Source organism: Balaenoptera physalus (genome assembly GCF_965194825.1).
Source record: "Balaenoptera physalus genome assembly, chromosome: X".
Lineage (NCBI taxonomy): Eukaryota > Metazoa > Chordata > Mammalia > Artiodactyla > Balaenopteridae > Balaenoptera > Balaenoptera physalus.
Window position 1 is genome coordinate 90774066 of NC_138903.1, and position 72089 is coordinate 90846154.

The following is a 72089-nucleotide window of genomic DNA, read 5'->3' on the forward strand; positions in this document are numbered from 1 at the left end:
AAATCATGCAAGAATAGCCAGGATATAAGTGAAAAAGAAAACCTATAAGTGGGGAGTAATGATACCAGACATTAAAGCACGCTATAAAGCCTCGGTAATTATAACCCTGTGGTACTGGTACATGAATAGACAAATAGTCCAGTGAAATAGAATAGGAAACCCAGAAAAACAACAATAACATATGGAAATTTCAGTATATGATGAAAGGGCATTTAAAATCACTGAGGCAAAGATGGACGTTCAATAAATGATGCTGGAACAACTGAGACATTTGGGAAAAGAATCAATGTAGATCCATATCACACACCATACACAAAAATAAACTGTAAACGGGTTAGGAATCTAAACAAATGAAACCATAACAAAATCTTTAAGAAAATATGGCAGGACTCTGCTTTAACCTCAGCGTAGGGAAAGGCTTTCTAACTGTGACTCAAATTTCCAGAGGCAATGAAAGAAAACAACGATCTATGTGACTACAAAGGATTTTTTTAACGTACGGCAAACACATCATAACTAAGTCAAAAGGCGATTGACAAACTGAGATAAAGTATTTGCAGCATGCCTCACGGACAAATGAATAATAGTCCAAGTATATACAGAACTCTGTATTCCTACAGAAAAATGGGAGAAGATATGAACAGAAAATTCACAAAAAATATATAAAACAGTCCTCAAAATATAGTCAAACTTTCTCTTAATTAGACAAATGCATACTAAGACAATACCGAGATATCATTTCTCACCTACCACATCAACAAAGGTCACAAAAGTAGGGCAACATGTTCTCTTAGTGAGTCTGTGGGGAAACAGTCACAGTAGCTAGTGGGAGTGAAAACCAGTACAACCCTTCTGGAGAGAAATTTGGAAATACCTAACAGAACTACACATGCACTTAACTTTTGGCCCAACAATACTACTGCTGGGAATAAAACTTGAAGATCCATTTCCACCAACACAAAAATACTTATGCCTAAGGTTATTCACTGCAGCACTGTTTGTAGTTGCAGAATGTTGAAAACAAGTTAAATGCCCCTACATATGTCAGCAGAGTCCAATGCAGTTGTAAAAAAACAAAAACAAAAAGAAAAACAATGAAGCCCTCTATGGCATAAAGAGATTTTTAATGGAATGCTGTTAACTGAAAAAGGAAAAGTGCAAAGGAGCATTATAAAATGCCGTCCTTCATTTAATAAACAAGGGAATATAAGAACACATATATGTATCAGTTCATTTGTGCAGAGTAAATACAGGAAAGATTAAACCAGAAACTAAAGAGATTGGTTATCTACAGGGGGAGTGTGGGAAATAAGTGGGGAACGGGAGGGGGTTAGAAGGCATGAGGAAAGAGTGACAGTTGTCTAATAGATGTTTCTGTGCAGCCCTGACTCTTTGAATCACAGTAATATTTCACATACCCCAGAATTAAATAAAAAATTAAAATCAACTAAGATGTGGGGAGGAGGCAAACTCAAACACAAACACCAACAAATTAACCTAACTATACTACAAATGAATGTCTTAACCACAACTGAAGAGGTGAGAAAGAAAATAGCTAAGCTAAGCAACTTGGGAAAATAGTACTTCTTTGATTGCATCCTCTGAGGCCTACGGCATAAAGAACTGTACACAAACACAAGTTATCAAATCTGTTTCTAACAGGTGTATTGGGTAGCATTTCTGCAACTATTTCATGAATATATCAGGAATGAACAAGTAAGTAAATATTGAAGATAAGGAGAGCCAGGTCGGACAAAGAAGTTACAAACAAGGCTACAACGGATTAAAATTAGAAGTATCAGTATGAGCTCCTGGCTTTCAATATCTATACATATAGGTAGAGAAATTGAGAAGTATCTGTAAGCACGAGTATATACATACAGTATATTTCCTTCATTTGTGGATGGAGAGGGAGGACGTAGCAGCAATGAAACCGCAATAGCAACGAACACACACTGAGATATTGGTTTCTAAATGTCATTTTCCAAGAAAAGGAAGCATGGCTCTTTGCAGAAGTGTTTTGATTTCAGGGCCGTGGTGGGGACAAGAACACAAGACGAACAGGAATACCTTACAATGCCAGCAAGGGAGTACACAGAAAAGGATCAGGTCATGCTGAAAGAACACAGACCCCACCAAAAGGAGCTTGCGGTCACCAAAGCTGGAACAATTCAAGAAACTAAATAATGATATAATTTGATTATAAGTCACAATATAACATAGTTATTCATGATTCAATACTGACATAAATAATTTGATTAGTTATTTGATTCAATAACTTGAAATCAATTTTATAACACAATTTTTATAAACAACTTGAAAATTTATAAATAAATAAATGGGGGAGAAAAGACAGCTCTTCAGAATTCCAATGAACCAATGTAGTAGGAATAAGGAAATAGAAAGTCACCATTAAGTCATAATTGTTGTAGGCAAGATCAACAGATGGATTTCAAAAGTCGTGAATAACAGTCTGAGAAGAAATAGGACATTTTCATAGCCTGAAAGTATTTCCTACACGATATTTATTACTTACAAATAGGAAAACAGTACCATTACAATGGAGCAACACAGTTGTCCCTACCTTAATCAAGTGTTGCAAATGAATATCATCATTAATACAACATATGGACACCATGGACCCCCTCACATGATGCTTGCAGAAGGGAACAGAATCGCTTTTGCAGCGCCGTGGTATAAGACCTAAAATTAAGGCACAGTGACATGTATGCCCTGACATTCGGGGGAAAACCCAGAGGGTCTCAAATGGACTAACCACAAGTTCCCAGTCCCCTTTTGTGCTCCCAGGAAGAAGGTCCCCTAGCCAAAGAACCAGCCTTATCATGGGAACTAGCCACAGTGCCTGCTTGCCCCTGACTATCGGGTTTCAGTTCCCTACCAGCTCACAGAAGTATTCAAACAAGCCAATCACATCCTCCCATGTGACCCAAGGGTCACCTCGTCCTCTTGCTACTACAGACTGCCCCCCACAGCCCCTGCTTGTTCACTCTCTTCCAGAGAAGGACTCCTGTGAGGCTCTACCTGGCCAGCAGTGTCCTCCTCCCCAGGCTGTGAGTAAACGTTACTAATAAGCTGCTGTGGGTAGTATCTGTCCAGTGTCAGGTGTCGTGTGTTCAGCCACCCCCAGAGCACTAGGGTGGAAATTCCTCCATCACCAGTGGGATGAAGGGGAGGAGAATAAAACAGGTATTGTTGCCAAAAATGTATGAGTTCAATCAAATCACAGGAACACATCAGACAAACCCAAGTCGACAGACATTCTATAAAATACCTGACCGGTATCTTCAAAAGCGTCAAGATTGGGAAAGACCCAGAAAGCTGAAGGAACTGTCAGCCTGGAGGAGACTAAGGAGAAATGACGGCCAAATGCAATGTGGTATCCAGAATGGGAGGCTGGAATAGAAAAATGAGATTACTGGGACAAATGGTGAAATTCAAATAAAGTATGTAGATTAGTTAATAGTACTGCATCAATGTTAATTTCCTAATTTTGATAAGTTTTCTATGGCTATGTAAGATGTTAACATTAGGGAAATCTGGGTGAAGGCTTTCTATACGATTCGCAAAGTATCTGTGAGCCTAAAATTATTTCAAAATAAAGCATTAAAAAAAATTCAGTGGTTAAAGGAATGGTTATTGTATAAACGACACTGTTTAATAATAGTTTAACTAATTGAAATACCGTTAGGAGGATGGATAAATGCTCGAGCCGCCTCATCCATTACAAAACTATTTCAAACTGCTTTAGAGAGCCCATTAAAATAAATGAAAGTGCAGTCATCTCCAAGATGTAGATGAGTATTTATCTGCTCTTCAGAAGATAACCATTTTAAGTATAAAAGCAATGGAATACCATACATAGAGAGAGAGAGAGACAGAGACCAGAGAGATACAGAGAGAGGTGGGGGAGGGGGGAGAGAGACATACATTTCAATACTTACAATTTAAAGTCTGAGATATCGAAACAAACCGCAAACAAAACTGAGGTGGAAAGGAGAAATACCTTTTTTTTTTTTTTTAAGAAGCGGAAGGCTGATCGAGGGATTTTAAAGAGAGAGCGCGAAATGATTAGCCACACGACTGAAGCGAATCACAGCTGAGGAAAGAGGAACGCACGAAGCGTGGACAGGACAGTGGACCGAGCAATCCGTTCGATTGCCTTTCTTATTAACCCCCAAACCTTGACCCTGGGTAATTTAATTTAGGTCAATAGAGGCGTAATTTATAGAAAGAATGCTGTTGTAACTTACCTGATTGGAACAAGAGTTGGAAAAAACTTGAGCTGTCCAAGACCCCAGCAGTAGGAGCACGTTCCTCCCTCTCTGAAGCTCGCAGCCGACAAGCCTCAGCGTTTCCGGCACTGGGCGTCTTAACGCTTCTCTCTCAAAGTTAAACTCGCCGGAAAAGGACTTGGATTGGTGCAGCTCAGGTCAGGTGACCCCCTATCCCTCAATCTACTGGGAGGCGGGGCCAGATTCCCGACCCCACCCAGAGGGACCGAGGGGAGAGAACCTTATGCGTGAGAGGGTTCTTCTCAGGCGCCAACCCCACCCTCCTACATCTCCTTGGCACAGTGTCTCTCCTCGTGGCCTGGGCAACGCCTGGCCAGGGTTTCTGCCAGGCCCCGTCTCAAACCTAGAGAGCTGACGTCCAAATTGATAGGCTACAAAACAGGGTGTGTGAACTTTAAAACGAGTGGCCACTGATGACAAAAAGCCGTCAGACTTTAGTGTCCCTGGGGCTCTGCTATAGATAGATAGATAGATAGATAGATAGATAGATAGATAGATAGATAGATAGATAAAGATATCTATCTATCTATCTATCTATATCTATATTTAACATCTTTATTGGAGGATAATTGCTTTACAGTGGTGTGTTAGTTTCCGCTATATTAAACAAGCGGTCGAGTCCCCACCAAAAGATAGGAAAAATGTATTCTTGCCTCTGTGCAGTAAAGCCAGCAGAGCATTTACATTATTTGACAAAAGCAACGGAATGGAGAAAACTGCCGCCCGCTGATACCTCTCCTATCAATTGCAAGGATAGCTAATAGTATTTGTTTCCAACCCTCTCCCTGGACTCCTGATTCCACTTCTTCCCTGTCTGCTTCCTTTTCTGGTCCCAATTGTTTACCACCTTTTGGAATACAATACACTTTATTCATATGCTGTTTTGTAAATTGGCCATCTCCCGTGGTGGAAAAATATAAATTCCAGGAGGGCAGGAATCTTTGTTGGTTTGTTCATTAACATATCCTAAGTGCCTATAGTAAGTAATGCCTGGTTCACTGGATACTTGAATATTTGTTGAATGAATTTTTCTCCAGCCACACTAGCCTCTTTTTTGTGCCTCTAACCCTAACTCACCAAACATGTTCCCCAACAATTATGTGTTTTCCTGTAACAGCCTGCCCCAGATAGCCCTATAACCACCTTCCTGACTAAACTCACATCTCTGTCACCTTATCAGACAAGCCTTACTTTCCTTCATGACACTTAGCATTTGAACATAGCTTTTCTGGGTTGTTTTTCTTTGTTCGTTTGTTTTCCTTTTTGTTTTCATTTTGCTTTAGTTTACTTTTGTTATTTTCTGTTTTCTTTCTTCAACACTTTTTCTTTTTTTTCTTTTTTCTTTTTATTTATTTTTGGCTGCGTTGGGTCTTTGTTGCTGCGTGCGGGCTCTCTCTAGTTGTGGCAAGCAGGGGCTGCTCTTCGTTGCGGTGCACAGGTTTCTCATTGCAGTGGCTTCTCTTGTTGCGGAGCATGGGCTCTAGGTGCGTGGGCTTCAGTAGCTGTGGCACACGGGCTCAGTAATTGTGGCTCATGCGCTCTAGAGCACAGGCTCAGTAGTTGTGGCCCACGGGTTTAGTTGCTCCCTGGCTGTGGGATCTTCCCGGACCAGGGCTCGAACCCGTGTCCCCTGCATTGGCAGGCAGATTCTTAACCCGTGCGCCACCAGGGAAGCCCAACATTTTTTCTTATACTCTAATTGCAGATAAAGAAGTAGACCAGCCACGGCCATTTTAATTTTTGCACTACAATGTCATCTTTCAGTAGATGGGGTAATGGCATCAAACATCTTAAGACTGGATCCCTGGTTTCATGGCTTTACCACTTAGTGGTACCACAGGCTACACGACCTTGGCCAGGCACATCAACTCTTCCAAGATTTCATTATCCATATTCAAAAGGAGAAGGGCAATTTTTTTTTGGAATTTTATTTATTTATTTATTTATTTTCAGCAGGTTCTTATTACTTATCTAGTTTATACATATTAGTGTATACATGTCGATCACAATCTCCCAATTCATCCCACCACCACCCCCAGCCCCCCTCCACTTTCTCCCCTTAGTGTCCATACATTTGGTCTCTACATCTGTGTCTCTATTTCTGCCTTGCAATCCGGTCCATCTGCACTATTTTTCTAGATTCCACATATATGTGTTAATCTACGATATTTGTTTTTCTCTTTCTGACCTACTTCACTCTGTATGACAGTCTCTAGGTCCATGCATGTCTCTACAAATGACCCAGTTTTGTTCCTTTTTATGGCTGAGTGATATTCCATTGTATATATGTACCACATCTTCTTTATCCATTCATCTGTCGATGGGCATTTACGTTGCTTCCATGTCCTGGCTATTGTAAATAGTGCTGCACTGGGGTGCGTGTGTCTTTTTGAATTATGGTTTTCTCAGGGTATATGCCCAGGTGTGGGGTTGCTGGGTCATACGGTAGTTCTATTTTTAGGTTTTTAAGGAACCTCCATACTGTTCTCCATAGTGGCTGTATCAATTTACATTCCCACCAACAGTGTAAGAGAGTTCCCTTTACAAGGAGAGAATTGTTAAGTCTGTGAGAGAAATGCCACTTGTCATATACAAGGGAACAGCATAAGGCTATCAAGAGATTTCTGAAAAGAAACCTGGCAGTCCAGGAGAGAGTGGGATGATATATTCAAAGTGCTGAAAGAAAACAAGCGACCACCAAGAATACTCTATTCAGAAAAGCCGTCCTTCAGAAATGAAAGATAGATGATGACATTCCCAGACAAACAAAAGCTGAGGGAGTTATTCACCACTCGACCTGCCTTACAAAAAATGCTAAAGGGAGTTCTTTGAGTGGAAACAAAAAATTAACAACATGAAAACCTACGAAAGCATATAACTCATACGTAAAAGTAAGCATATAGTCAAATTCAGAACACTCCAACATTGTAATGGTGGTGGGTAAAACACTTTTAACTTTAGTATGAAAACGGAAAGACAAAAGTTTTAAAAAGAAATACAGTTGCAATAACTCATTAGTACTCACAATATAAAAGATACAAACTGGGACATCAATAACCTAAAATGAGGTGGGAAGAGGTAAAAGTGTAGAGATTTTGCATATGATCAAAGTTAAGCTGTTATCATCTTAAAGCAGACTGGCATAACTAAAGATGTTATATGTAAGCATGGTGTTAACCACCATGGTTAATTAATTTTAGTTTTCTTTTTTTTTTTTTTTGGGAAGTCTTTGAAATGTGGTGCATTATCTCAATATGTAAGCAATATGAACAGATTATTAAATAATTTTGCATCCTTTGTCTTCTTTTAATTGAAATATAGTTGATTTACAATATTATATTGGTTTTAGGTGTACAGCAGAGTGATCCAACATTTTTTCAGATTATACTCCACTACAAGTTATTATCAGATAATGCCTATAATTCCCTGTGCTATACAGTATATCATTGTTGCTTTCCCATTTTATACATAGTAGTTGTATCTCTTAAACCTATGCCCCTAATTTGTCCCTCCTACCTTCCCTCTCCCTTCTGGTAACCAAAAATTTGTTTTCTATATCTGTGAGTCTGTTTCCATTGTGCATGTGCATTCATTTGTACTATTTTTTAGATTCCATATATAAGTGGTATCATACAGTATTTGTCTTTCTATATCTGACATTTCACTAAGCATAATATTGTCTAGGTCCATCCATGTTGCAGCAAATAGCAGAATTTCATTCTTTTTATGGCTGAGTAATATTGCACTGTGTGTGTTTGTGTGTGTGTGTGTGTGTGTATGCCATATTTTTCTATCAATTCGTCTGTTGATGGGCACTTGGGTTGCTTCCATATCTTTGTTATTGTAAATAGTGCTGCTATGAACCTTGGGGTGCGTGTATCTTTTCAAATCCATGCTTTTGTTATTTTTCTGTATATGTATCCAGGAGTGGATTTGCTGGATCATATGGTAGTCTTATTTTTAGTTTTTGAGGGAGCTCCATATTGTTTTCCATAGTGGCTGCACCAATTTACACTCCCACCAACAGCATACAAGGATCCCCTTTCCTCCACATCCTCTCCAATATTTGTTATTTGTAGACTTTTTGATGATAGCCATTCTGACAGGTGCGAGATGATATGTCATTGTTGCTGTGATTTGCATTTCTCTAAATATTAGCGATGCTGAGCATCTTTTCATGTGCCTGTTAACCATGTGTACAACTTCTTTGGAAAAATGTCTATTCAGGTCTTCGGCCCATTTATCATTGGGTTGTTTGTTGTTTGGATATTGAGTTCTATGAGCTGTTTATATATTTTGGATATTAACCCCTTGTCGGTCACATCATTTGCAAATATTTTATCCCAATCCTTAGGTTTTCTTTTCATTTTTGTTGATGGCTTCCTTTCCTGTGCAAAAGCTTTGACGTTTCATTAGGATCCGTTAGATTATTTTTGTTTTTATTCCTTTTGCTTTAGGAGATTTATCCAAAGGAATATTGGTATGATTTTTGTCAAAGAGTGTTCTGCTTATGTTCTCTTCTAGGAGTTTTATGTTTTGAGGTCTTGCATTTAGGTCTTTAAACCATTTTATTTTTGCATATGGTGTGAGGGAACGTTCTAATCTTTGTTTTACATGTAGATGACCAGTTTTCCCAACACCACTGATTGAAGAAACTGCCTTTTCTCCATTGTATATTCTTGCCTCCTTTTCTGTAGATTAATTGACCATACGTGCATGGGTTTATTTCTGGACTGTCTATTCTATTCCATTGATCGATGTGTCTGTTTTTGTGCCAGTACCATGCTGTTTTGATTAGCTTCGTTGCATAGTCTGAAATCTGGGCTGGTTATACCTCCAGCTTCACTCCTTTTTTTCCTCAAGATTGCTTTGGCAATTTGGGGTCTTTTGTGGTTTCATATGAATTTTTGGATTCTTGGTTCTAGTTCTGTTAAAAAAGGCATGGGTATATGGTAGGGATTGCATTAAATCTGTAGATTGCTTTGGGAAGTATGGACATTTTAACAATATTAATTCTTCCAATCCAACAGCATGGGATATCTTTCCATTTCTTTCTTCATCTTCAGTTTCCTGCATCAGTGTTTCATAGTTTTCAGATAGGGCTTTCACCTCCCTGGTTAGGTTTACTCCTAGGTGTTTTATTCTTTTCAACGTGATTTTAAACGGAGTTATAAAAAAAAAAAACTTTCTGTTTGTGATATTTCTTTATTAGTGTATAGAAATGCAACAGATTTCTGTATTTTAATCTTGGATCCTGAAAGTTTGCTGAATTCATTCATTAGTTCTAATAGTTTTTGGGTGGAGGCTTTAGAACTTTCTATACAAAGTATCACGTCATCCGCAAAGAGTAACGGTTTTACCTTTTCCCTTCCAGTGTGGGTACCTTTTCTTTTTTCGCCTGATTGCTGTGGTTAGGACTTCCAATACTATGTTAAATATAAGTGGTGAGAGTGGGCATCCTTGCCTTGCTCCTGAATTTAGTGGAAAGTCTTTCAGCTTTTCGCCATTCACTATGATGTTGGCTGTGGGTTTGTCGTAAATGCCCTTATCATGTTGAGACATGTTCCCTCTATACACACTTTGTTGAGAGTTGTTGTCATGAATGGATGTTCAATTGTGTCAAAAGCTTTTCCTGCGTCTATTGAGATAATCATGTGATTTTTATCTTTCATTTTGTTAATGTGGTGTCTCACACTGATTGATTTGCAAATGTTGAATCATCCTTGTGACCCTGGAATAGATCCTACGTGATTTATGGTGTATGGTCCCTTTGATATATTGTTGCATTTGTTTTGCTAATATTTTGTCCAGGACCTTTTCATTTGTATTCATCAAAGATATTGCCCTCTCATTTCCTTTTTCTGTAGTGTCTTTGTCTGGCTTTGGTGTCAGGGTATTGGTGGCCTTGTTGCATTCTTATTTTATGATGTCTTTGAAATGCCATGTGTTATCATTTCAACAAAGCAACAACATATACAATTCATTTAACCTCTTTGTCTTTCTAAGTCAGAAATGCAGTAACAAAATGGAGGTAAGAACAGGTTATTAACTATTTTTATTAATTATTAATTTTTACATTATTTTCTCTGTTTTTGAAACGCAGTTTATCACTTCAACATGTAAGCAATAAGAAAAAATAATTGTAAAAACTTTTTTACTGAGTCTTTAAAATGTGTGTGTTATCATTTCAACAAGGAAACACTATACACAAAATACTAATTATTTTTCCATTCTTTTCTGTTATCAGATCGTTGACATTTTCTATGTTACCATTTCAACATATAAACAGTAGGAACAACCTATTAATTAAGTTTATTTTCTCTCAGTTAGTCTTTGAAACGCAATGTTTTATCACGTTGACACGTAAAGATATAAACAGGTAATTATTACAACATTTTTCTTACTAAGTCTTTGAAATACAATGCTATCATTTTAACAAGTAAGGATATAAAGAATTTAATTTACATTCTTTTATCTGTACTGCCTTTGATATGCAGTATGTTATCATTTCAACATGTAAACAATACACGTAAATTATCAATTAGTTATTCTACACCCTTTGTTTCCTACTAACTCTTGGATACACAGTGTGCATTCAACACCTAGGGTACATCACATTTGAGAGTAGCCAAATTTCTAGAGTTCAGAAGCCACATATGGTTAGTGTGCACCATACCGAGCAGTGCAACTCTAGTGGAAGAGCAGAGGGAGCAAATACATATGCAACAATGTGTACCATGAAGGAAATATACATGGTACATTAAGAAAAAGCAGCAGCAGAATAAATCTACTTAAATGGGGAAGTAAGAGAAAACCTATCTGAGGAGGTAACATGTAAGCCATGACCTGAGGCCTGAGCAGCTATCCAACAGCATAAAAAGGCCAACATCATTGAGCAGACTATATAAGGGGAAAAAGTGAAAAAAATACTGTGTTACGTGGGAATAAATAATTTCCCAAGTCCTCTAAGAAAGAGTAGAGAAACTGATAAATCATAGGAATGTCTACACTCTGAGTGAGATCAGGGACTTTATCTTTCTTAGCACCTGGAAAAGTACCTAAATCATAACAGATACTTGGTGAATGTGTGTGGAATAAGGAATAACTGAGCCAGGGGTCTGAGACCTGGGAAATCAGGCAGCAATATGCTGATGAAGATACCAGTAGGTAGTGGGCATAGTTTGTTTGTTTCCTTTTAGTTGCATGTGGTTTCTCACAGGCCACCTGAGGTAATCAGAAACACAAGAAGTTTGCAGGTCCCTAGAGGGTAAAATTATTCAACAACTACCACCTCTAGGAAGAGTTTCAATTGATCTGACTTGTGTCAAGTGCCCATAAATGGATAAGTGAACCGATCAGTGTGGATAAGGAAATGATGTACCATGACTGGGTCAGCTTACGTCACATACCCAACACTCTGGTTAGTAACCAGAAGACGTAGAGGGCAGTGGGCAAGAGATCCAGAGGACCTTTCAAATTCCTGTATTTCCTTTTAAAAGTTCCTCTTTTATAGAGATCAGTTTACATATCCAGTGTTCCTAACCCCAGCTTCCTAGAACAGTAGAACTTTACATATGTGTCTCTACAAACTTGGGTTTCAGGCGAAAAAAAAAAAAAAAAGTGAACGCTTTAATGGCCACACATCAGTGTTGAAACACCTCCTTGTACCGTGGACATCACTTTGAATAAGCGGCCCAGGTCATGTCGTCCCGCTGTGCCCCGTGCAGCATCGCCTCCAACTGAGCCTGGACTTCAGCAAGTTTCTGTCGGTCCAAACTCTCATGAAAATCCCATTCCTCGTAGCAATGGACAGGGACAGGATAAATCACGTACTTCAGCTTCATCAAGGATGTCAAGTGCTGCAGAAGGCTCTTGAGCACAGGCATCGTAATGGGATTGAAGGCAAAGCTAAGGACACGGAGGTCGGTACAGTGGCTCAGGGCTGGGAGGACGGCAGAGAGAGTAGAATCAGTTATCATACAATTATTTATCTCCAGATGTTGCAGGGTGCTTGAGACCTTCTCCAGCAGAGTCTGGAAGGGCTCATAAACTTCTGAGAAGATCTGGTTGTTACTGAGACTCAATACCCTTAGGTGGGTGGCCTGAGAGCTCTGGGACAGGACAGTGACATCTCTGTTAGAAAGGCTACAGAAAGGTAGATACAGTGTATCCAACTGAGGTGGCACAACTCTAAAGAGAGAAAAAAGTAAGATTATTTCAGAAGAATGAGGGCAATGAGCCCCAAATTATAGGTACCTAAGGCTCTAGAATAAACTACTGTGTTCATGGTTTGCAATAGGTGGTTAACAATGTGGACTTTGGGATCAGACTTTATAGATTTGTGACCCGGAGAAAGTTACTTTACCACTCTGAGGTACAGGGTTTTAATCTTGAAAATGTGCACAGCAGTAATTATTATACAGAAGTGCGGGAAAGATTAAGTGAAGAAATTGCATGCACTTAGTATATACGACATAATCAGTGTTGGATCTGATTCACTAATTTGGCGAGGATGGGTCTGGGAAAGCAGCCAACTGAGAGTTTCCTTTGACTAGTTCCCAGATGACAAGCTCTCAGTTCAGGGTCTAAGCCTTGGGGAAAATACAGGAGCAAAATTATCTGGCAGTGTTAACTATTGGGGCCCATCCATGGGCATGTGCATTAGTCCTACAGCTTAATGTTTCTCCATCTGAATGCCTCCCCTTCCTCTCTAGAGAGCTGTAAAGTCCAATAGGAGAAGGACTGAGTCTTTTTCACCAATATATTTACAGACTTATTATAGTGTCTGCCCACGGCCACTGAATGAATGAATGAATGAATGAGCACAGCTTCCTTTTCTAACCTCATCTGCTGCTCACCATAAGGTAGCCCTCTCTCCCCCAGCTAGGTTCAAACTCCCAGCAGTGCCTATGCTGAGGCAAAAGGAGAAATGGGTTACAAGGAGCTTAGGAAGATCCAAGCATGGTCTCTTCTGTCTTAACAATGAGGTGTTCAGGGAACCCAGGTTCTTCCCCACCCCCTCACCTGAGCAGTGTGTGCAGTTGATCTGTGAGGCAGAAGAAACTCAAGCTGAGCTCCTGGAGATTGTCCAGCTGCCCAAGCCAGAGGAGAAAAGATCTGAAGGTCCTTCTCTGATAAGATTTAAAGGGGATGTTACACAGAGTCAGGCTGTTCAGGTGGATCACCCGAGCCAAAAGGGTGACGACTTCACTCAGATTAGCCTGATCCATTTCCAGGTGCTCAATGCACCCGAGATCCAGAAACTGCAGGATACTTTCGAGGGCAGACATTCTATCGATTTGCAAACCTCTGCAGCAGAGGTGCAAGGACCCAAGGTTCTGCTGAACTTTACTACAAAGAAAAGAGAGGAATTGCTCTGTTCTCACGGTACTATTGAGGGAAATATCCACTAGTAATTCCATGGGTTCCTGAGCTGAATGAGGCTCAGACCCGGAATTACCAATCCCGAGGCACCTGACACTATGCTGAGCGCCTTCTATATTAAAGATAGAGTGCTGAGAGTAAATGCATGAATGAAAACAGAAAGGGAATGCGGTCCCAATCTCAGAGCATATTGTCTCACAGACCAGGTCACGTCTTAAATCTAGGATCCTCAGTTTGGGCCCCCTGTAAGGAAAGGAAGAGACAGAACACATGAGAGATAGCTGATTTTAATATAACCCAGCAAGATCAATGATGAGAAGCAGGGACAGAACACTTTAACCCTGGTTTTCACTTCATTGCCATTCACCAAGAAGTTCTTGCCACACAAATGCAGCGTCTTTCATCCTTTCCCCACCCCCTCCTTCACCTCCAGGCTTTCCCTGTCTCAATGCCCATATTCCACTTCTGTGTAATCGCACTCAGATCCATTCATAGTGTCCTCAAACACCTCTGTTCTATAATCAACTCTCTAAGGCAATAGAGTCCCGAAGGTGACCCCAAGTGCTGACCGACAGCTCTGCAAAGACTGCAGTATTCACCATTGGCTACTGTTGGGAGACGGTTAGGTATCCCCCTGCCCCAGGCTACAGCATACCCTCCTGCTGACTCCCTGTGTCTCTACTGGTCATAGTCTTACCAAGAGGAAGAGTTCTGGGCAGGGAGGATCTGCAGACCATCAATCATGGCTTCCAAGATGTCATAGTAGGACTCTCGTGTGTTCAATGACCCAATATGGAGACAGCGAAAAGGCCAAACCTGCACCATTGCCTTTAGCATCGTCTTATGCCCACCCAAGAAGGCAGCATTGAACAATGGAACAAAGAGGTCTCTTGGGATTTCGTCCAGGGCATGGATAGCTGCAGGCTCATTATTCAGCAGACTCTTTGCAGCAAGCTCTAGGAGTGTGACTGTGGTCTTTTGGTCCATCTTCAAAAACCTGCTTCAGAGTAGAGAATATTTAGAAATCCTGAGAAGATATCTAGAGTCACTTGTTTGCTTCCAGGGTTAGCTATGGACAAAATACTTATTGAATAAGTATGTGGTGAATCATAGGGCCAACTCAAGTGACCTCTACTATAGGACTAGAATGAAAATGGACTTGTGTGTATATTTAATTATATATGTGTACACACACGTGTGCGTGCACACACACACACTTACATGAGATAAAATGCCATTAGAAATCAGAGGTCAGTTAGCAGAAGACAATGCTGACCACCTAGCTGCCTTCCTCAAATTATTTCCTCCTGAGGAGCTTCAAGATGGCAGAAGAGTAAGACGCGGAGATCACCTTCCTCCCCACAAATACATCAGAAATACATCTACATGTGGAACAACTCCCACAGAACACCTACTGAACACTGGCAGAAGACCTCAGACCTCCCAATAGGCAAGAAACTCCCCAAGGACCTGGGTAGGGTAAAAGAAAAAAGCAAAAACAGAGACAAAAGAATAGGGACGGGACCTGCACCAGTGGGAGGGAGCTGTGAAGGAGGAAAGGTTTCCACACACTAGGAAGCCCCTTTGTGGGCGGAGACTGCAGGTGGCGAAGAGGGGAGCTTCGGAGCCACGGAGGAGAGTGCAGCAACAGGGGTGCGGAGGGCAAAGCGGGGAGATTCCCACACGAAGGATCTGTGCCGACCAGCACTCACCAGCCCGAGAGGCTTGTCTGCTCACCCGCCGGGATGGATGGGGGCTGGGAGCTGAGGCTCGGGCTTCGGAGGTCGGATCCCAGGGAGAGGACTGGGGTTCGATGCGTGAACACAGCCTGAAGGGGGCTAGTGCACCACGGCTAGCCGGGAGGGAGTCCGGGAAAAAGTCTGGAGCTGCCGAAGAGACAAGAGACTTTTTCTTGCCTCTTTGTTTCCTGGTGCGCGAGGAGAGGGGATTAAGAGCGCTGCTTAAAGGTGCTCCAGAGAAGGGCGCGAGGAAATAGCTAATCAAGTCCAGGAAGCACAGAGAGTCCCATACAGGATAAATCCAAGGAGAAACACGCCAAGACACATATTAATCAAACTATCAAAGATTAAACACAAAGAACAAATATTAAAAGCCGCAAGGGAAAAACGACAAGTAACACATAAGGGAATCCCCATAAGGTAAACAGCTGATCTTCCAGCAGAAACTCTGCAAGCCAGAAGGGAGTGGAAGGACATATTTAAAGTGATGAAAGAGAAAAACCTACAACCAAGATTACTCTACCCAGCAAGGATCACATTCAGATTTGATGGAGAAATTAAAAGCTTTACAGACAAGCAAAAGCTAAGAGAATTCACCACCACCAAACCAGCTTTACAACAAACGTGAAAGGAACTTCTCTAGGCAAGAAACACAAGAGAAGGAAAAGACCTACAATAAAAAAACCCAAAACAATTAACAAAATGATAACAGGAACATACAAATCGATAATTACCTTAAATGTAAATGGATTAAATGCCCCAACCAAAAGACATAGATTGGCTGAATGGATACAAACACAAGACCTATATATATGCTGTCTACAAGAGACCCACTTCAGACCTAGGGACACATACAGACTGAAAGTGAGGGGATGGAAAAAGATATTCCATGCAAATGGAAATCGAAAGAAAGCTGGAGTAGCAATTCTCATATCAGACAAAATAGACTTTAAAACAAAGACTATTACAAGAGACAAAGAAGGACACTACATAATGATCAAGGGATCAATCCAAGAAGAAGATATAACAATTGTAAATATTTACGCACCCAACATAGGAGCACCTCACTACATAAGGCAAATACTAACAGCCATAAAAGGGGAAATCAACAGTAACACAAACATAGTAGGGGACTTTAACACCCCTTTCACCAATGGACAGATCATCCAAAATGAAAGTAAATAAGGAAACACAAGCTTTAAATGATGCATGAAATAAGATGGACTTAATTGATATTTATAGGACATTCCATCCAAAAACAACAGAATACACATTCTTCTCAAGTGCTCATGGAACATTCTCCAGGATAGATCATATCTTGTGTCACAAATCACGCCTTGGTAAATTTAAGAAAATTAAAATCGTATCAAGTATCTTTTCCCACCACAACGCTATGAGACTAGACATCAATTACAGGAAAAACTCTGTAAGAAATACAAACACATGGAGGCTAAACAATACACTACTAAATAACCAAGAGATCACTCAAGAAATCAAAGAGGAAATCAAAAAATACCTACAAACAAATGAAAATGAAAACACGACGACCCCAAACCTATGGGATGCAGCAAAAGCAGTTCTACGAGGGAAACTTACAGTAATACAATCCTACCTCAAGAAACAAGAACCATCTCAAATAAACAACCTAACCTTACACACAAAGCAATTAGAAAATGAAGAACAAAAAGACCCCACACTTAGCAGAAGGAAAGAAATCATAAAGGTCAGATCAGAAATAAGTGAAAAAGAAATGAAGGAAACAATAGCAAAGATCAATAAAACTAAAAGCTGGTTCTTTGAGAAGATAAAGAAAATTGATAAACCAGTAGCCAGACTCATCAAGAAAAAAAGGGAGAAGACTCAAGTCAATAGAATTAGAAATGAAAAAGGAGAGGTAACAACTGACACTGCAGAAATACAAAGGATCATGAGAGATTACTACAAGCAACTCTATGCCAATAAAATGGACAAGCTGGAAGAATTGGACAAATTCTTAGAAAAGCACAACCTTCCGAGACTGAACCAGGAAGAAATAGAAAATATGAACAGACCAATCACAGGCACTGAAATTGAAACTGTGATTAAAAGTCTTCCAACAAACTAAAGCCCAGGACCAGATGGCTTCACAGGCGAATTCTACCAAACATTTAGAGAAGAGCTAACACCTATCCTTCTCAAACTCTTCCAAAATATAGCAGCGGGAGGAACACTCCCACACTCATTCTACGAGGCCACCATCACTCTGATACCAAAACCAGACAAAGATGTCACAAAGGAAGAAAACTACAGGCCAATATCACTGACAAACATAGATGCAAAAATCCTCAACAAAATCCTAGCAAACAGAATCCAACAGCACATTAAAAGGATCATACATTATGACCAAGTGGCGTTTATCCCAGGAGTGCAAGGATGCTTCAGTATACGCAAATCAATCAACGTGATGCACCACATTTAAAAACTGAAGGAGAAAACCCATATGATCATCTCAATAGATGCAGAGAAAGCTTTCGACAAACTTCAACACCCATTTATGATAAAAACCCTCCAGAAAGTAGGCATAGAAGGAATCTTCCTCAACATAAGAAAGGCCATGTATGAGAAACCCACAGCCAACGTCGTCCTCAATGATGCAAAACTGAAACCATTTCCACTAAGATCGGGAAGAAGACAAGGTTGCCCACTCTCACCACTATTATTCAACATAGTTTTGGAAGTTTTAGCCACAGCAATCAGAGAAGAAAAAGAAATAAAAGGAATCCAAATTGGAAAAGAAGAAGTAAAGCTGTCACTGTTTGCAGATGACATGATACTATACATAGAGTATCCTAAACATGCTACCAGAAAACTGCTAGAGCTAATCAATGAATTTGATAAGGTAGCAGGATACAGAATGTATGCACAGAAATTTCTTGCATTCCTATACACTAATGATGAAAAGTCTGAAAGAGAAATTAAGGAGATACTCCCATTTACCATTGCCACAAAAAGAATAAAATATCTAGAAATAAACCTGCCTAAGGAGACAAAAGACCTGTATGCAGAAAATTATAAGACACTGATGAAAGAAACTAAAGATGATACAAATAGATGGAGACATATACCATGTTCTTGGAATGGAAGAACCAACATTGTGAAAATGAGTCTACTACCTAAAGCAATCTACAGATTCAATGCAGTCCCTATCAAAGTACCACTGGCATTTTTCACAGAACTAGAACAAAAAATTTCACAATTTGTATGGAAACACAAAAGACCCCGAATAGCCAAAGCAATCTTGAGAAAGAAACACAGAGCTGGAGGAATCAGGCTCCCGGACTTCAGTCTATACTACAAAGCTACAGGAATCAAGGCAGTATGGTACTGGCACAAAACCAGAAATATAGCTCAGTGGAACAGGATAGAAAGCCCAGAGATAAACTCACGCACCTATGGTCACCTAATCTATGACAAAGGCGGCAAGAATATACAGTGGAGAAAAGACAGTGTCTTCAATAAATGGTGCTGGGAACACTGGACAGCAACATGTAAAAGAATGAAATTAGAACACTCCCTAACACCATACACAAAAATAAACTCAAAATGGATTAAAGACCTAAATGTAAGGCCAGACACCATCAAACTCTTACAGGAAAACATAGGCAGAACACTCTATGACATAAATCACAGCAAGATCCTTTTTGACCCACCTCCTAGAGAAATGGAAATCAAAACAAAAATAAACAAATGGGACCTAATGAAACTTAAAAGCTTTTGCACAGCAAAGGAAAGCATAAACAAGACAAAAAGACAACTCTCAGAATGCGAGGAAATGTTTGCAAATGAAGCAACTGACAAAGGATTAATCTCCAAAGCATACAAGCAGCTCATGCAGCTCAATATCAAAAAAACAAACAACCCAATCCAAAAATGGGCAGAAGACCTAAATAGACATTTCTCCAAAGGAGATATACAGATTGCCAACAAACACTTGAAAGAATGCTCAACATCTTTAATCATTAGAGAAATGCAAATCAAAACTACAGTGAGATATCATCTCACACCGGTCAGAATGGCCATCATCAAAAACTCTACAAACAATAAAACACATATCACATTATTAAACTAGGAATCTTGTTGAAAAACCAATATCATACAGATGAACAGAAGGAAGGGAATTCCATACAAAACTTTGTAAAAAAAAAAAAAAGATAAGGAAACAAAAGTGCACACATATTAAACAACCATGAAGGAGAAAAAGACTGGAAGTCAACACTCCAAACAAAATTAATTATACTCAAGCAAGCACTGGAGGATATGAAACCCACCTTAAATAGAATATTTTAAAAAATCAAAAGACAGAGATTGACTAAAAAGAAAGGCTGAAGCAAAGATTTTATAACCAACTGGGGTGTCCTTTAAATATCACAGCCTACAGAAAAAGCTTTTCAACTTGTAGAAACTTGGGAAATTCTGCACCCCTCAGCCCTTCCTAAGGAAGCTACTAGAGCAGGGGTCTGCAAGCTGGCCCACTGAGCCAAATCCAGCCCACTGCTTGATTTTGTAAATAAAGTTTTATTGGAACAAAGCCATGATCAATCATTTATGTATTGTCTATGAACGCTTTTGCACTCCAGTAGCAGAGTAGAGTGACAGCGACACTGTGACCCAGGAACTTACAATATTTCCTATACTTCTCTTTACAGAATGTTTGCCAAGTAATCTAAAAGAGGAACTGGGATTGTGATCCCACTGCGATGAGAAGGAAAACTTCACCAAAATACCTAATGGTGAGTATTTTACACACAATAATAAAATCAAGGTGGAGGAAAGGGGAGAAGACTAATGTACAAAAGTTTTATGCTGTGAAAAAAAACACGGAAACTGTGCAACTAAAAATGAGAGAAGGGAGAGAAGTAGAAGAAAATAGAACAAACTTTTTATCATAATGCACTAGGTGAGTGTTAAATGATACTGGAGGAAAAAATGCATAGACCAGAGAGTAAAGTGTTAAGAAAACAGGTGGTTCAGGATGATTTTAAGAAAGCATTAAACGGGACCAAAAACATGTCTTAATGATAAAAGCCAAAACTCACAATGAAGATATAAGCCTTAGGAATATTTATGCACCAATAACAAACAAACACCTTTATAAAGCAAACATGCAAGAAGACGTAGATAAAATAATAATAATAACAACAACAGGAAACAGAAACAGTAGGAGATTTAATACACCAAACTCAGTCTAAGGCTGATCAAGTCATATAAAAAAAAGAGAAAGCTAATCAATAATGTTATATAGGGAATATATTCTTGTCAAAAATGCATCATAATTATCTCACAGAGTTGAGATAATTAATTTCTATAAAGTAGAAATAGTACAAACAATCCTCTCTAACCCCAATGCAATAAAAGTTGGTAACAAAAATTGAAAACAGAAAGGCCTTTCCACCTGAAAAAAATTTTTAAAGCTTCTCTTAAAAAATGTTGAATATAAGAGGAGATGCAAACTCAAGTTGCAAAGAAATTTTTTAAAAGAATGACTATGAAATACCACATATCGGCATCTATGGGGTACATTTAGAGCAGTGATCTGAGGCAAGTTCACACAGTACACACTTTTATGAGTAAAAATGGAAGAATGAAGATAAATGAATTAAAGTATGGCCTCAAAAAATGAAACAACAAAAAAAAAACTAGGAAAAAAAGAACAACTAAAGAAAGCAAAACATAAAAGCAGAAATGAATGAGATACAAAATAGAAAAACGAAATCTTGCTTCTCAAAACGGACAAACCCCTAGCTGGCTTGATGAAGGAAGAAAGGGAGAGATCACACATAGACAAAATAATAAATGACAAAGGAGAAATAATCACTGAAACAGAAAATAGAAGAGATTACTTTGCCAACCTCTATGCAAATAAACTTGAAAATCTTGTGATTTTAGGGAACTTCCTAGATAAATACAGATTACCAAAACTCTGGTTCTAGTGTTAGAAAGCTTAAATTAGGCAATTTTCATAGAAGAAATAAAGTTATTACAGCAATACCCCCAAGAAGCACCTTGCTCAGATGGTTTTACAGGTGAATTCTAGTAAACCATCAAAGAACAAATAGTACCAAAGCTCTATGAGTTATGTAAGAACATTAGAAAGGAAGGAAACTTCCCTAACTTCTTTTATGAAGCCAGTAGGATGCTAACAGGTAAAACGTAGATACCAACATACTAAATAGAATATTAGCAAACATCCAACAATACATTTAGAAACTAATATACTGTCATCAAGTGCAATTTATTCCATTAATACAAGGCTGGTTCTATATTAGGAATTCCACTGATATCATTCACCATAGTAATATAATTAAGGACAAATATCATATGATTAAAACCACAGATGCCAAACAAATCTTTGGGAAACTTCAACACCCATTCATGTTAAGAAAAGAAAAACCTCAAGGAATGGGAAAGAGGGATGCATTCCTAACATGATAAAAGATATATAATTAACTCCTCATGCAAGTATTTTATTTAGTGGGGGACTACCAGAGGTTTTCCAATAAGGTCAGGAACAAGAAAAGTATGCCCATTATATCATTCCTGTTCAATCTTCAACTACGAGCATTAGTCAGTTGACTAGAGAAATCAATTAGATTTATGAGAATGAATAACAAGAAGTAAAGCCACCTCTGTGTGCAGATGATATTACCGTACACCTGAAAAGCCCTATAGAAACAATGACAGATTAAGTAAAACAATCAGAGAAATCAGCAAGGTAGTAGGATATAAAGTTACATACAAGAGTCAGTGGTCTTTGTGTACACACACACACACACACACACAGCTGGAGGACACTTTAGTAGAGAAAATTCCATATACAGTAGCAAAAACAAAGCTTAAATGCATAGAAATAAACTTAATGAGACCATCTACGCAAGGAAAATTTTCAGACACTCCTGAACGACACAGAAGGAAACTTGAATAAGCACAAAGACATTGGTCAATGTTCTTGGATAGAATGACTCAACATTAAAAAGATGTCGGTTCTCCCTAAACTAATGTATAAATTTAATATAATCTCAAAAATACCAGCAAGTGTTTTTATGGAGTTAGATCCATGGATAATAAAATTAATATTTTTTTTAAATCATGCAAGAATAGCCAGGATATAAGTGAAAAAGAAAACCTATAAGTGGGGAGTAATGATACCAGACATTAAAGCACGCTATAAAGCCTCGGTAATTATAACACTGTGGTACTGGTACATGAATAGACAAATAGTCCAGTGAAATAGAATAGGAAACCCAGAAAAACAACAATAACATATGGAAATTTCAGTATATGATGAAAGGGCATTTAAAATCACTGAGGCAAAGATGGACGTTCAATAAATGATGCTGGAACAACTGAGACATTTGGGAAAAGAATCAATGTAGATCCATATCACACACCATACACAAAAATAAACTGTAAACGGGTTAGGAATCTAAACAAATGAAACCATAACAAAATCTTTAAGAAAATATGGCAGGACTCTGCTTTAACCTCAGCGTAGGGAAAGGCTTTCTAACTGTGACTCAAATTTCCAGAGGCAATGAAAGAAAACAACGATCTATGTGACTACAAAGGATTTTTTTAACGTACGGCAAACACATCATAACTAAGTCAAAAGGCGATTGACAAACTGAGATAAAGTATTTGCAGCATGCCTCACGGACAAATGAATAATAGTCCAAGTATATACAGAACTCTGTATTCCTACAGAAAAATGGGAGAAGATATGAACAGAAAATTCACAAAAAATATATAAAACAGTCCTCAAAATATAGTCAAACTTTCTCTTAATTAGACAAATGCATACTAAGACAATACCGAGATATCATTTCTCACCTACCACATCAACAAAGGTCACAAAAGTAGGGCAACATGTTCTCTTAGTGAGTCTGTGGGGAAACAGTCACAGTAGCTAGTGGGAGTGAAAACCAGTACAACCCTTCTGGAGAGAAATTTGGAAATACCTAACAGAACTACACATGCACTTAACTTTTGGCCCAACAATACTACTGCTGGGAATAAAACTTGAAGATCCATTTCCACCAACACAAAAATACTTATGCCTAAGGTTATTCACTGCAGCACTGTTTGTAGTTGCAGAATGTTGAAAACAAGTTAAATGCCCCTACATATGTCAGCAGAGTCCAATGCAGTTGTAAAAAAAACAAAAACAAAAAGAAAAACAATGAAGCCCTCTATGGCATAAAGAGATTTTTAATGGAATGCTGTTAACTGAAAAAGGAAAAGTGCAAAGGAGCATTATAAAATGCCGTCCTTCATTTAATAAACAAGGGAATATAAGAACACATATATGTATCAGTTCATTTGTGCAGAGTAAATACAGGAAAGATTAAACCAGAAACTAAAGAGATTGGTTATCTACAGGGGGAGTGTGGGAAATAAGTGGGGAACGGGAGGGGGTTAGAAGGCATGAGGAAAGAGTGACAGTTGTCTAATAGATGTTTCTGTGCAGCCCTGACTCTTTGAATCACAGTAATATTTCACATACCCCAGAATTAAATAAAAAATTAAAATCAACTAAGATGTGGGGAGGAGGCAAACTCAAACACAAACACCAACAAATTAACCTAACTATACTACAAATGAATGTCTTAACCACAACTGAAGAGGTGAGAAAGAAAATAGCTAAGCTAAGCAACTTGGGAAAATAGTACTTCTTTGATTGCATCCTCTGAGGCCTACGGCATAAAGAACTGTACACAAACACAAGTTATCAAATCTGTTTCTAACAGGTGTATTGGGTAGCATTTCTGCAACTATTTCATGAATATATCAGGAATGAACAAGTAAGTAAATATTGAAGATAAGGAGAGCCAGGTCGGACAAAGAAGTTACAAACAAGGCTACAACGGATTAAAATTAGAAGTATCAGTATGAGCTCCTGGCTTTCAATATCTATACATATAGGTAGAGAAATTGAGAAGTATCTGTAAGCACGAGTATATACATACAGTATATTTCCTTCATTTGTGGATGGAGAGGGAGGACGTAGCAGCAATGAAACCGCAATAGCAATGAACACACACTGAGATATTGGTTTCTAAATGTCATTTTCCAAGAAAAGGAAGCATGGCTCTTTGCAGAAGTGTTTTGATTTCAGGGCCGTGGTGGGGACAAGAACACAAGACGAACAGGAATACCTTACAATGCCAGCAAGGGAGTACACAGAAAAGGATCAGGTCATGCTGAAAGAACACAGACCCCACCAAAAGGAGCTTGCGGTCACCAAAGCTGGAACAATTCAAGAAACTAAATAATGATATAATTTGATTATAAGTCACAATATAACATAGTTATTCATGATTCAATACTGACATAAATAATTTGATTAGTTATTTGATTCAATAACTTGAAATCAATTTTATAACACAATTTTTATAAACAACTTGAAAATTTATAAATAAATAAATGGGGGAGAAAAGACAGCTCTTCAGAATTCCAATGAACCAATGTAGTAGGAATAAGGAAATAGAAAGTCACCATTAAGTCATAATTGTTGTAGGCAAGATCAACAGATGGATTTCAAAAGTCGTGAATAACAGTCTGAGAAGAAATAGGACATTTTCATAGCCTGAAAGTATTTCCTACACGATATTTATTACTTACAAATAGGAAAACAGTACCATTACAATGGAGCAACACAGTTGTCCCTACCTTAATCAAGTGTTGCAAATGAATATCATCATTAATACAACATATGGACACCATGGACCCCCTCACATGATGCTTGCAGAAGGGAACAGAATCGCTTTTGCAGCGCCGTGGTATAAGACCTAAAATTAAGGCACAGTGACATGTATGCCCTGACATTCGGGGGAAAACCCAGAGGGTCTCAAATGGACTAACCACAAGTTCCCAGTCCCCTTTTGTGCTCCCAGGAAGAAGGTCCCCTAGCCAAAGAACCAGCCTTAACATGGGAACTAGCCACAGTGCCTGCTTGCCCCTGACTATCGGGTTTCAGTTCCCTACCAGCTCACAGAAGTATTCAAACAAGCCAATCACATCCTCCCATGTGACCCAAGGGTCACCTCGTCCTCTTGCTACTACAGACTGCCCCCCACAGCCCCTGCTTGTTCACTCTCTTCCAGAGAAGGACTCCTGTGAGGCTCTACCTGGCCAGCAGTGTCCTCCTCCCCAGGCTGTGAGTAAACGTTACTAATAAGCTGCTGTGGGTAGTATCTGTCCAGTGTCAGGTGTCGTGTGTTCAGCCACCCCCAGAGCACTAGGGTGGAAATTCCTCCATCACCAGTGGGATGAAGGGGAGGAGAATAAAACAGGTATTGTTGCCAAAAATGTATGAGTTCAATCAAATCACAGGAACACATCAGACAAACCCAAGTCGACAGACATTCTATAAAATACCTGACCGGTATCTTCAAAAGCGTCAAGATTGGGAAAGACCCAGAAAGCTGAAGGAACTGTCAGCCTGGAGGAGACTAAGGAGAAATGACGGCCAAATGCAATGTGGTATCCAGAATGGGAGGCTGGAATAGAAAAATGAGATTACTGGGACAAATGGTGAAATTCAAATAAAGTATGTAGATTAGTTAATAGTACTGCATCAATGTTAATTTCCTAATTTTGATAAGTTTTCTATGGCTATGTAAGATGTTAACATTAGGGAAATCTGGGTGAAGGCTTTCTATACGATTCGCAAAGTATCTGTGAGCCTAAAATTATTTCAAAATAAAGCATTAAAAAAAATTCAGTGGTTAAAGGAATGGTTATTGTATAAACGACACTGTTTAATAATAGTTTAACTAATTGAAATACCGTTAGGAGGATGGATAAATGCTCGAGCCGCCTCATCCATTACAAAACTATTTCAAACTGCTTTAGAGAGCCCATTAAAATAAATGAAAGTGCAGTCATCTCCAAGATGTAGATGAGTATTTATCTGCTCTTCAGAAGATAACCATTTTAAGTATAAAAGCAATGGAATACCATACATAGAGAGAGAGAGAGACAGAGACCAGAGAGATACAGAGAGAGGTGGGGGAGGGGGGAGAGAGACATACATTTCAATACTTACAATTTAAAGTCTGAGATATCGAAACAAACCGCAAACAAAACTGAGGTGGAAAGGAGAAATACCTTTTTTTTTTTTTTTAAGAAGCGGAAGGCTGATCGAGGGATTTTAAAGAGAGAGCGCGAAATGATTAGCCACACGACTGAAGCGAATCACAGCTGAGGAAAGAGGAACGCACGAAGCGTGGACAGGACAGTGGACCGAGCAATCCGTTCGATTGCCTTTCTTATTAACCCCCAAACCTTGACCCTGGGTAATTTAATTTAGGTCAATAGAGGCGTAATTTATAGAAAGAATGCTGTTGTAACTTACCTGATTGGAACAAGAGTTGGAAAAAACTTGAGCTGTCCAAGACCCCAGCAGTAGGAGCACGTTCCTCCCTCTCTGAAGCTCGCAGCCGACAAGCCTCAGCGTTTCCGGCACTGGGCGTCTTAACGCTTCTCTCTCAAAGTTAAACTCGCCGGAAAAGGACTTGGATTGGTGCAGCTCAGGTCAGGTGACCCCCTATCCCTCAATCTACTGGGAGGCGGGGCCAGATTCCCGACCCCACCCAGAGGGACCGAGGGGAGAGAACCTTATGCGTGAGAGGGTTCTTCTCAGGCGCCAACCCCACCCTCCTACATCTCCTTGGCACAGTGTCTCTCCTCGTGGCCTGGGCAACGCCTGGCCAGGGTTTCTGCCAGGCCCCGTCTCAAACCTAGAGAGCTGACGTCCAAATTGATAGGCTACACAACAGGGTGTGTGAACTTTAAAACGAGTGGCCACTGATGACAAAAAGCCGTCAGACTTTAGTGTCCCTGGGGCTCTGCTATAGATAGATAGATAGATAGATAGATAGATAGATAGATAGATAGATAGATAGATAGAGATATCTATCTATCTATCTATCTATCTATATCTATATTTAACATCTTTATTGGAGGATAATTGCTTTACAGTGGTGTGTTAGTTTCCGCTATATTAAACAAGCGGTGGAGTCCCCACCAAAAGATAGGAAAAATGTATTCTTGCCTCTGTGCAGTAAAGCCAGCAGAGCATTTACATTATTTGACAAAAGCAACGGAATGGAGAAAACTGCCGCCCGCTGATACCTCTCCTATCAATTGCAAGGATAGCTAATAGTATTTGTTTCCAACCCTCTCCCTGGACTCCTGATTCCACTTCTTCCCTGTCTGCTTCCTTTTCTGGTCCCAATTGTTTACCACCTTTTGGAATACAATACACTTTATTCATATGCTGTTTTGTAAATTGGCCATCTCCCGTGGTGGAAAAATATAAATTCCAGGAGGGCAGGAATCTTTGTTGGTTTGTTCATTAACATATCCTAAGTGCCTATAGTAAGTAATGCCTGGTTCACTGGATACTTGAATATTTGTTGAATGAATTTTTCTCCAGCCACACTAGCCTCTTTTTTGTGCCTCTAACCCTAACTCACCAAACATGTTCCCCAACAATTATGTGTTTTCCTGTAACAGCCTGCCCCAGATAGCCCTATAACCACCTTCCTGACTAAACTCACATCTCTGTCACCTTATCAGACAAGCCTTACTTTCCTTCATGACACTTAGCATTTGAACATAGCTTTTCTGGGTTGTTTTTCTTTGTTCGTTTGTTTTCCTTTTTGTTTTCATTTTGCTTTAGTTTACTTTTGTTATTTTCTGTTTTCTTTCTTCAACACTTTTTCTTTTTTTTCTTTTTTCTTTTTATTTATTTTTGGCTGCATTGGGTCTTTGTTGCTGCGTGCGGGCTCTCTCTAGTTGTGGCAAGCAGGGGCTGCTCTTCGTTGCGGTGCACAGGTTTCTCATTGCAGTGGCTTCTCTTGTTGCGGAGCATGGGCTCTAGGTGCGTGGGCTTCAGTAGCTGTGGCACACGGGCTCAGTAATTGTGGCTCATGCGCTCTAGAGCACAGGCTCAGTAGTTGTGGCCCACGGGTTTAGTTGCTCCCTGGCTGTGGGATCTTCCCGGACCAGGGCTCGAACCCGTGTCCCCTGCATTGGCAGGCAGATTCTTAACCCGTGCGCCACCAGGGAAGCCCAACATTTTTTCTTATACTCTAATTGCAGATAAAGAAGTAGACCAGCCACGGCCATTTTAATTTTTGCACTACAATGTCATCTTTCAGTAGATGGGGTAATGGCATCAAACATCTTAAGACTGGATCCCTGGTTTCATGGCTTTACCACTTAGTGGTACCACAGGCTACACGACCTTGGCCAGGCACATCAACTCTTCCAAGATTTCATTATCCATATTCAAAAGGAGAAGGGCAATTTTTTTTTGGAATTTTATTTATTTATTTATTTATTTTCAGCAGGTTCTTATTACTTATCTAGTTTATACATATTAGTGTATACATGTCGATCACAATCTCCCAATTCATCCCACCACCACCCCCAGCCCCCCTCCACTTTCTCCCCTTAGTGTCCATACATTTGGTCTCTACATCTGTGTCTCTATTTCTGCCTTGCAATCCGGTCCATCTGCACTATTTTTCTAGATTCCACATATATGTGTTAATCTACGATATTTGTTTTTCTCTTTCTGACCTACTTCACTCTGTATGACAGTCTCTAGGTCCATGCATGTCTCTACAAATGACCCAGTTTTGTTCCTTTTTATGGCTGAGTGATATTCCATTGTATATATGTACCACATCTTCTTTATCCATTCATCTGTCGATGGGCATTTACGTTGCTTCCATGTCCTGGCTATTGTAAATAGTGCTGCACTGGGGTGCGTGTGTCTTTTTGAATTATGGTTTTCTCAGGGTATATGCCCAGGTGTGGGGTTGCTGGGTCATACGGTAGTTCTATTTTTAGGTTTTTAAGGAACCTCCATACTGTTCTCCATAGTGGCTGTATCAATTTACATTCCCACCAACAGTGTAAGAGAGTTCCCTTTACAAGGAGAGAATTGTTAAGTCTGTGAGAGAAATGCCACTTGTCATATACAAGGGAACAGCATAAGGCTATCAAGAGATTTCTGAAAAGAAACCTGGCAGTCCAGGAGAGAGTGGGATGATATATTCAAAGTGCTGAAAGAAAACAAGCGACCACCAAGAATACTCTATTCAGAAAAGCCGTCCTTCAGAAATGAAAGATAGATGATGACATTCCCAGACAAACAAAAGCTGAGGGAGTTATTCACCACTCGACCTGCCTTACAAAAAATGCTAAAGGGAGTTCTTTGAGTGGAAACAAAAAATTAACAACATGAAAACCTACGAAAGCATATAACTCATACGTAAAAGTAAGCATATAGTCAAATTCAGAACACTCCAACATTGTAATGGTGGTGGGTAAAACACTTTTAACTTTAGTATGAAAACGGAAAGACAAAAGTTTTAAAAAGAAATACAGTTGCAATAACTCATTAGTACTCACAATATAAAAGATACAAACTGGGACATCAATAACCTAAAATGAGGTGGGAAGAGGTAAAAGTGTAGAGATTTTGCATATGATCAAAGTTAAGCTGTTATCATCTTAAAGCAGACTGGCATAACTAAAGATGTTATATGTAAGCATGGTGTTAACCACCATGGTTAATTAATTTTAGTTTTCTTTTTTTTTTTTTTTGGGAAGTCTTTGAAATGTGGTGCATTATCTTAATATGTAAGCAATATGAACAGATTATTAAATAATTTTGCATCCTTTGTCTTCTTTTAATTGAAATATAGTTGATTTACAATATTATATTGGTTTTAGGTGTACAGCAGAGTGATCCAACATTTTTTCAGATTATACTCCACTACAAGTTATTATCAGATAATGCCTATAATTCCCTGTGCTATACAGTATATCATTGTTGCTTTCCCATTTTATACATAGTAGTTGTATCTCTTAAACCTATGCCCCTAATTTGTCCCTCCTACCTTCCCTCTCCCTTCTGGTAACCAAAAATTTGTTTTCTATATCTGTGAGTCTGTTTCCATTGTGCATGTGCATTCATTTGTACTATTTTTTAGATTCCATATATAAGTGGTATCATACAGTATTTGTCTTTCTATATCTGACATTTCACTAAGCATAATATTGTCTAGGTCCATCCATGTTGCAGCAAATAGCAGAATTTCATTCTTTTTATGGCTGAGTAATATTGCACTGTGTGTGTTTGTGTGTGTGTGTGTGTGTGTATGCCATATTTTTCTATCAATTCGTCTGTTGATGGGCACTTGGGTTGCTTCCATATCTTTGTTATTGTAAATAGTGCTGCTATGAACCTTGGGGTGCGTGTATCTTTTCAAATCCATGCTTTTGTTATTTTTCTGTATATGTATCCAGGAGTGGATTTGCTGGATCATATGGTAGTCTTATTTTTAGTTTTTGAGGGAGCTCCATATTGTTTTCCGTAGTGGCTGCACCAATTTACACTCCCACCAACAGCATACAAGGATTCCCTTTCCTCCACATCCTCTCCAATATTTGTTATTTGTAGACTTTTTGATGATAGCCATTCTGACAGGTGCGAGATGATATGTCATTGTTGCTGTGATTTGCATTTCTCTAAATATTAGCGATGCTGAGCATCTTTTCATGTGCCTGTTAACCATGTGTACATCTTCTTTGGAAAAATGTCTATTCAGGTCTTCGGCCCATTTATCATTGGGTTGTTTGTTGTTTGGATATTGAGTTCTATGAGCTGTTTATATATTTTGGATATTAACCCCTTGTCGGTCACATCATTTGCAAATATTTTATCCCAATCCTTAGGTTTTCTTTTCATTTTTGTTGATGGTTTCCTTTCCTGTGCAAAAGCTTTTACGTTTCATTAGGATTCGTTAGATTATTTTTGTTTTTATTCCTTTTGCTTTAGGAGATTTATCCAAAGGAATATTGGTATGATTTTTGTCAAAGAGCGTTCTGCTTATGTTCTCTTCTAGGAGTTTTATGTTTTGAGGTCTTGCATTTAGGTCTTTAAACCATTTTATTTTTGCATATGGTGTGAGGGAACGTTCTAATCTTTGTTTTACATGTAGATGACCAGTTTTCCCAACACCACTGATTGAAGAAACTGCCTTTTCTCCATTGTATATTCTTGCCTCCTTTTCTGTAGATTAATTGACCATACGTGCATGGGTTTATTTCTGGACTGTCTATTCTATTCCATTGATCGATGTGTCTGTTTTTGTGCCAGTACCATGCTGTTTTGATTAGCTTCGTTGCATAGTCTGAAATCTGGGCTGGTTATACCTCCAGCTTCACTCCTTTTTTTCCTCAAGATTGCTTTGGCAATTTGGGGTCTTTTGTGGTTTCATATGAATTTTTGGATTCTTGGTTCTAGTTCTGTTAAAAAAGGCATGGGTATATGGTAGGGATTGCATTAAATCTGTAGATTGCTTTGGGAAGTATGGACATTTTAACAATATTAATTCTTCCAATCCAACAGCATGGGATATCTTTCCATTTCTTTCTTCATCTTCAGTTTCCTGCATCAGTGTTTCATAGTTTTCAGATAGGGCTTTCACCTCCCTGGTTAGGTTTACTCCTAGGTGTTTTATTCTTTTCAACGTGATTTTAAACGGAGTTATAAAAAAAAAAACTTTCTGTTTGTGATATTTCTTTATTAGTGTATAGAAATGCAACAGATTTCTGTATTTTAATCTTGGATCCTGAAAGTTTGCTGAATTCATTCATTAGTTCTAATAGTTTTTGGGTGGAGGCTTTAGAACTTTCTATACAAAGTATCACGTCATCCGCAAAGAGTAACGGTTTTACCTTTTCCCTTCCAGTGTGGGTACCTTTTCTTTTTTCGCCTGATTGCTGTGGTTAGGACTTCCAATACTATGTTAAATATAAGTGGTGAGAGTGGGCATCCTTGCCTTGCTCCTGAATTTAGTGGAAAGTCTTTCAGCTTTTCGCCATTCACTATGATGTTGGCTGTGGGTTTGTCGTAAATGCCCTTATCATGTTGAGACATGTTCCCTCTATACACACTTTGTTGAGAGTTGTTGTCATGAATGGATGTTCAATTGTGTCAAAAGCTTTTCCTGCGTCTATTGAGATAATCATGTGATTTTTATCTTTCATTTTGTTAATGTGGTGTCTCACACTGATTGATTTGCAAATGTTGAATCATCCTTGTGACCCTGGAATAGATCCTACGTGATTTATGGTGTATGGTCCCTTTGATATATTGTTGCATTTGTTTTGCTAATATTTTGTCCAGGACCTTTTCATTTGTATTCATCAAAGATATTGCCCTCTCATTTCCTTTTTCTGTAGTGTCTTTGTCTGGCTTTGGTGTCAGGGTATTGGTGGCCTTGTTGCATTCTTATTTTATGATGTCTTTGAAATGCCATGTGTTATCATTTCAACAAAGCAACAACATATACAATTCATTTAACCTGTTTGTCTTTCTAAGTCAGAAATGCAGTAACAAAATGGAGGTAAGAACAGGTTATTAACTATTTTTATTAATTATTAATTTTTACATTATTTTCTCTGTTTTTGAAACGCAGTTTATCACTTCAACATGTAAGCAATAAGAAAAAATAATTGTAAAAACTTTTTTACTGAGTCTTTAAAATGTGTGTGTTATCATTTCAACAAGGAAACACTATACACAAAATACTAATTATTTTTCCATTCTTTTCTGTTATCAGATCGTTGACATTTTCTATGTTACCATTTCAACATATAAACAGTAGGAACAACCTATTAATTAAGTTTATTTTCTCTCAGTTAGTCTTTGAAACGCAATGTTTTATCACGTTGACACGTAAAGATATAAACAGGTAATTATTACAACATTTTTCTTACTAAGTCTTTGAAATACAATGCTATCATTTTAACAAGTAAGGATATAAAGAATTTAATTTACATTCTTTTATCTGTACTGCCTTTGATATGCAGTATGTTATCATTTCAACATGTAAACAATACACGTAAATTATCAATTAGTTATTCTACACCCTTTGTTTCCTACTAACTCTTGGATACACAGTGTGCATTCAACACCTAGGGTACAGCACATTTGAGAGTAGCCAAATTTCTAGAGTTCAGAAGCCACATATGGTTACTGTGCACCATACCGAGCAGTGCAACTCTAGTGGAAGAGCAGAGGGAGCAAATACATATGCAACAATGTGTACCATGAAGGAAATATACATGGTACATTAAGAAAAAGCAGCAGCAGAATAAATCTACTTAAATGGGGAAGTAAGAGAAAACCTATCTGAGGAGGTAACATGTAAGCCATGACCTGAGGCCTGAGCAGCTATCCAACAGCATAAAAAGGCCAACATCATTGAGCAGACTATATAAGGGGAAAAAGTGGAAAAAATACTGTGTTACGTGGGAATAAATAATTTCCCAAGTCCTCTAAGAAAGAGTAGAGAAACTGATAAATCATAGGAATGTCTACACTCTGAGTGAGATCAGGGACTTTATCTTTCTTAGCACCTGGAAAAGTACCTAAATCATAACAGATACTTGGTGAATGTGTGTGGAATAAGGAATAACTGAGCCAGGGGTCTGAGACCTGGGAAATCAGGCAGCAATATGCTGATGAAGATACCAGTAGGTAGTGGGCATAGTTTGTTTGTTTCCTTTTAGTTGCATGTGGTTTCTCACAGGCCACCTGAGGTAATCAGAAACACAAGAAGTTTGCAGGTCCCTAGAGGGTAAAATTATTCAACAACTACCACTTCTAGGAAGAGTTTCAATTGATCTGACTTGTGTCAAGTGCCCATAAATGGATAAGTGAACCGATCAGTGTGGATAAGGAAATGATGTACCATGACTGGGTCAGCTTACGTCACATACCCAACACTCTGGTTAGTAACCAGAAGACGTAGAGGGCAGTGGGCAAGAGATCCAGAGGACCTTTCAAATTCCTGTATTTCCTTTTAAAAGTTCCTCTTTTATAGAGATCAGTTTACATATCCAGTGTTCCTAACCCCAGCTTCCTAGAACAGTAGAACTTTACATATGTGTCTCTACAAACTTGGGTTTCAGGCGAAAAAAAAAAAAAAAAGTGAACGCTTTAATGGCCACACATCAGTGTTGAAACACCTCCTTGTACCGTGGACATCACTTTGAATAAGCGGCCCAGGTCATGTCGTCCCGCTGTGCCCCGTGCAGCATCGCCTCCAACTGAGCCTGGACTTCAGCAAGTTTCTGTCGGTCCAAACTCTCATGAAAATCCCATTCCTCGTAGCAATGGACAGGGACAGGATAAATCACGTACTTCAGCTTTATCAAGGATGTCAAGTGCTGTAGAAGGCTCTTGAGCACAGGCATCGTAATGGGATTGAAGGCAAAGCTAAGGACACGGAGGTCGGTACAGTGGCTCAGGGCTGGGAGGACGGCAGAGAGAGTAGAATCAGTTATCATACAATTATTTATCTCCAGATGTTGCAGGGTGCTTGAGACCTTCTCCAGCAGAGTCTGGAAGGGTTCATAAACTTCTGAGAAGATCTGGTTGTTACTGAGACTCAATACCCTTAGGTGGGTGGCCTGAGAGCTCTGGGACAGGACAGTGACATCTCTGTTAGAAAGGCTACAGAAAGGTAGATACAGTGTATCCAACTGAGGTGGCACAACTCTAAAGAGAGAAAAAAGTAAGATTATTTCAGAAGAATGAGGGCAATGAGCCCCAAATTATAGGTACCTAAGGCTCTAGAATAAACTACTGTGTTCATGGTTTGCAATAGGTGGTTAACAATGTGGACTTTGGGATCAGACTTTATAGATTTGTGACCCGGAGACAGTTACTTTACCACCCTGAGGTACAGGGTTTTAATCTTGAAAATGTGCACAGCAGTAATTACTATACAGAAGTGCGGGAAAGATTAAGTGAAGAAATTGCATGCACTTAGTATATTCGACATAATCAGTGTTGGATCTGATTCACTAATTTGGCGAGGACGGGTCTGGGAAAGCAGCCAACTGAGGGTTTCCTTTGACTAGTTCCCAGATGACAAGCTCTCAGTTCAGGGTCTAAGCCTTGGGGAAAATACAGGAGCAAAATTATCTGGCAGTGTTAACTATTGGGGCCCATCCATGGGCATGTGCATTAGTCCTATAGCTTAATGTTTCTCCATCTGAATGCCTCCCCTTCCTCTCTAGAGAGCTGTAAAGTCCAATAGGAGAAGGACTGAGTCTTTTTCACCAATATATTTACAGACTTATTATAGTGTCTGCCCACGGCCACTGAATGAATGAATGAATGAATGAGCACAGCTTCCTTTTCTAACCTCATCTGCTGCTCACCATAAGGTAGCCCTCTCTCCCCCGGCTAGGTTCAAACTCCCAGCAGTGCCTATGCTGAGGCAAAAGGAGAAATGGGTTACAAGGAGCTTAGGAAGATCCAAGCATGGTCTCTTCTGTCTTAACAATGAGGTGTTCAGGGAACCCAGGTTCTTCCCCACCCCCTCACCTGAGCAGTGTGTGCAGTTGATCTGTGAGGCAGAAGAAACTCAAGCTGAGCTCCTGGAGATTGTCCAGCTGCCCAAGCCAGAGGAGAAAAGATCTGAAGGTCCTTCTCTGATAAGATTTAAAGGGGATGTTACACAGAGTCAGGCTGTTCAGGTGGATCACCCGAGCCAAAAGGGTGACGACTTCACTCAGATTAGCCTGATCCATTTCCAGGTGCTCAATGCACCCGAGATCCAGAAACTGCAGGATACTTTCGAGGGCAGACATTCTATCGATTTGCAAACCTCTGCAGCAGAGGTGCAAGGACCCAAGGTTCTGCTGAACTTTACTACAAAGAAAAGAGAGGAATTGCTCTGTTCTCACGGTACTATTGAGGGAAATATCCACTAGTAATTCCATGGGTTCCTGAGCTGAATGAGGCTCAGACCCGGAATTACCAATCCCGAGGCACCTGACACTATGCTGAGCGCCTTCTATATTAAAGATAGAGTGCTGAGAGTAAATGCATGAATGAAAACAGAAAGGGAATGCGGTCCCAATCTCAGAGCATATTGTCTCACAGACCAGGTCACGTCTTAAATCTAGGATCCTCAGTTTGGGCCCCCTGTAAGGAAAGGAAGAGACAGAACACATGAGAGATAGCTGATTTTAATATAACCCAGCAAGATCAATGATGAGAAGCAGGGACAGAACACTTTAACCCTGGTTTTCACTTCATTGCCATTCACCAAGAAGTTCTTGCCACACAAATGCAGCGTCTTTCATCCTTTCCCCACCCCCTCCTTCACCTCCAGGCTTTCCCTGTCTCAATGCCCATATTCCACTTCTGTGTAATCGCACTCAGATCCATTCATAGTGTCCTCAAACACCTCTGTTCTATAATCAACTCTCTAAGGCAATAGAGTCCCGAAGGTGACCCCAAGTGCTGACCGACAGCTCTGCAAAGACTGCAGTATTCACCATTGGCTACTGTTGGGAGACGGTTAGGTATCCCCCTGCCCCAGGCTACAGCATACCCTCCTGCTGACTCCCTGTGTCTCTACTGGTCATAGTCTTACCAAGAGGAAGAGTTCTGGGCAGGGAGGATCTGCAGACCATCAATCATGGCTTCCAAGATGTCATAGTAGGACTCTCGTGTGTTCAATGACCCAATATGGAGACAGCGAAAAGGCCAAACCTGCACCATTGCCTTTAGCATCGTCTTATGCCCACCCAAGAAGGCAGCATTGAACAATGGAACAAAGAGGTCTCTTGGGATTTCGTCCAGGGCATGGATAGCTGCAGGCTCATTATTCAGCAGACTCTTTGCAGCAAGCTCTAGGAGTGTGACTGTGGTCTTTTGGTCCATCTTCAAAAACCTGCTTCAGAGTAGAGAATATTTAGAAATCCTGAGAAGATATCTAGAGTCACTTGTTTGCTTCCAGGGTTAGCTATGGACAAAATACTTATTGAATAAGTATGTGGTGAATCATAGGGCCAACTCAAGTGACCTCTACTATAGGACTAGAATGAAAATGGACTTGTGTGTATATTTAATTATATATGTGTACACACACGTGTGCGTGCACACACACACACTTACATGAGATAAAATGCCATTAGAAATCAGAGGTCAGTTAGCAGAAGACAATGCTGACCACCTAGCTGCCTTCCTCAAATTATTTCCTCCTGAGGAGCTTCAAGATGGCAGAAGAGTAAGACGCGGAGATCACCTTCCTCCCCACAAATACATCAGAAATACATCTACATGTGGAACAACTCCCACAGAACACCTACTGAACACTGGCAGAAGACCTCAGACCTCCCAATAGGCAAGAAACTCCCCAAGGACCTGGGTAGGGTAAAAGAAAAAAGCAAAAACAGAGACAAAAGAATAGGGACGGGACCTGCACCAGTGGGAGGGAGCTGTGAAGGAGGAAAGGTTTCCACACACTAGGAAGCCCCTTTGTGGGCGGAGACTGCAGGTGGCGAAGAGGGGAGCTTCGGAGCCACGGAGGAGAGTGCAGCAACAGGGGTGCGGAGGGCAAAGCGGGGAGATTCCCACACGAAGGATCTGTGCCGACCAGCACTCACCAGCCCGAGAGGCTTGTCTGCTCACCCGCCGGGATGGATGGGGGCTGGGAGCTGAGGCTCGGGCTTCGGAGGTCGGATCCCAGGGAGAGGACTGGGGTTCGATGCGTGAGCACAGCCTGAAGGGGGCTAGTGCACCACGGCTAGCCGGGAGGGAGTCCGGGAAAAAGTCTGGAGCTGCCGAAGAGACAAGAGACTTTTTCTTGCCTCTTTGTTTCCTGGTGCGCGAGGAGAGGGGATTAAGAGCGCTGCTTAAAGGTGCTCCAGAGAAGGGCGCGAGGAAATAGCTAATCAAGTCCAGGAAGCACAGAGAGTCCCATACAGGATAAATCCAAGGAGAAACACGCCAAGACACATATTAATCAAACTATCAAAGATTAAACACAAAGAACAAATATTAAAAGCCGCAAGGGAAAAACGACAAGTAACACATAAGGGAATCCCCATAAGGTAAACAGCTGATCTTCCAGCAGAAACTCTGCAAGCCAGAAGGGAGTGGAAGGACATATTTAAAGTGATGAAAGAGAAAAACCTACAACCAAGATTACTCTACCCAGCAAGGATCACATTCAGATTTGATGGAGAAATTAAAAGCTTTACAGACAAGCAAAAGCTAAGAGAATTCACCACCACCAAACCAGCTTTACAACAAACGTGAAAGGAACTTCTCTAGGCAAGAAACACAAGAGAAGGAAAAGACCTACAATAAAAAAACCCAAAACAATTAACAAAATGATAACAGGAACATACAAATCGATAATTACCTTAAATGTAAATGGATTAAATGCCCCAACCAAAAGACATAGATTGGCTGAATGGATACAAACACAAGACCTATATATATGCTGTCTACAAGAGACCCACTTCAGACCTAGGGACACATACAGACTGAAAGTGAGGGGATGGAAAAAGATATTCCATGCAAATGGAAATCGAAAGAAAGCTGGAGTAGCAATTCTCATATCAGACAAAATAGACTTTAAAACAAAGACTATTACAAGAGACAAAGAAGGACACTACATAATGATCAAGGGATCAATCCAAGAAGAAGATATAACAATTGTAAATATTTACGCACCCAACATAGGAGCACCTCACTACATAAGGCAAATACTAACAGCCATAAAAGGGGAAATCAACAGTAACACAAACATAGTAGGGGACTTTAACACCCCTTTCACCAATGGACAGATCATCCAAAATGAAAGTAAATAAGGAAACACAAGCTTTAAATGATGCATGAAATAAGATGGACTTAATTGATATTTATAGGACATTCCATCCAAAAACAACAGAATACACATTCTTCTCAAGTGCTCATGGAACATTCTCCAGGATAGATCATATCTTGTGTCACAAATCACGCCTTGGTAAATTTAAGAAAATTAAAATCGTATCAAGTATCTTTTCCCACCACAACGCTATGAGACTAGACATCAATTACAGGAAAAACTCTGTAAGAAATACAAACACATGGAGGCTAAACAATACACTACTAAATAACCAAGAGATCACTCAAGAAATCAAAGAGGAAATCAAAAAATACCTACAAACAAATGAAAATGAAAACACGACGACCCCAAACCTATGGGATGCAGCAAAAGCAGTTCTACGAGGGAAACTTACAGTAATACAATCCTACCTCAAGAAACAAGAACCATCTCAAATAAACAACCTAACCTTACACACAAAGCAATTAGAAAATGAAGAACAAAAAGACCCCACACTTAGCAGAAGGAAAGAAATCATAAAGGTCAGATCAGAAATAAGTGAAAAAGAAATGAAGGAAACAATAGCAAAGATCAATAAAACTAAAAGCTGGTTCTTTGAGAAGATAAAGAAAATTGATAAACCAGTAGCCAGACTCATCAAGAAAAAAAGGGAGAAGACTCAAGTCAATAGAATTAGAAATGAAAAAGGAGAGGTAACAACTGACACTGCAGAAATACAAAGGATCATGAGAGATTACTACAAGCAACTCTATGCCAATAAAATGGACAAGCTGGAAGAATTGGACAAATTCTTAGAAAAGCACAACCTTCCGAGACTGAACCAGGAAGAAATAGAAAATATGAACAGACCAATCACAGGCACTGAAATTGAAACTGTGATTAAAAGTCTTCCAACAAACTAAAGCCCAGGACCAGATGGCTTCACAGGCGAATTCTACCAAACATTTAGAGAAGAGCTAACACCTATCCTTCTCAAACTCTTCCAAAATATAGCAGCGGGAGGAACACTCCCACACTCATTCTACGAGGCCACCATCACTCTGATACAAAACCAGACAAAGATGTCACAAAGGAAGAAAACTACAGGCCAATATCACTGACAAACATAGATGCAAAAATCCTCAACAAAATCCTAGCAAACAGAATCCAACAGCACATTAAAAGGATCATACATTATGACCAAGTGGCGTTTATCCCAGGAGTGCAAGGATGCTTCAGTATACGCAAATCAATCAACGTGATGCACCACATTAAAAAACTGAAGGAGAAAACCCATATGATCATCTCAATAGATGCAGAGAAAGCTTTCGACAAACTTCAACACCCATTTATGATAAAAACCCTCCAGAAAGTAGGCATAGAAGGAATCTTCCTCAACATAAGAAAGGCCATGTATGAGAAACCCACAGCCAACGTCGTCCTCAATGATGCAAAACTGAAACCATTTCCACTAAGATCGGGAAGAAGACAAGGTTGCCCACTCTCACCACTATTATTCAACATAGTTTTGGAAGTTTTAGCCACAGCAATCAGAGAAGAAAAAGAAATAAAAGGAATCCAAATTGGAAAAGAAGAAGTAAAGCTGTCACTGTTTGCAGATGACATGATACTATACATAGAGTATCCTAAACATGCTACCAGAAAACTGCTAGAGCTAATCAATGAATTTGATAAGGTAGCAGGATACAGAATGTATGCACAGAAATTTCTTGCATTCCTATACACTAATGATGAAAAGTCTGAAAGAGAAATTAAGGAGATACTCCCATTTACCATTGCCACAAAAAGAATAAAATATCTAGAAATAAACCTGCCTAAGGAGACAAAAGACCTGTATGCAGAAAATTATAAGACACTGATGAAAGAAACTAAAGATGATACAAATAGATGGAGACATATACCATGTTCTTGGAATGGAAGAACCAACATTGTGAAAATGAGTCTACTACCTAAAGCAATCTACAGATTCAATGCAGTCCCTATCAAAGTACCACTGGCATTTTTCACAGAACTAGAACAAAAAATTTCACAATTTGTATGGAAACACAAAAGACCCCGAATAGCCAAAGCAATCTTGAGAAAGAAACACAGAGCTGGAGGAATCAGGCTCCCGGACTTCAGTCTATACTACAAAGCTACAGGAATCAAGGCAGTATGGTACTGGCACAAAACCAGAAATATAGCTCAGTGGAACAGGATAGAAAGCCCAGAGATAAACTCACGCACCTATGGTCACCTAATCTATGACAGAGGCGGCAAGAATATACAGTGGAGAAAAGACAGTGTCTTCAATAAATGGTGCTGGGAACACTGGACAGCAACATGTAAAAGAATGAAATTAGAACACTCCCTAACACCATACACAAAAATAAACTCAAAATGGATTAAAGACCTAAATGTAAGGCCAGACACCATCAAACTCTTACAGGAAAACATAGGCAGAACACTCTATGACATAAATCACAGCAAGATCCTTTTTGACCCACCTCCTAGAGAAATGGAAATCAAAACAAAAATAAACAAATGGGACCTAATGAAACTTAAAAGCTTTTGCACAGCAAAGGAAAGCATAAACAAGACAAAAAGACAACTCTCAGAATGCGAGGAAATGTTTGCAAATGAAGCAACTGACAAAGGATTAATCTCCAAAGCATACAAGCAGCTCATGCAGCTCAATATCAAAAAAACAAACAACCCAATCCAAAAATGGGCAGAAGACCTAAATAGACATTTCTCCAAAGGAGATATACAGATTGCCAACAAACACTTGAAAGAATGCTCAACATCTTTAATCATTAGAGAAATGCAAATCAAAACTACAGTGAGATATCATCTCACACCGGTCAGAATGGCCATCATCAAAAACTCTACAAACAATAAAACACATATCACATTATTAAACTAGGAATCTTGTTGAAAAACCAATATCATACAGATGAACAGAAGGAAGGGAATTCCATACAAAACTTTGTAAAAAAAAAAAAAAAGATAAGGAAACAAAAGTGCACACATATTAAACAACCATGAAGGAGAAAAAGACTGGAAGTCAACACTCCAAACAAAATTAATTATACTCAAGCAAGCACTGGAGGATATGAAACCCACCTTAAATAGAATATTTTAAAAAATCAAAAGACAGAGATTGACTAAAAAGAAAGGCTGAAGCAAAGATTTTATAACCAACTGGGGTGTCCTTTAAATATCACAGCCTACAGAAAAAGCTTTTCAACTTGTAGAAACTTGGGAAATTCTGCACCCCTCAGCCCTTCCTAAGGAAGCTACTAGAGCAGGGGTCTGCAAGCTGGCCCACTGAGCCAAATCCAGCCCACTGCTTGATTTTGTAAATAAAGTTTTATTGGAACAAAGCCATGATCAATCATTTATGTATTGTCTATGAACGCTTTTGCACTCCAGTAGCAGAGTAGAGTGACAGCGACACTGTGACCCAGGAACTTACAATATTTCCTATACTTCTCTTTACAGAATGTTTGCCAAGTAATCTAAAAGAGGAACTGGGATTGTGATCCCACTGCGATGAGAAGGAAAACTTCACCAAAATACCTAATGGTGAGTATTTTACACACAATAATAAAATCAAGGTGGAGGAAAGGGGAGAAGACTAATGTACAAAAGTTTTATGCTGTGAAAAAAAACACGGAAACTGTGCAACTAAAAATGAGAGAAGGGAGAGAAGTAGAAGAAAATAGAACAAACTTTTTATCATAATGCACTAGGTGAGTGTTAAATGATACTGGAGGAAAAAATGCATAGACCAGAGAGTAAAGTGTTAAGAAAACAGGTGGTTCAGGATGATTTTAAGAAAGCATTAAACGGGACCAAAAACATGTCTTAATGATAAAAGCCAAAACTCACAATGAAGATATAAGCCTTAGGAATATTTATGCACCAATAACAAACAAACACCTTTATAAAGCAAACATGCAAGAAGACGTAGATAAAATAATAATAATAACAACAACAGGAAACAGAAACAGTAGGAGATTTAATACACCAAACTCAGTCTAAGGCTGATCAAGTCATATAAAAAAAAGAGAAAGCTAATCAATAATGTTATATAGGGAATATATTCTTGTCAAAAATGCATCATAATTATCTCACAGAGTTGAGATAATTAATTTCTATAAAGTAGAAATAGTACAAACAATCCTCTCTAACCCCAATGCAATAAAAGTTGGTAACAAAAATTGAAAACAGAAAGGCCTTTCCACCTGAAAAAAATTTTTAAAGCTTCTCTTAAAAAATGTTGAATATAAGAGGAGATGCAAACTCAAGTTGCAAAGAAATTTTTTAAAAGAATGACTATGAAATACCACATATCGGCATCTATGGGGTACATTTAGAGCGGTGATCTGAGGCAAGTTCACACAGTACACACTTTTATGAGTAAAAATGGAAGAATGAAGATAAATGAATTAAAGTATGGCCTCAAAAAATGAAACAACAACAAAAAAAAAACTAGGAAAAAAAGAACAACTAAAGAAAGCAAAACATAAAAGCTCATAAATGAATGAGATACAAAATAGAAAAACGAAATCTTGCTTTTCAAAACGGACAAACCCCTAGCTGGCTTGATGAAGGAAGAAAGGGAGAGATCACACATAGACAAAATAATAAATGACAAAGGAGAAATAATCACTGAAACAGAAAATAGAAGAGATTACTTTGCCAACCTCTATGCAAATAAACTTGAAAATCTATGTGAAATAGGGAACTTCCTAGATAAATACAGATTACCAAAACTCTGGTTCTAGTGTTAGAAAGCTTAAATTAGGCAATTTTCATAGAAGAAATAAAGTTATTACAGCAATACCCCCAAGAAGCACCTTGCTCAGATGGTTTTACAGGTGAATTCTAGTAAACCATCAAAGAACAAATAGTACCAAAGCTCTATGAGTTATGTAAGAACATTAGAAAGGAAGGAAACTTCCCTAACTTCTTTTATGAAGCCAGTAGGATGCTAACAGGTAAAACGTAGATACCAACATACTAAATAGAATATTAGCAAACATCCAACAATACATTTAGAAACTAATATACTGTCATCAAGTGCAATTTATTCCATTAATACAAGGCTGGTTCTATATTAGGAATTCCACTGATATCATTCACCATAGTAATATAATTAAGGACAAATATCATATGATTAAAACCACAGATGCCAAACAAATCTTTGGGAAACTTCAACACCCATTCATGTTAAGAAAAGAAAAACCTCAAGGAATGGGAAAGAGGGATGCATTCCTAACATGATAAAAGATATATAATTAACTCCTCATGCAAGTATTTTATTTAGTGGGGGACTACCAGAGGTTTTCCAATAAGGTCAGGAACAAGAAAAGTATGCCCATTATATCATTCCTGTTCAATCTTCAACTACGAGCATTAGTCAGTTGACTAGAGAAATCAATTAGATTTATGAGAATGAATAACAAGAAGTAAAGCCACCTCTGTGTGCAGATGATATTACCGTACACCTGAAAAGCCCTATAGAAACAATGACAGATTAAGTAAAACAATCAGAGAAATCAGCAAGGTAGTAGGATATAAAGTTACATACAAAAGTCAGTGGTCTTTGTGTACACACACACACACACACACACAGCTGGAGGACACTTTAGTAGAGAAAATTCCATATACAGTAGCAAAAACAAAGCTTAAATGCATAGAAATAAACTTAATGAGACCATCTACGCAAGGAAAATTTTCAGACACTCCTGAACGACACAGAAGGAAACTTGAATAAGCACAAAGACATTGGTCAATGTTCTTGGATAGAATGACTCAACATTAAAAAGATGTCGGTTCTCCCTAAACTAATGTATAAATTTAATATAATCTCAAAAATACCAGCAAGTGTTTTTATGGAGTTAGATCCATGGATAATAAAATTAATATTTTTTTTAAATCATGCAAGAATAGCCAGGATATAAGTGAAAAAGAAAACCTATAAGTGGGGAGTAATGATACCAGACATTAAAGCACGCTATAAAGCCTCGGTAATTATAACACTGTGGTACTGGTACATGAATAGACAAATAGTCCAGTGAAATAGAATAGGAAACCCAGAAAAACAACAATAACATATGGAAATTTCAGTATATGATGAAAGGGCATTTAAAATCACTGAGGCAAAGATGGACGTTCAATAAATGATGCTGGAACAACTGAGACATTTGGGAAAAGAATCAATGTAGATCCATATCACACACCATACACAAAAATAAACTGTAAACGGGTTAGGAATCTAAACAAATGAAACCATAACAAAATCTTTAAGAAAATATGGCAGGACTCTGCTTTAACCTCAGCGTAGGGAAAGGCTTTCTAACTGTGACTCAAATTTCCAGAGGCAATGAAAGAAAACAACAATCTATGTGACTACAAAGGATTTTTTTAACGTACGGCAAACACATCATAACTAAGTCAAAAGGCGATTGACAAACTGAGATAAAGTATTTGCAGCATGCCTCACGGACAAATGAATAATAGTCCAAGTATATACAGAACTCTGTATTCCTACAGAAAAATGGGAGAAGATATGAACAGAAAATTCACAAAAAATATATAAAACAGTCCTCAAAATATAGTCAAACTTTCTCTTAATTAGACAAATGCATACTAAGACAATACCGAGATATCATTTCTCACCTACCACATCAACAAAGGTCACAAAAGTAAGGCAACATGTTCTCTTAGTGAGTCCGTGGGGAAACAGTCACAGTAGCTAGTGGGAGTGAAAACCAGTACAACCCTTCTGGAGAGAAATTTGGAAATACCTAACAGAACTACACATGCACTTAACTTTTGGCCCAACAATACTACTGCTGGGAATAAAACTTGAAGATCCATTTCCACCAACACAAAAATACTTATGCCTAAGGTTATTCACTGCAGCACTGTTTGTAGTTGCAGAATGTTGAAAACAAGTTAAATGCCCCTACATATGTCAGCAGAGTCCAATGCAGTTGTAAAAAAACAAAAACAAAAAGAAAAACAATGAAGCCCTCTATGGCATAAAGAGATTTTTAATGGAATGCTGTTAACTGAAAAAGGAAAAGTGCAAAGGAGCATTATAAAATGCCGTCCTTCATTTAATAAACAAGGGAATATAAGAACACATATATGTATCAGTTCATTTGTGCAGAGTAAATACAGGAAAGATTAAACCAGAAACTAAAGAGATTGGTTATCTACAGGGGGAGTGTGGGAAATAAGTGGGGAACGGGAGGGGGTTAGAAGGCATGAGGAAAGAGTGACAGTTGTCTAATAGATGTTTCTGTGCAGCCCTGACTCTTTGAATCACAGTAATATTTCACATACCCCAGAATTAAATAAAAAATTAAAATCAACTAAGATGTGGGGAGGAGGCAAACTCAAACACAAACACCAACAAATTAACCTAACTATACTACAAATGAATGTCTTAACCACAACTGAAGAGGTGAGAAAGAAAATAGCTAAGCTAAGCAACTTGGGAAAATAGTACTTCTTTGATTGCATCCTCTGAGGCCTACGGCATAAAGAACTGTACACAAACACAAGTTATCAAATCTGTTTCTAACAGGTGTATTGGGTAGCATTTCTGCAACTATTTCATGAATATATCAGGAATGAACAAGTAAGTAAATATTGAAGATAAGGAGAGCCAGGTCGGACAAAGAAGTTACAAACAAGGCTACAACGGATTAAAATTAGAAGTATCAGTATGAGCTCCTGGCTTTCAATATCTATACATATAGGTAGAGAAATTGAGAAGTATCTGTAAGCACGAGTATATACATACAGTATATTTCCTTCATTTGTGGATGGAGAGGGAGGACGTAGCAGCAATGAAACCGCAATAGCAACGAACACACACTGAGATATTGGTTTCTAAATGTCATTTTCCAAGAAAAGGAAGCATGGCTCTTTGCAGAAGTGTTTTGATTTCAGGGCCGTGGTGGGGACAAGAACACAAGACGAACAGGAATACCTTACAATGCCAGCAAGGGAGTACACAGAAAAGGATCAGGTCATGCTGAAAGAACACAGACCCCACCAAAAGGAGCTTGCGGTCACCAAAGCTGGAACAATTCAAGAAACTAAATAATGATATAATTTGATTATAAGTCACAATATAACATAGTTATTCATGATTCAATACTGACATAAATAATTTGATTAGTTATTTGATTCAATAACTTGAAATCAATTTTATAACACAATTTTTATAAACAACTTGAAAATTTATAAATAAATAAATGGGGGAGAAAAGACAGCTCTTCAGAATTCCAATGAACCAATGTAGTAGGAATAAGGAAATAGAAAGTCACCATTAAGTCATAATTGTTGTAGGCAAGATCAACAGATGGATTTCAAAAGTCGTGAATAACAGTCTGAGAAGAAATAGGACATTTTCATAGCCTGAAAGTATTTCCTACACGATATTTATTACTTACAAATAGGAAAACAGTACCATTACAATGGAGCAACACAGTTGTCCCTACCTTAATCAAGTGTTGCAAATGAATATCATCATTAATACAACATATGGACACCATGGACCCCCTCACATGATGCTTGCAGAAGGGAACAGAATCGCTTTTGCAGCGCCGTGGTATAAGACCTAAAATTAAGGCACAGTGACATGTATGCCCTGACATTCGGGGGAAAACCCAGAGGGTCTCAAATGGACTAACCACAAGTTCCCAGTCCCCTTTTGTGCTCCCAGGAAGAAGGTCCCCTAGCCAAAGAACCAGCCTTAACATGGGAACTAGCCACAGTGCCTGCTTGCCCCTGACTATCGGGTTTCAGTTCCCTACCAGCTCACAGAAGTATTCAAACAAGCCAATCACATCCTCCCATGTGACCCAAGGGTCACCTCGTCCTCTTGCTACTACAGACTGCCCCCCACAGCCCCTGCTTGTTCACTCTCTTCCAGAGAAGGACTCCTGTGAGGCTCTACCTGGCCAGCAGTGTCCTCCTCCCCAGGCTGTGAGTAAACGTTACTAATAAGCTGCTGTGGGTAGTATCTGTCCAGTGTCAGGTGTCGTGTGTTCAGCCACCCCCAGAGCACTAGGGTGGAAATTCCTCCATCACCAGTGGGATGAAGGGGAGGAGAATAAAACAGGTATTGTTGCCAAAAATGTATGAGTTCAATCAAATCACAGGAACACATCAGACAAACCCAAGTCGACAGACATTCTATAAAATACCTGACCGGTATCTTCAAAAGCGTCAAGATTGGGAAAGACCCAGAAAGCTGAAGGAACTGTCAGCCTGGAGGAGACTAAGGAGAAATGACGGCCAAATGCAATGTGGTATCCAGAATGGGAGGCTGGAATAGAAAAATGAGATTACTGGGACAAATGGTGAAATTCAAATAAAGTATGTAGATTAGTTAATAGTACTGCATCAATGTTAATTTCCTAATTTTGATAAGTTTTCTATGGCTATGTAAGATGTTAACATTAGGGAAATCTGGGTGAAGGCTTTCTATACGATTCGCAAAGTATCTGTGAGCCTAAAATTATTTCAAAATAAAGCATTAAAAAAAATTCAGTGGTTAAAGGAATGGTTATTGTATAAACGACACTGTTTAATAATAGTTTAACTAATTGAAATACCGTTAGGAGGATGGATAAATGCTCGAGCCGCCTCATCCATTACAAAACTATTTCAAACTGCTTTAGAGAGCCCATTAAAATAAATGAAAGTGCAGTCATCTCCAAGATGTAGATGAGTATTTATCTGCTCTTCAGAAGATAACCATTTTAAGTATAAAAGCAATGGAATACCATACATAGAGAGAGAGAGAGACAGAGACCAGAGAGATACAGAGAGAGGTGGGGGAGGGGGGAGAGAGACATACATTTCAATACTTACAATTTAAAGTCTGAGATATCGAAACAAACCGCAAACAAAACTGAGGTGGAAAGGAGAAATACCTTTTTTTTTTTTTTTAAGAAGCGGAAGGCTGATCGAGGGATTTTAAAGAGAGAGCGCGAAATGATTAGCCACACGACTGAAGCGAATCACAGCTGAGGAAAGAGGAACGCACGAAGCGTGGACAGGACAGTGGACCGAGCAATCCGTTCGATTGCCTTTCTTATTAACCCCCAAACCTTGACCCTGGGTAATTTAATTTAGGTCAATAGAGGCGTAATTTATAGAAAGAATGCTGTTGTAACTTACCTGATTGGAACAAGAGTTGGAAAAAACTTGAGCTGTCCAAGACCCCAGCAGTAGGAGCACGTTCCTCCCTCTCTGAAGCTCGCAGCCGACAAGCCTCAGCGTTTCCGGCACTGGGCGTCTTAACGCTTCTCTCTCAAAGTTAAACTCGCCGGAAAAGGACTTGGATTGGTGCAGCTCAGGTCAGGTGACCCCCTATCCCTCAATCTACTGGGAGGCGGGGCCAGATTCCCGACCCCACCCAGAGGGACCGAGGGGAGAGAACCTTATGCGTGAGAGGGTTCTTCTCAGGCGCCAACCCCACCCTCCTACATCTCCTTGGCACAGTGTCTCTCCTCGTGGCCTGGGCAACGCCTGGCCAGGGTTTCTGCCAGGCCCCGTCTCAAACCTAGAGAGCTGACGTCCAAATTGATAGGCTACACAACAGGGTGTGTGAACTTTAAAACGAGTGGCCACTGATGACAAAAAGCCGTCAGACTTTAGTGTCCCTGGGGCTCTGCTATAGATGATAGATAGATAGATAGATAGATAGATAGATAGATAGATAGATAGATAGATAGAGATATCTATCTATCTATCTATCTATCTATATCTATATTTAACATCTTTATTGGAGGATAATTGCTTTACAGTGGTGTGTTAGTTTCCGCTATATTAAACAAGCGGTCAAGTCCCCACCAAAAGATAGGAAAAATGTATTCTTGCCTCTGTGCAGTAAAGCCAGCAGAGCATTTACATTTTTTGACAAAAGCAACGGAATGGAGAAAACTGCCGCCCGCTGATACCTCTCCTATCAATTGCAAGGATAGCTAATAGTATTTGTTTCCAACCCTCTCCCTGGACTCCTGATTCCACTTCTTCCCTGTCTGCTTCCTTTTCTGGTCCCAATTGTTTACCACCTTTTGGAATACAATACACTTTATTCATATGCTGTTTTGTAAACTGGCCATCTCCCGTGGTGGAAAAATATAAATTCCAGGAGGGCAGGAATCTTTGTTGGTTTGTTCATTAACATATCCTAAGTGCCTATAGTAAGTAATGCCTGGTTCACTGGATACTTGAATATTTGTTGAATGAATTTTTCTCCAGCCACACTAGCCTCTTTTTTGTGCCTCTAACCCTAACTCACCAAACATGTTCCCCAACAATTATGTGTTTTCCTGTAACAGCCTGCCCCAGATAGCCCTATAACCACCTTCCTGACTAAACTCACATCTCTGTCACCTTATCAGACAAGCCTTACTTTCCTTCATGACACTTAGCATTTGAACATAGCTTTTCTGGGTTGTTTTTCTTTGTTCGTTTGTTTTCCTTTTTGTTTTCATTTTGCTTTAGTTTACTTTTGTTATTTTCTGTTTTCTTTCTTCAACACTTTTTCTTTTTTTTCTTTTTTCTTTTTATTTATTTTTGGCTGCGTTGGGTCTTTGTTGCTGCGTGCGGGCTCTCTCTAGTTGTGGCAAGCAGGGGCTGCTCTTCGTTGCGGTGCACAGGTTTCTCATTGCAGTGGCTTCTCTTGTTGCGGAGCATGGGCTCTAGGTGCGTGGGCTTCAGTAGCTGTGGCACACGGGCTCAGTAATTGTGGTCATGCGCTCTAGAGCACAGGCTCAGTAGTTGTGGCCCACAGGTTTAGTTGCTCCCTGGCTGTGGGATCTTCCCGGACCAGGGCTCGAACCCGTGTCCCCTGCATTGGCAGGCAGATTCTTAACCCGTGCGCCACCAGGGAAGCCCAACATTTTTTCTTATACTCTAATTGCAGATAAAGAAGTAGACCAGCCACGGCCATTTTAATTTTTGCACTACAATGTCATCTTTCAGTAGATGGGGTAATGGCATCAAACATCTTAAGACTGGATCCCTGGTTTCATGGCTTTACCACTTAGTGGTACCACAGGCTACACGACCTTGGCCAGGCACATCAACTCTTCCAAGATTTCATTATCCATATTCAAAAGGAGAAGGGCAATTTTTTTTTGGAATTTTATTTATTTATTTATTTATTTTCAGCAGGTTCTTATTACTTATCTAGTTTATACATATTAGTGTATACATGTCGATCACAATCTCCCAATTCATCCCACCACCACCCCCAGCCCCCCTCCACTTTCTCCCCTTAGTGTCCATACATTTGGTCTCTACATCTGTGTCTCTATTTCTGCCTTGCAATCCGGTCCATCTGCACTATTTTTCTAGATTCCACATATATGTGTTAATCTACGATATTTGTTTTTCTCTTTCTGACCTACTTCACTCTGTATGACAGTCTCTAGGTCCATGCATGTCTCTACAAATGACCCAGTTTTGTTCCTTTTTATGGCTGAGTGATATTCCATTGTATATATGTACCACATCTTCTTTATCCATTCATCTGTCGATGGGCATTTACGTTGCTTCCATGTCCTGGCTATTGTAAATAGTGCTGCACTGGGGTGCGTGTGTCTTTTTGAATTATGGTTTTCTCAGGGTATATGCCCAGGTGTGGGGTTGCTGGGTCATACGGTAGTTCTATTTTTAGGTTTTTAAGGAACCTCCATACTGTTCTCCATAGTGGCTGTATCAATTTACATTCCCACCAACAGTGTAAGAGAGTTCCCTTTACAAGGAGAGAATTGTTAAGTCTGTGAGAGAAATGCCACTTGTCATATACAAGGGAACAGCATAAGGCTATCAAGAGATTTCTGAAAAGAAACCTGGCAGTCCAGGAGAGAGTGGGATGATATATTCAAAGTGCTGAAAGAAAACAAGCGACCACCAAGAATACTCTATTCAGAAAAGCCGTCCTTCAGAAATGAAAGATAGATGATGACATTCCCAGACAAACAAAAGCTGAGGGAGTTATTCACCACTCGACCTGCCTTACAAAAAATGCTAAAGGGAGTTCTTTGAGTGGAAACAAAAAATTAACAACATGAAAACCTACGAAAGCATATAACTCATACGTAAAAGTAAGCATATAGTCAAATTCAGAACACTCCAACATTGTAATGGTGGTGGGTAAAACACTTTTAACTTTAGTATGAAAACGGAAAGACAAAAGTTTTAAAAAGAAATACAGTTGCAATAACTCATTAGTACTCACAATATAAAAGATACAAACTGGGACATCAATAACCTAAAATGAGGTGGGAAGAGGTAAAAGTGTAGAGATTTTGCATATGATCAAAGTTAAGCTGTTATCATCTTAAAGCAGACTGGCATAACTAAAGATGTTATATGTAAGCATGGTGTTAACCACCATGGTTAATTAATTTTAGTTTTCTTTTTTTTTTTTTTTGGGAAGTCTTTGAAATGTGGTGCATTATCTCAATATGTAAGCAATATGAACAGATTATTAAATAATTTTGCATCCTTTGTCTTCTTTTAATTGAAATATAGTTGATTTACAATATTATATTGGTTTTAGGTGTACAGCAGAGTGATCCAACATTTTTTCAGATTATACTCCACTACAAGTTATTATCAGATAATGCCTATAATTCCCTGTGCTATACAGTATATCATTGTTGCTTTCCCATTTTATACATAGTAGTTGTATCTCTTAAACCTATGCCCCTAATTTGTCCCTCCTACCTTCCCTCTCCCTTCTGGTAACCAAAAATTTGTTTTCTATATCTGTGAGTCTGTTTCCATTGTGCATGTGCATTCATTTGTACTATTTTTTAGATTCCATATATAAGTGGTATCATACAGTATTTGTCTTTCTATATCTGACATTTCACTAAGCATAATATTGTCTAGGTCCATCCATGTTGCAGCAAATAGCAGAATTTCATTCTTTTTATGGCTGAGTAATATTGCACTGTGTGTGTTTGTGTGTGTGTGTGTGTGTGTGTATGCCATATTTTTCTATCAATTCGTCTGTTGATGGGCACTTGGGTTGCTTCCATATCTTTGTTATTGTAAATAGTGCTGCTATGAACCTTGGGGTGCGTGTATCTTTTCAAATCCATGCTTTTGTTATTTTTCTGTATATGTATCCAGGAGTGGATTTGCTGGATCATATGGTAGTCTTATTTTTAGTTTTTGAGGGAGCTCCATATTGTTTTCCATAGTGGCTGCACCAATTTACACTCCCACCAACAGCATACAAGGATTCCCTTTCCTCCACATCCTCTCCAATATTTGTTATTTGTAGACTTTTTGATGATAGCCATTCTGACAGGTGCGAGATGATATGTCATTGTTGCTGTGATTTGCATTTCTCTAAATATTAGCGATGCTGAGCATCTTTTCATGTGCCTGTTAACCATGTGTACAACTTCTTTGGAAAAATGTCTATTCAGGTCTTCGGCCCATTTATCATTGGGTTGTTTGTTGTTTGGATATTGAGTTCTATGAGCTGTTTATATATTTTGGATATTAACCCCTTGTCGGTCACATCATTTGCAAATATTTTATCCCAATCCTTAGGTTTTCTTTTCATTTTTGTTGATGGCTTCCTTTCCTGTGCAAAAGCTTTTACGTTTCATTAGGATCCATTAGATTATTTTTGTTTTTATTCCTTTTGCTTTAGGAGATTTATCCAAAGGAATATTGGTATGATTTTTGTCAAAGAGTGTTCTGCTTATGTTCTCTTCTAGGAGTTTTATGTTTTGAGGTCTTGCATTTAGGTCTTTAAACCATTTTATTTTTGCATATGGTGTGAGGGAACGTTCTAATCTTTGTTTTACATGTAGATGACCAGTTTTCCCAACACCACTGATTGAAGAAACTGCCTTTTCTCCATTGTATATTCTTGCCTCCTTTTCTGTAGATTAATTGACCATACGTGCATGGGTTTATTTCTGGACTGTCTATTCTATTCCATTGATCGATGTGTCTGTTTTTGTGCCAGTACCATGCTGTTTTGATTAGCTTCGTTGCATAGTCTGAAATCTGGGCTGGTTATACCTCCAGCTTCACTCCTTTTTTTCCTCAAGATTGCTTTGGCAATTTGGGGTCTTTTGTGGTTTCATATGAATTTTTGGATTCTTGGTTCTAGTTCTGTTAAAAAAGGCATGGGTATATGGTAGGGATTGCATTAAATCTGTAGATTGCTTTGGGAAGTATGGACATTTTAACAATATTAATTCTTCCAATCCAACAGCATGGGATATCTTTCCATTTCTTTCTTCATCTTCAGTTTCCTGCATCAGTGTTTCATAGTTTTCAGATAGGGCTTTCACCTCCCTGGTTAGGTTTACTCCTAGGTGTTTTATTCTTTTCAACGTGATTTTAAACGGAGTTATAAAAAAAAAAACTTTCTGTTTGTGATATTTCTTTATTAGTGTATAGAAATGCAACAGATTTCTGTATTTTAATCTTGGATCCTGAAAGTTTGCTGAATTCATTCATTAGTTCTAATAGTTTTTGGGTGGAGGCTTTAGAACTTTCTATACAAAGTATCACGTCATCCGCAAAGAGTAACGGTTTTACCTTTTCCCTTCCAGTGTGGGTACCTTTTCTTTTTTCGCCTGATTGCTGTGGTTAGGACTTCCAATACTATGTTAAATATAAGTGGTGAGAGTGGGCATCCTTGCCTTGCTCCTGAATTTAGTGGAAAGTCTTTCAGCTTTTCGCCATTCACTATGATGTTGGCTGTGGGTTTGTCGTAAATGCCCTTATCATGTTGAGACATGTTCCCTCTATACACACTTTGTTGAGAGTTGTTGTCATGAATGGATGTTCAATTGTGTCAAAAGCTTTTCCTGCGTCTATTGAGATAATCATGTGATTTTTATCTTTCATTTTGTTAATGTGGTGTCTCACACTGATTGATTTGCAAATGTTGAATCATCCTTGTGACCCTGGAATAGATCCTACGTGATTTATGGTGTATGGTCCCTTTGATATATTGTTGCATTTGTTTTGCTAATATTTTGTCCAGGACCTTTTCATTTGTATTCATCAAAGATATTGCCCTCTCATTTCCTTTTTCTGTAGTGTCTTTGTCTGGCTTTGGTGTCAGGGTATTGGTGGCCTTGTTGCATTCTTATTTTATGATGTCTTTGAAATGCCATGTGTTATCATTTCAACAAAGCAACAACATATACAATTCATTTAACCTGTTTGTCTTTCTAAGTCAGAAATGCAGTAACAAAATGGAGGTAAGAACAGGTTATTAACTATTTTTATTAATTATTAATTTTTACATTATTTTCTCTGTTTTTGAAACGCAGTTTATCACTTCAACATGTAAGCAATAAGAAAAAATAATTGTAAAAACTTTTTTACTGAGTCTTTAAAATGTGTGTGTTATCATTTCAACAAGGAAACACTATACACAAAATACTAATTATTTTTCCATTCTTTTCTGTTATCAGATCGTTGACATTTTCTATGTTACCATTTCAACATATAAACAGTAGGAACAACCTATTAATTAAGTTTATTTTCTCTCAGTTAGTCTTTGAAACGCAATGTTTTATCACGTTGACACGTAAAGATATAAACAGGTAATTATTACAACATTTTTCTTACTAAGTCTTTGAAATACAATGCTATCATTTTAACAAGTAAGGATATAAAGAATTTAATTTACATTCTTTTATCTGTACTGCCTTTGATATGCAGTATGTTATCATTTCAACATGTAAACAATACACGTAAATTATCAATTAGTTATTCTACACCCTTTGTTTCCTACTAACTCTTGGATACACAGTGTGCATTCAACACCTAGGGTACAGCACATTTGAGAGTAGCCAAATTTCTAGAGTTCAGAAGCCACATATGGTTACTGTGCACCATACCGAGCAGTGCAACTCTAGTGGAAGAGCAGAGGGAGCAAATACATATGCAACAATGTGTACCATGAAGGAAATATACATGGTACATTAAGAAAAAGCAGCAGCAGAATAAATCTACTTAAATGGGGAAGTAAGAGAAAACCTATCTGAGGAGGTAACATGTAAGCCATGACCTGAGGCCTGAGCAGCTATCCAACAGCATAAAAAGGCCAACATCATTGAGCAGACTATATAAGGGGAAAAAGTGGAAAAAATACTGTGTTACGTGGGAATAAATAATTTCCCAAGTCCTCTAAGAAAGAGTAGAGAAACTGATAAATCATAGGAATGTCTACACTCTGAGTGAGATCAGGGACTTTATCTTTCTTAGCACCTGGAAAAGTACCTAAATCATAACAGATACTTGGTGAATGTGTGTGGAATAAGGAATAACTGAGCCAGGGGTCTGAGACCTGGGAAATCAGGCAGCAATATGCTGATGAAGATACCAGTAGGTAGTGGGCATAGTTTGTTTGTTTCCTTTTAGTTGCATGTGGTTTCTCACAGGCCACCTGAGGTAATCAGAAACACAAGAAGTTTGCAGGTCCCTAGAGGGTAAAATTATTCAACAACTACCACTTCTAGGAAGAGTTTCAATTGATCTGACTTGTGTCAAGTGCCCATAAATGGATAAGTGAACCGATCAGTGTGGATAAGGAAATGATGTACCATGACTGGGTCAGCTTACGTCACATACCCAACACTCTGGTTAGTAACCAGAAGACGTAGAGGGCAGTGGGCAAGAGATCCAGAGGACCTTTCAAATTCCTGTATTTCCTTTTAAAAGTTCCTCTTTTATAGAGATCAGTTTACATATCCAGTGTTCCTAACCCCAGCTTCCTAGAACAGTAGAACTTTACATATGTGTCTCTACAAACTTGGGTTTCAGGCGAAAAAAAAAAAAAAAAGTGAACGCTTTAATGGCCACACATCAGTGTTGAAACACCTCCTTGTACCGTGGACATCACTTTGAATAAGCGGCCCAGGTCATGTCGTCCCGCTGTGCCCCGTGCAGCATCGCCTCCAACTGAGCCTGGACTTCAGCAAGTTTCTGTCGGTCCAAACTCTCATGAAAATCCCATTCCTCGTAGCAATGGACAGGGACAGGATAAATCACGTACTTCAGCTTTATCAAGGATGTCAAGTGCTGCAGAAGGCTCTTGAGCACAGGCATCGTAATGGGATTGAAGGCAAAGCTAAGGACACGGAGGTCGGTACAGTGGCTCAGGGCTGGGAGGACGGCAGAGAGAGTAGAATCAGTTATCATACAATTATTTATCTCCAGATGTTGCAGGGTGCTTGAGACCTTCTCCAGCAGAGTCTGGAAGGGCTCATAAACTTCTGAGAAGATCTGGTTGTTACTGAGACTCAATACCCTTAGGTGGGTGGCCTGAGAGCTCTGGGACAGGACAGTGACATCTCTGTTAGAAAGGCTACAGAAAGGTAGATACAGTGTATCCAACTGAGGTGGCACAACTCTAAAGAGAGAAAAAAGTAAGATTATTTCAGAAGAATGAGGGCAATGAGCCCCAAATTATAGGTACCTAAGGCTCTAGAATAAACTACTGTGTTCATGGTTTGCAATAGGTGGTTAACAATGTGGACTTTGGGATCAGACTTTATAGATTTGTGACCCGGAGAAAGTTACTTTACCACTCTGAGGTACAGGGTTTTAATCTTGAAAATGTGCACAGCAGTAATTACTATACAGAAGTGCGGGAAAGATTAAGTGAAGAAATTGCATGCACTTAGTATATTCGACATAATCAGTGTTGGATCTGATTCACTAATTTGGCGAGGACGGGTCTGGGAAAGCAGCCAACTGAGGGTTTCCTTTGACTAGTTCCCAGATGACAAGCTCTCAGTTCAGGGTCTAAGCCTTGGGGAAAATACAGGAGCAAAATTATCTGGCAGTGTTAACTATTGGGGCCCATCCATGGGCATGTGCATTAGTCCTATAGCTTAATGTTTCTCCATCTGAATGCCTCCCCTTCCTCTCTAGAGAGCTGTAAAGTCCAATAGGAGAAGGACTGAGTCTTTTTCACCAATATATTTACAGACTTATTATAGTGTCTGCCCACGGCCACTGAATGAATGAATGAATGAATGAGCACAGCTTCCTTTTCTAACCTCATCTGCTGCTCACCATAAGGTAGCCCTCTCTCCCCCGGCTAGGTTCAAACTCCCAGCAGTGCCTATGCTGAGGCAAAAGGAGAAATGGGTTACAAGGAGCTTAGGAAGATCCAAGCATGGTCTCTTCTGTCTTAACAATGAGGTGTTCAGGGAACCCAGGTTCTTCCCCACCCCCTCACCTGAGCAGTGTGTGCAGTTGATCTGTGAGGCAGAAGAAAGTCAAGCTGAGCTCCTGGAGATTGTCCAGCTGCCCAAGCCAGAGGAGAAAAGATCTGAAGGTCCTTCTCTGATAAGATTTAAAGGGGATGTTACACAGAGTAAGGCTGTTCAGGTGGATCACCCGAGCCAAAAGGGTGACGACTTCACTCAGATTAGCCTGATCCATTTCCAGGTGCTCAATGCACCCGAGATCCAGAAACTGCAGGATACTTTCGAGGGCAGACATTCTATCGATTTGCAAACCTCTGCAGCAGAGGTGCAAGGACCCAAGGTTCTGCTGAACTTTACTACAAAGAAAAGAGAGGAATTGCTCTGTTCTCACGGTACTATTGAGGGAAATATCCACTAGTAATTCCATGGGTTCCTGAGCTGAATGAGGCTCAGACCCGGAATTACCAATCCCGAGGCACCTGACACTATGCTGAGCGCCTTCTATATTAAAGATAGAGTGCTGAGAGTAAATGCATGAATGAAAACAGAAAGGGAATGCGGTCCCAATCTCAGAGCATATTGTCTCACAGACCAGGTCACGTCTTAAATCTAGGATCCTCAGTTTGGGCCCCCTGTAAGGAAAGGAAGAGACAGAACACATGAGAGATAGCTGATTTTAATATAACCCAGCAAGATCAATGACGAGAAGCAGGGACAGAACACTTTAACCCTGGTTTTCACTTCATTGCCATTCACCAAGAAGTTCTTGCCACACAAATGCGGCGTCTTTCATCCTTTCCCCACCCCCTCCTTCACCTCCAGGCTTTCCCTGTCTCAATGCCCATATTCCACTTCTGTGTAATCGCACTCAGATCCATTCATAGTGTCCTCAAACACCTCTGTTCTATAATCAACTCTATAAGGCAATAGAGTCCCGAAGGTGACCCCAAGTGCTGACCGACAGCTCTGCAAAGACTGCAGTATTCACCATTGGCTACTGTTGGGAGACGGTTAGGTATCCCCCTGCCCCAGGCTACAGCATACCCTCCTGCTGACTCCCTGTGTCTCTACTGGTCATAGTCTTACCAAGAGGAAGAGTTCTGGGCAGGGAGGATCTGCAGACCATCAATCATGGCTTCCAAGATGTCATAGTAGGACTCTCGTGTGTTCAATGACCCAATATGGAGACAGCGAAAAGGCCAAACCTGCACCATTGCCTTTAGCATCGTCTTATGCCCACCCAAGAAGGCAGCATTGAACAATGGAACAAAGAGGTCTCTTGGGATTTCGTCCAGGGCATGGATAGCTGCAGGCTCATTATTCAGCAGACTCTTTGCAGCAAGCTCTAGGAGTGTGACTGTGGTCTTTTGGTCCATCTTCAAAAACCTGCTTCAGAGTAGAGAATATTTAGAAATCCTGAGAAGATATCTAGAGTCACTTGTTTGCTTCCAGGGTTAGCTATGGACAAAATACTTATTGAATAAGTATGTGGTGAATCATAGGGCCAACTCAAGTGACCTCTACTATAGGACTAGAATGAAAATGGACTTGTGTGTATATTTAATTATATATGTGTACACACACGTGTGCGTGCACACACACACACTTACATGAGATAAAATGCCATTAGAAATCAGAGGTCAGTTAGCAGAAGACAATGCTGACCACCTAGCTGCCTTCCTCAAATTATTTCCTCCTGAGGAGCTTCAAGATGGCAGAAGAGTAAGACGCGGAGATCACCTTCCTCCCCACAAATACATCAGAAATACATCTACATGTGGAACAACTCCCACAGAACACCTACTGAACACTGGCAGAAGACCTCAGACCTCCCAATAGGCAAGAAACTCCCCAAGGACCTGGGTAGGGTAAAAGAAAAAAGCAAAAACAGAGACAAAAGAATAGGGACGGGACCTGCACCAGTGGGAGGGAGCTGTGAAGGAGGAAAGGTTTCCACACACTAGGAAGCCCCTTTGTGGGCGGAGACTGCAGGTGGCGAAGAGGGGAGCTTCGGAGCCACGGAGGAGAGTGCAGCAACAGGGGTGCGGAGGGCAAAGCGGGGAGATTCCCACACGAAGGATCTGTGCCGACCAGCACTCACCAGCCCGAGAGGCTTGTCTGCTCACCCGCCGGGATGGATGGGGGCTGGGAGCTGAGGCTCGGGCTTCGGAGGTCGGATCCCAGGGAGAGGACTGGGGTTCGATGCGTGAACACAGTCTGAAGGGGGCTAGTGCACCACGGCTAGCCGGGAGGGAGTCCGGGAAAAAGTCTGGAGCTGCCGAAGAGACAAGAGACTTTTTCTTGCCTCTTTGTTTCCTGGTGCGCGAGGAGAGGGGATTAAGAGCGCTGCTTAAAGGTGCTCCAGAGAAGGGCGCGAGGAAATAGCTAATCAAGTCCAGGAAGCACAGAGAGTCCCATACAGGATAAATCCAAGGAGAAACACGCCAAGACACATATTAATCAAACTATCAAAGATTAAACACAAAGAACAAATATTAAAAGCCGCAAGGGAAAAACGACAAGTAACACATAAGGGAATCCCCATAAGGTAAACAGCTGATCTTCCAGCAGAAACTCTGCAAGCCAGAAGGGAGTGGAAGGACATATTTAAAGTGATGAAAGAGAAAAACCTACAACCAAGATTACTCTACCCAGCAAGGATCACATTCAGATTTGATGGAGAAATTAAAAGCTTTACAGACAAGCAAAAGCTAAGAGAATTCACCACCACCAAACCAGCTTTACAACAAACGTGAAAGGAACTTCTCTAGGCAAGAAACACAAGAGAAGGAAAAGACCTACAATAAAAAAACCCAAAACAATTAACAAAATGATAACAGGAACATACAAATCGATAATTACCTTAAATGTAAATGGATTAAATGCCCCAACCAAAAGACATAGATTGGCTGAATGGATACAAACACAAGACCTATATATATGCTGTCTACAAGAGACCCACTTCAGACCTAGGGACACATACAGACTGAAAGTGAGGGGATGGAAAAAGATATTCCATGCAAATGGAAATCGAAAGAAAGCTGGAGTAGCAATTCTCATATCAGACAAAATAGACTTTAAAACAAAGACTATTACAAGAGACAAAGAAGGACACTACATAATGATCAAGGGATCAATCCAAGAAGAAGATATAACAATTGTAAATATTTACGCACCCAACATAGGAGCACCTCACTACATAAGGCAAATACTAACAGCCATAAAAGGGGAAATCAACAGTAACACAAACATAGTAGGGGACTTTAACACCCCTTTCACCAATGGACAGATCATCCAAAATGAAAGTAAATAAGGAAACACAAGCTTTAAATGATGCATGAAATAAGATGGACTTAATTGATATTTATAGGACATTCCATCCAAAAACAACAGAATACACATTCTTCTCAAGTGCTCATGGAACATTCTCCAGGATAGATCATATCTTGTGTCACAAATCACGCCTTGGTAAATTTAAGAAAATTAAAATCGTATCAAGTATCTTTTCCCACCACAACGCTATGAGACTAGACATCAATTACAGGAAAAACTCTGTAAGAAATACAAACACATGGAGGCTAAACAATACACTACTAAATAACCAAGAGATCACTCAAGAAATCAAAGAGGAAATCAAAAAATACCTACAAACAAATGAAAATGAAAACACGACGACCCCAAACCTATGGGATGCAGCAAAAGCAGTTCTACGAGGGAAACTTACAGTAATACAATCCTACCTCAAGAAACAAGAACCATCTCAAATAAACAACCTAACCTTACACACAAAGCAATTAGAAAATGAAGAACAAAAAGACCCCACACTTAGCAGAAGGAAAGAAATCATAAAGGTCAGATCAGAAATAAGTGAAAAAGAAATGAAGGAAACAATAGCAAAGATCAATAAAACTAAAAGCTGGTTCTTTGAGAAGATAAAGAAAATTGATAAACCAGTAGCCAGACTCATCAAGAAAAAAAGGGAGAAGACTCAAGTCAATAGAATTAGAAATGAAAAAGGAGAGGTAACAACTGACACTGCAGAAATACAAAGGATCATGAGAGATTACTACAAGCAACTCTATGCCAATAAAATGGACAAGCTGGAAGAATTGGACAAATTCTTAGAAAAGCACAACCTTCCGAGACTGAACCAGGAAGAAATAGAAAATATGAACAGACCAATCACAGGCACTGAAATTGAAACTGTGATTAAAAGTCTTCCAACAAACTAAAGCCCAGGACCAGATGGCTTCACAGGCGAATTCTACCAAACATTTAGAGAAGAGCTAACACCTATCCTTCTCAAACTCTTCCAAAATATAGCAGCGGGAGGAACACTCCCACACTCATTCTACGAGGCCACCATCACTCTGATACCAAAACCAGACAAAGATGTCACAAAGGAAGAAAACTACAGGCCAATATCACTGACAAACATAGATGCAAAAATCCTCAACAAAATCCTAGCAAACAGAATCCAACAGCACATTAAAAGGATCATACATTATGACCAAGTGGCGTTTATCCCAGGAGTGCAAGGATGCTTCAGTATACGCAAATCAATCAACGTGATGCACCACATTAAAAAACTGAAGGAGAAAACCCATATGATCATCTCAATAGATGCAGAGAAAGCTTTCGACAAACTTCAACACCCATTTATGATAAAAACCCTCCAGAAAGTAGGCATAGAAGGAATCTTCCTCAACATAAGAAAGGCCATGTATGAGAAACCCACAGCCAACGTCGTCCTCAATGATGCAAAACTGAAACCATTTCCACTAAGATCGGGAAGAAGACAAGGTTGCCCACTCTCACCACTATTATTCAACATAGTTTTGGAAGTTTTAGCCACAGCAATCAGAGAAGAAAAAGAAATAAAAGGAATCCAAATTGGAAAAGAAGAAGTAAAGCTGTCACTGTTTGCAGATGACATGATACTATACATAGAGTATCCTAAACATGCTACCAGAAAACTGCTAGAGCTAATCAATGAATTTGATAAGGTAGCAGGATACAGAATGTATGCACAGAAATTTCTTGCATTCCTATACACTAATGATGAAAAGTCTGAAAGAGAAATTAAGGAGATACTCCCATTTACCATTGCCACAAAAAGAATAAAATATCTAGAAATAAACCTGCCTAAGGAGACAAAAGACCTGTATGCAGAAAATTATAAGACACTGATGAAAGAAACTAAAGATGATACAAATAGATGGAGACATATACCATGTTCTTGGAATGGAAGAACCAACATTGTGAAAATGAGTCTACTACCTAAAGCAATCTACAGATTCAATGCAGTCCCTATCAAAGTACCACTGGCATTTTTCACAGAACTAGAACAAAAAATTTCACAATTTGTATGGAAACACAAAAGACCCCGAATAGCCAAAGCAATCTTGAGAAAGAAACACAGAGCTGGAGGAATCAGGCTCCCGGACTTCAGTCTATACTACAAAGCTACAGGAATCAAGGCAGTATGGTACTGGCACAAAACCAGAAATATAGCTCAGTGGAACAGGATAGAAGGCCCAGAGATAAACTCACGCACCTATGGTCACCTAATCTATGACAAAGGCGGCAAGAATATACAGTGGAGAAAAGACAGTGTCTTCAATAAATGGTGCTGGGAACACTGGACAGCAACATGTAAAAGAATGAAATTAGAACACTCCCTAACACCATACACAAAAATAAACTCAAAATGGATTAAAGACCTAAATGTAAGGCCAGACACCATCAAACTCTTACAGGAAAACATAGGCAGAACACTCTATGACATAAATCACAGCAAGATCCTTTTTGACCCACCTCCTAGAGAAATGGAAATCAAAACAAAAATAAACAAATGGGACCTAATGAAACTTAAAAGCTTTTGCACAGCAAAGGAAAGCATAAACAAGACAAAAAGACAACTCTCAGAATGCGAGGAAATGTTTGCAAATGAAGCAACTGACAAAGGATTAATCTCCAAAGCATACAAGTAGCTCATGCAGCTCAATATCAAAAAAACAAACAACCCAATCCAAAAATGGGCAGAAGACCTAAATAGACATTTCTCCAAAGGAGATATACAGATTGCCAACAAACACTTGAAAGAATGCTCAACATCTTTAATCATTAGAGAAATGCAAATCAAAACTACAGTGAGATATCATCTCACACCGGTCAGAATGGCCATCATCAAAAACTCTACAAACAATAAAACACATATCACATTATTAAACTAGGAATCTTGTTGAAAAACCAATATCATACAGATGAACAGAAGGAAGGGAATTCCATACAAAACTTTGTAAAAAAAAAAAAAAGATAAGGAAACAAAAGTGCACACATATTAAACAACCATGAAGGAGAAAAAGACTGGAAGTCAACACTCCAAACAAAATTAATTATACTCAAGCAAGCACTGGAGGATATGAAACCCACCTTAAATAGAATATTTTAAAAAATCAAAAGACAGAGATTGACTAAAAAGAAAGGCTGAAGCAAAGATTTTATAACCAACTGGGGTGTCCTTTAAATATCACAGCCTACAGAAAAAGCTTTTCAACTTGTAGAAACTTGGGAAATTCTGCACCCCTCAGCCCTTCCTAAGGAAGCTACTAGAGCAGGGGTCTGCAAGCTGGCCCACTGAGCCAAATCCAGCCCACTGCTTGATTTTGTAAATAAAGTTTTATTGGAACAAAGCCATGATCAATCATTTATGTATTGTCTATGAACGCTTTTGCACTCCAGTAGCAGAGTAGAGTGACAGCGACACTGTGACCCAGGAACTTACAATATTTCCTATACTTCTCTTTACAGAATGTTTGCCAAGTAATCTAAAAGAGGAACTGGGATTGTGATCCCACTGCGATGAGAAGGAAAACTTCACCAAAATACCTAATGGTGAGTATTTTACACACAATAATAAAATCAAGGTGGAGGAAAGGGGAGAAGACTAATGTACAAAAGTTTTATGCTGTGAAAAAAAACACGGAAACTGTGCAACTAAAAATGAGAGAAGGGAGAGAAGTAGAAGAAAATAGAACAAACTTTTTATCATAATGCACTAGGTGAGTGTTAAATGATACTGGAGGAAAAAATGCATAGACCAGAGAGTAAAGTGTTAAGAAAACAGGTGGTTCAGGATGATTTTAAGAAAGCATTAAACGGGACCAAAAACATGTCTTAATGATAAAAGCCAAAACTCACAATGAAGATATAAGCCTTAGGAATATTTATGCACCAATAACAAACAAACACCTTTATAAAGCAAACATGCAAGAAGACGTAGATAAAATAATAATAATAACAACAACAGGAAACAGAAACAGTAGGAGATTTAATACACCAAACTCAGTCTAAGGCTGATCAAGTCATATAAAAAAAAGAGAAAGCTAATCAATAATGTTATATAGGGAATATATTCTTGTCAAAAATGCATCATAATTATCTCACAGAGTTGAGATAATTAATTTCTATAAAGTAGAAATAGTACAAACAATCCTCTCTAACCCCAATGCAATAAAAGTTGGTAACAAAAATTGAAAACAGAAAGGCCTTTCCACCTGAAAAAAATTTTTAAAGCTTCTCTTAAAAAATGTTGAATATAAGAGGAGATGCAAACTCAAGTTGCAAAGAAATTTTTTAAAAGAATGACTATGAAATACCACATATCGGCATCTATGGGGTACATTTAGAGCGGTGATCTGAGGCAAGTTCACACAGTACACACTTTTATGAGTAAAAATGGAAGAATGAAGATAAATGAATTAAAGTATGGCCTCAAAAAATGAAACAACAAAAAAAAAACTAGGAAAAAAAGAACAACTAAAGAAAGCAAAACATAAAAGCAGAAATGAATGAGATACAAAATAGAAAAACGAAATCTTGCTTTTCAAAACGGACAAACCCCTAGCTGGCTTGATGAAGGAAGAAAGGGAGAGATCACACATAGACAAAATAATAAATGACAAAGGAGAAATAATCACTGAAAAAGAAAATAGAAGAGATTACTTTGCCAACCTCTATGCAAATAAACTTGAAAATCTATGTGAAATAGGGAACTTCCTAGATAAATACAGATTACCAAAACTCTGGTTCTAGTGTTAGAAAGCTTAAATTAGGCAATTTTCATAGAAGAAATAAAGTTATTACAGCAATACCCCCAAGAAGCACCTTGCTCAGATGGTTTTACAGGTGAATTCTAGTAAACCATCAAAGAACAAATAGTACCAAAGCTCTATGAGTTATGTAAGAACATTAGGAAGGAAGGAAACTTCCCTAACTTCTTTTATGAAGCCAGTAGGATGCTAACAGGTAAAACGTAGATACCAAAATACTAAATAGAATATTAGCAAACATCCAACAATACATTTAGAAACTAATATACTGTCATCAAGTGCAATTTATTCCATTAATACAAGGCTGGTTCTATATTAGGAATTCCACTGATATCATTCACCATAGTAATATAATTAAGGACAAATATCATATGATTAAAACCACAGATGCCAAACAAATCTTTGGGAAACTTCAACACCCATTCATGTTAAGAAAAGAAAAACCTCAAGGAATGGGAAAGAGGGATGCATTCCTAACATGATAAAAGATATATAATTAACTCCTCATGCAAGTATTTTATTTAGTGGGGGACTACCAGAGGTTTTCCAATAAGGTCAGGAACAAGAAAAGTATGCCCATTATATCATTCCTGTTCAATCTTCAACTACGAGCATTAGTCAGTTGACTAGAGAAATCAATTAGATTTATGAGAATGAATAACAAGAAGTAAAGCCACCTCTGTGTGCAGATGATATTACCGTACACCTGAAAAGCCCTATAGAAACAATGACAGATTAAGTAAAACAATCAGAGAAATCAGCAAGGTAGTAGGATATAAAGTTACATACAAGAGTCAGTGGTCTTTGTGTACACACACACACACACACACAGCTGGAGGACACTTTAGTAGAGAAAATTCCATATACAGTAGCAAAAACAAAGCTTAAATGCATAGAAATAAACTTAATGAGACCATCTACGCAAGGAAAATTTTCAGACACTCCTGAACGACACAGAAGGAAACTTGAATAAGCACAAAGACATTGGTCAATGTTCTTGGATAGAATGACTCAACATTAAAAAGATGTCGGTTCTCCCTAAACTAATGTATAAATTTAATATAATCTCAAAAATACCAGCAAGTGTTTTTATGGAGTTAGATCCATGGATAATAAAATTAATATTTTTTTTAAATCATGCAAGAATAGCCAGGATATAAGTGAAAAAGAAAACCTATAAGTGGGGAGTAATGATACCAGACATTAAAGCACGCTATAAAGCCTCGGTAATTATAACACTGTGGTACTGGTACATGAATAGACAAATAGTCCAGTGAAATAGAATAGGAAACCCAGAAAAACAACAATAACATATGGAAATTTCAGTATATGATGAAAGGGCATTTAAAATCACTGAGGCAAAGATGGACGTTCAATAAATGATGCTGGAACAACTGAGACATTTGGGAAAAGAATCAATGTAGATCCATATCACACACCATACACAAAAATAAACTGTAAACGGGTTAGGAATCTAAACAAATGAAACCATAACAAAATCTTTAAGAAAATATGGCAGGACTCTGCTTTAACCTCAGCGTAGGGAAAGGCTTTCTAACTGTGACTCAAATTTCCAGAGGCAATGAAAGAAAACAACGATCTATGTGACTACAAAGGATTTTTTTAACGTACGGCAAACACATCATAACTAAGTCAAAAGGCGATTGACAAACTGAGATAAAGTATTTGCAGCATGCCTCACGGACAAATGAATAATAGTCCAAGTATATACAGAACTCTGTATTCCTACAGAAAAATGGGAGAAGATATGAACAGAAAATTCACAAAAAATATATAAAACAGTCCTCAAAATATAGTCAAACTTTCTCTTAATTAGACAAATGCATACTAAGACAATACCGAGATATCATTTCTCACCTACCACATCAACAAAGGTCACAAAAGTAGGGCAACATGTTCTCTTAGTGAGTCTGTGGGGAAACAGTCACAGTAGCTAGTGGGAGTGAAAACCAGTACAACCCTTCTGGAGAGAAATTTGGAAATACCTAACAGAACTACACATGCACTTAACTTTTGGCCCAACAATACTACTGCTGGGAATAAAACTTGAAGATCCATTTCCACCAACACAAAAATACTTATGCCTAAGGTTATTCACTGCAGCACTGTTTGTAGTTGCAGAATGTTGAAAACAAGTTAAATGCCCCTACATATGTCAGCAGAGTCCAATGCAGTTGTAAAAAAAACAAAAACAAAAAGAAAAACAATGAAGCCCTCTATGGCATAAAGAGATTTTTAATGGAATGCTGTTAACTGAAAAAGGAAAAGTGCAAAGGAGCATTATAAAATGCCGTCCTTCATTTAATAAACAAGGGAATATAAGAACACATATATGTATCAGTTCATTTGTGCAGAGTAAATACAGGAAAGATTAAACCAGAAACTAAAGAGATTGGTTATCTACAGGGGGAGTGTGGGAAATAAGTGGGGAACGGGAGGGGGTTAGAAGGCATGAGGAAAGAGTGACAGTTGTCTAATAGATGTTTCTGTGCAGCCCTGACTCTTTGAATCACAGTAATATTTCACATACCCCAGAATTAAATAAAAAATTAAAATCAACTAAGATGTGGGGAGGAGGCAAACTCAAACACAAACACCAACAAATTAACCTAACTATACTACAAATGAATGTCTTAACCACAACTGAAGAGGTGAGAAAGAAAATAGCTAAGCTAAGCAACTTGGGAAAATAGTACTTCTTTGATTGCATCCTCTGAGGCCTACGGCATAAAGAACTGTACACAAACACAAGTTATCAAATCTGTTTCTAACAGGTGTATTGGGTAGCATTTCTGCAACTATTTCATGAATATATCAGGAATGAACAAGTAAGTAAATATTGAAGATAAGGAGAGCCAGGTCGGACAAAGAAGTTACAAACAAGGCTACAACGGATTAAAATTAGAAGTATCAGTATGAGCTCCTGGCTTTCAATATCTATACATATAGGTAGAGAAATTGAGAAGTATCTGTAAGCACGAGTATATACATACAGTATATTTCCTTCATTTGTGGATGGAGAGGGAGGACGTAGCAGCAATGAAACCGCAATAGCAACGAACACACACTGAGATATTGGTTTCTAAATGTCATTTTCCAAGAAAAGGAAGCATGGCTCTTTGCAGAAGTGTTTTGATTTCAGGGCCGTGGTGGGGACAAGAACACAAGACGAACAGGAATACCTTACAATGCCAGCAAGGGAGTACACAGAAAAGGATCAGGTCATGCTGAAAGAACACAGACCCCACCAAAAGGAGCTTGCGGTCACCAAAGCTGGAACAATTCAAGAAACTAAATAATGATATAATTTGATTATAAGTCACAATATAACATAGTTATTCATGATTCAATACTGACATAAATAATTTGATTATTTGATTCAATAACTTGAAATCAATTTTATAACACAATTTTTATAAACAACTTGAAAATTTATAAATAAATAAATGGGGGAGAAAAGACAGCTCTTCAGAATTCCAATGAACCAATGTAGTAGGAATAAGGAAATAGAAAGTCACCATTAAGTCATAATTGTTGTAGGCAAGATCAACAGATGGATTTCAAAAGTCGTGAATAACAGTCTGAGAAGAAATAGGACATTTTCATAGCCTGAAAGTATTTCCTACACGATATTTATTACTTACAAATAGGAAAACAGTACCATTACAATGGAGCAACACAGTTGTCCCTACCTTAATCAAGTGTTGCAAATGAATATCATCATTAATACAACATATGGACACCATGGACCCCCTCACATGATGCTTGCAGAAGGGAACAGAATCGCTTTTGCAGCGCCGTGGTATAAGACCTAAAATTAAGGCACAGTGACATGTATGCCCTGACATTCGGGGGAAAACCCAGAGGGTCTCAAATGGACTAACCACAAGTTCCCAGTCCCCTTTTGTGCTCCCAGGAAGAAGGTCCCCTAGCCAAAGAACCAGCCTTAACATGGGAACTAGCCACAGTGCCTGCTTGCCCCTGACTATCGGGTTTCAGTTCCCTACCAGCTCACAGAAGTATTCAAACAAGCCAATCACATCCTCCCATGTGACCCAAGGGTCACCTCGTCCTCTTGCTACTACAGACTGCCCCCCACAGCCCCTGCTTGTTCACTCTCTTCCAGAGAAGGACTCCTGTGAGGCTCTACCTGGCCAGCAGTGTCCTCCTCCCCAGGCTGTGAGTAAACGTTACTAATAAGCTGCTGTGGGTAGTATCTGTCCAGTGTCAGGTGTCGTGTGTTCAGCCACCCCCAGAGCACTAGGGTGGAAATTCCTCCATCACCAGTGGGATGAAGGGGAGGAGAATAAAACAGGTATTGTTGCCAAAAATGTATGAGTTCAATCAAATCACAGGAACACATCAGACAAACCCAAGTCGACAGACATTCTATAAAATACCTGACCGGTATCTTCAAAAGCGTCAAGATTGGGAAAGACCCAGAAAGCTGAAGGAACTGTCAGCCTGGAGGAGACTAAGGAGAAATGACGGCCAAATGCAATGTGGTATCCAGAATGGGAGGCTGGAATAGAAAAATGAGATTACTGGGACAAATGGTGAAATTCAAATAAAGTATGTAGATTAGTTAATAGTACTGCATCAATGTTAATTTCCTAATTTTGATAAGTTTTCTATGGCTATGTAAGATGTTAACATTAGGGAAATCTGGGTGAAGGCTTTCTATACGATTCGCAAAGTATCTGTGAGCCTAAAATTATTTCAAAATAAAGCATTAAAAAAAATTCAGTGGTTAAAGGAATGGTTATTGTATAAACGACACTGTTTAATAATAGTTTAACTAATTGAAATACCGTTAGGAGGATGGATAAATGCTCGAGCCGCCTCATCCATTACAAAACTATTTCAAACTGCTTTAGAGAGCCCATTAAAATAAATGAAAGTGCAGTCATCTCCAAGATGTAGATGAGTATTTATCTGCTCTTCAGAAGATAACCATTTTAAGTATAAAAGCAATGGAATACCATACATAGAGAGAGAGAGAGACAGAGACCAGAGAGATACAGAGAGAGGTGGGGGAGGGGGGAGAGAGACATACATTTCAATACTTACAATTTAAAGTCTGAGATATCGAAACAAACCGCAAACAAAACTGAGGTGGAAAGGAGAAATACCTTTTTTTTTTTTTTTAAGAAGCGGAAGGCTGATCGAGGGATTTTAAAGAGAGAGCGCGAAATGATTAGCCACACGACTGAAGCGAATCACAGCTGAGGAAAGAGGAACGCACGGAGCGTGGACAGGACAGTGGACCGAGCAATCCGTTCGATTGCCTTTCTTATTAACCCCCAAACCTTGACCCTGGGTAATTTAATTTAGGTCAATAGAGGCGTAATTTATAGAAAGAATGCTGTTGTAACTTACCTGATTGGAACAAGAGTTGGAAAAAACTTGAGCTGTCCAAGACCCCAGCAGTAGGAGCACGCTCCTCCCTCTCTGAAGCTCGCAGCCGACAAGCCTCAGCGTTTCCGGCACTGGGCGTCTTAACGCTTCTCTCTCAAAG

General features: G+C 39.1%; 3 protein-coding genes across 3 annotated transcripts; all 3 read right to left on the minus strand.

Moving 5' to 3' along the window:
• Positions 1-11210: 11210 nt before the first annotated feature.
• LOC309652396 (melanoma antigen preferentially expressed in tumors-like) lies at positions 11211-17864 on the minus strand. Its single transcript, XM_082446133.1, has 3 exons — positions 14395-17864; positions 13338-13940; positions 11211-12503 (listed from the first exon to the last, which is right to left on the minus strand). Exons 1-3 carry the CDS (start codon positions 14682-14684, stop codon positions 11990-11992), a joined length of 1407 nt encoding a protein of 468 aa, XP_082302259.1. The 5' UTR covers positions 14685-17864; the 3' UTR covers positions 11211-11989.
• A 16313-nt stretch (positions 17865-34177) lies between these two features.
• LOC309652697 (melanoma antigen preferentially expressed in tumors-like) lies at positions 34178-37254 on the minus strand. Its single transcript, XM_082446731.1, has 3 exons — positions 36955-37254; positions 35898-36500; positions 34178-35063 (listed from the first exon to the last, which is right to left on the minus strand). Exons 1-3 carry the CDS (start codon positions 37242-37244, stop codon positions 34550-34552), a joined length of 1407 nt encoding a protein of 468 aa, XP_082302857.1. The 5' UTR covers positions 37245-37254; the 3' UTR covers positions 34178-34549.
• Positions 37255-56745: 19491 nt separating this feature from the next.
• LOC309652281 (melanoma antigen preferentially expressed in tumors-like) lies at positions 56746-60639 on the minus strand. Its single transcript, XM_082445888.1, has 3 exons — positions 59523-60639; positions 58466-59068; positions 56746-57631 (listed from the first exon to the last, which is right to left on the minus strand). The coding sequence occupies exons 1-3, from the start codon at positions 59810-59812 to the stop codon at positions 57118-57120; spliced, it is 1407 nt and encodes a 468-aa protein (XP_082302014.1). The 5' UTR covers positions 59813-60639; the 3' UTR covers positions 56746-57117.
• Between the last annotated feature and the right edge of the window lie 11450 nt (positions 60640-72089).

Bases quoted from the DNA above. Each gene is read 5' to 3' on its own strand.
- LOC309652396 (XM_082446133.1), bottom strand. From the start codon at position 14,684: ATGGACCAAAAGACCACAGTCACACTCCTAGAGCTTGCTGCAAAGAGT. The intron at 13,941-14,394 runs GTAAGACTATGA...CTTTCCTTACAG, and splicing joins GCCCAGAACTCTTCCTCTTG to GGGGCCCAAACTGAGGATCC. The intron at 12,504-13,337 runs GTGAGGGGGTGG...TTCTCTCTTTAG, and splicing joins CAACTGCACACACTGCTCAG to AGTTGTGCCACCTCAGTTGG.
- LOC309652697 (XM_082446731.1), bottom strand. From the start codon at position 37,244: ATGGACCAAAAGACCACAGTCACACTCCTAGAGCTTGCTGCAAAGAGT. The intron at 36,501-36,954 runs GTAAGACTATGA...CTTTCCTTACAG, and splicing joins GCCCAGAACTCTTCCTCTTG to GGGGCCCAAACTGAGGATCC. The intron at 35,064-35,897 runs GTGAGGGGGTGG...TTCTCTCTTTAG, and splicing joins CAACTGCACACACTGCTCAG to AGTTGTGCCACCTCAGTTGG.
- LOC309652281 (XM_082445888.1), bottom strand. From the start codon at position 59,812: ATGGACCAAAAGACCACAGTCACACTCCTAGAGCTTGCTGCAAAGAGT. The intron at 59,069-59,522 runs GTAAGACTATGA...CTTTCCTTACAG, and splicing joins GCCCAGAACTCTTCCTCTTG to GGGGCCCAAACTGAGGATCC. The intron at 57,632-58,465 runs GTGAGGGGGTGG...TTCTCTCTTTAG, and splicing joins CAACTGCACACACTGCTCAG to AGTTGTGCCACCTCAGTTGG.